General features: G+C 46.7%; 3 protein-coding genes and 1 pseudogene across 5 annotated transcripts in view; all 4 read left to right on the forward strand.

Moving 5' to 3' along the window:
- The window catches only part of RHNO1 (RAD9-HUS1-RAD1 interacting nuclear orphan 1), an 11,797-nt gene extending 6,578 nt beyond the window's left edge, over positions 1-5,219 (forward strand). The window contains exon 3 of one of the 2 annotated variants that reach the window (XM_075900290.2): positions 402-5,219. In XM_075900290.2, the coding sequence (XP_075756405.2) occupies positions 402-1,043 (642 nt within the window). In that variant the 3' untranslated portion in view covers positions 1,044-5,219. The remainder of the gene's footprint in view (positions 1-401) is intronic. The other variant, XM_014573606.4, reaches the window with a different exon arrangement.
- A 2,449-nt stretch (positions 5,220-7,668) lies between these two features.
- On the forward strand, positions 7,669-57,759 carry TULP3 (TUB like protein 3). 2 transcript variants are annotated; one of them, XM_089770652.1, is made up of 11 exons: positions 7,669-7,802; positions 27,016-27,067; positions 41,224-41,386; positions 44,549-44,725; positions 47,792-47,922; positions 49,063-49,272; positions 49,793-49,905; positions 50,247-50,361; positions 52,811-52,909; positions 55,679-55,850; positions 56,214-57,759. In XM_089770652.1, the coding sequence occupies exons 1-11, from the start codon at positions 7,762-7,764 to the stop codon at positions 56,345-56,347; spliced, it is 1,407 nt and encodes a 468-aa protein (XP_089626778.1). In that variant the 5' UTR covers positions 7,669-7,761; the 3' UTR covers positions 56,348-57,759. The 2 variants fall into 2 exon arrangements, with proteins under 2 accessions (XP_089626778.1, XP_075756420.2); XM_075900305.2 differs by having other exon boundaries at positions 49,075-49,272; positions 56,214-57,758.
- On the forward strand, positions 15,707-21,832 carry LOC142818722 (uncharacterized). Its single transcript, XM_075900300.2, has 2 exons — positions 15,707-21,088; positions 21,286-21,832. Exons 1-2 carry the CDS (start codon positions 20,546-20,548, stop codon positions 21,700-21,702), a joined length of 960 nt encoding a protein of 319 aa, XP_075756415.2. The 5' UTR covers positions 15,707-20,545; the 3' UTR covers positions 21,703-21,832.
- Positions 16,529-19,004, forward strand: LOC149525631 (myb/SANT-like DNA-binding domain-containing protein 7; annotated as a pseudogene).
- Positions 57,760-60,505: the final 2,746 nt, after the last annotated feature.

Genomic DNA, 60,505 nt, shown 5'->3' on the forward strand with positions numbered 1-60,505 from the left:
CAATTAACTGCTGTTTAACATCCTTTAAGCTGTGGCTCTGCAGAGATAAGAGAATGACATAGAATTTTCTTTTGTTTATCACTAAAGTAAGCAAACAAAGGCTTTGAATATATTCAGGGAAGGAGGTGCATTTAAATAAAGTTACTTTTCAGAATAGAACTTTAAGGGATATCTGAGCCTCCAGTATTTCTCACTCATCTGGATAGTGAGCATGATTACTGGACTTCTAGCCAAAGAAGCAATAAAATGGGAGTTCTCAAACCAAGAGAGGCAAGCAGCAGAGTTGGGGAGTAGGGTAAATAGGGTTGCCCTGTGAAAGAAGTAGGGAGTATGATGTCACCCTCTGATGTCACCCTCTCTGAAAGAAAATGGTTTTTCACCATCTCTGTTTGGCCCTTCAGGTGTCCCCACAGTTTGAAAGCACTGTGTCAACAGGCTTCAAGAGATGTCAGAAGAACCGGGATGACAGTCGTGGTTTTCTCCATGTGGGAGGAGTATGTCGGAAACACACCGTCTGTAAATTTCCACCTTTAACGTTTGAGGCTCCACGTGCACACCTCAACGCTGGAGCAACAGAGTGTTCACACTCTAGTGGTAATCCAGAGAACTGTGGAAAGACATACCATATCCAGAAACAGAAGGGCACTGCAGCAAAGCTCACTACCTTAATTGACAAGCCTATGAGCTATAGAAAAAGGGCGCCTCAGTTTCCTTACCAGCATGCCGAGCCAGATGTCTTCAGTCCACCAGATGTACAGACTCCAGACCTGTCTTCTGTGAGAAGCTATGGCTGCAGTGGTGCTTTGCCAGAGAGGAACAACCTCTCTCCAAATCCACACAGTGGCCTTGATCTCTCTACTGATACCACTGAGAACCTTGAACCAACAGCTGTACTAGTCAAGGATACCCCAGAGCATGAGTATGGAGTGAAGGTAACGTGGAGAAAAAGGTCTCGCTTGATGAGATACCTAAGGGAGAGGGGAATGTTGAGCCCAAGTGACATCCTAGTGAAAAATGTCAGTGCTGATTCTAGCCAGTGCTGATTCCTTTGACCAAGAACAGACAGCCTTTGATGTGAGGGGCACAATAACTGAAGTCTCTCTTTGCTGGCTTCAAAATCACAGGCATTGCTGCTAAGCCTAGATGGAAGATCAGGGAAGGGATAAAGGGAGAAACCAGGACTTCTACTAGAGGCTGAGACTGCATCATGCTGCAGAGCGATGCTTCCCCAGTCCCCGAGTGCTCTTTAGTCTAGCTAAATAGTCTTCACTACACAGCGATGGGCGGGGGTGCTGCTGAGAGGCTCCCATTCTCCAAGAGGCTCTGCGCCTACCCACGTGTCCTTTCCAGCTGGCCAGCAGTATAGTCCTTGCACCTCGTCCTGGATTTACAGACCCTGCCCACCCACGCCTGGGCATGAGCAAGGATGCATCTTAGCACCTTGCTTCAGCCACAGTGAGTGAGCGGCCCACGCTGGCATCTCTGTGTCCAGCCCCGCCTCCTCCCTGCGCAGCCATTCTACAGCCCCGCCTCCTCGGAGCCTCCCTCTGCTGCTCGCCTGGAGCCGGGTGGCTCAGCCTCCGGGTGCCAGGCAAGAGCGGGGGCGGGCCTGCTAGCGCCTGGCAATAAGCATACGCAGGTTCTGCCCTGCTCTCTTCCAGGCACTGTAGCCAATGAAGGCTCCTAGTGTTGCGCCTTCGACAATGGCACGATGCCTCTGTGCTGGGTGCAGTTCCTAAGGGTAGCGGCGGCCAGCGGGGCTAAGTGCGAGTGGCTGGGATCCCATAGCAATGGTGGGGTGAAGATGGAAAGCGTAGGGGACCGGGCCGGGCTTCGCGGTAGCAAGTGCACAGGCGGGGTGGGTTGGGGGGCACCGGGGTTTCATCCTGAAGCCTCCTCTGTTGGGGCTGGTGCAGTTTCGCAGGTCTAGTGCCTGGGCTCTTGCTCCCCGCTGGTACCAAGTGAGGCGCCCCGGGCTCAGTCGCCGCAGATGCCGCTGTCGGGCCCAGCGCACCTGGACACGCCCCCGCCACATACACACGCTACAAGCGCAGGCCCCTTAAATGTTTCCCTCCCCTCCTTCTCTCCCTACCCCGGCTTCTGTGGAAAACCTACCCAGTCAGGCTGGACAATGGCCTCCCCTGGTGGATAGGGCCCCTGGCTGTATCAGAGCACCAAATAAAATTACTGCACACGGGAATGGCTTGGTTTGGGTTAGTTCATCACAGTATTTTAATCTTGTGTTAATTGTAGCCGTAGGAGATAAAAGCAATAGACTGATGTCTTTGAAATGAATGATGTTCCTTTGATGTACAGTTTATCAATATGGGAGTGTGTGCAGCTTGCCACCCTCAGAGAGAACACTTACCTAGAAGGGGTTAATATAACAGATTTAGTGGTGGGAAATCCTCTTTGAAAACTTGTCTGCACTTCAGGGTCCCAGTGCCTCATTATCCTCTCTTCCTGACTTTTGTCAGTGCATCTTTATCAGGTAGCCAGTCTAGGCTGGAGTTCCCACAGCTGCTGCAGAGGTGGGGGATTTTAAGAAAAGGCTTGTGTCTGCATGCAAAGGTTGTGTTATTTTAATTTGGTCAATATAATTAAATTAGCTTCAAGGGAGTAGCTGAGTTAGTCTGTTACAGGAGAAAAACAACAAATGGTCTGGTAGGACTTCAGAGACTAACAAAACATGTAGATGGTATCATGAGCTTTTATGGGCAAAGCCTACTTCAGATGATCGGAGTTATTAGTTTAGGATATGTACACTCAAAATAAATGGGGGAGGGGAAGGAGAGGAAAGAAAAAGGAAGAGGGTGGGAGATAGAGAGCATCAGTAAGTATCTGAGGATTGTGTAGTTAAACTGAAGCAGATAAGAGTCAAAGTCAATAGATAGACTCCCATGTCAGGAAGGATACTACACAGAGAGCTGTTTGCACCTTTAATGGCTGTTGAATTGGTGATGTTCCAACCATCTTTCATCACAATTGAGTCCATTAGCATGTGAATTGAATTTGCGGATGAACTGTAATTCCAATGCTTCCCTGTGGATCTGGTTTGTGACAAGACAGCTACTTGGAGATCTTTCAAAATGTGATGTGGAAGATGGAAAAGTTCACCAATAGATTTCTGTATGTTTCCTTTATGTATATCTGATTTGTGTCCATTGATTCTTTCCCGCAGAGACTGTCCAGTTTGTCCAATATATATATAGCAGTAGGGCACTGCTGGCATTTGATGGCATAAATCAAATTACTGGATGTGCAGTCAAATGACCTTTTGATATGGTGGCTTTCTGGTAACCATGCCACACAATCACATCATAAGCCTCCAGGAACCCAGCCCTGCAACCAAAAAGGATGCCAACTCTGCCCACATATCTATTCAGGAGAATTAATCACTGGAGCCAACAGCCTAAGCCACTAAATCAAAATTAACACCAGCTCACTAATATCAAATGACCTTTCCTCAGTAGGCCAATCATAGCAGCCTTTCTGAGTTTTCTGACTTAAGGTTCTGTTGCACCAAATCCCTCATCATCTGGAAATTCTCCTTAAAATGAGATACATATTCCCCCATCAAAGTCCTGTTTCCTGCCGAGTGCCCACCCAAGAGTCTCGAATTAAATTTAGGTTCCCCTCACCTGCCTCCCATATAGGAGATCAAAGGGAATAAAATAAAGTAGACTCTGGAGTATGCTTCTGTACAAATCTAGAAGAAACAAGAGCAAAATGTCCTAGTTGTTGTCATACCTGGAGACATGTAATCTTGACATAGATTTTCAGGGGCAGTTAAAGTCAATTTCTGTACTCCTACTCGATGAGTAACACCAAATTTGACCTTTTGTGGTCGACTTTGGAATAGTATAAATGCAGCGCTGTGAAAGTCAACATTCTTGGACTCCAGGAGGTGTCCCACAGCGCCCCAATGTGACCACTCTGGCCAGCGCTTTCAACTCTCCTACTCTCCCAGGTGCTCAGGAAAAGCCATGGGAACATTTGAATGTTAATTCCTGTTTGGCTAGCATGGTGAGCACAGCATCACTCCTCAGCCACACACCTGATCATGAATGCCTAATGTTGCAAATGAGCTCCAGCATGGAGCATGAAGGAGATCCTGGATCTGATTGCTGTGTAGGGAGAGGAATCTGTGCAGGCAGAACTCTAAAGCAGCAGAAGGAACGCTGATATCGATGCCAAAACTGCACAGGGCATGGTGGAAAAAGGATACAGTAGGGACACCCAGCAGTGCCATGTGAAAATAAAGTTGCTCAGGCAGGCATCCCAGAAAACAAAGGAGGCAAACATTTGGTCTGGGTCAGAGCAGCAAACATGCAGCTTCTATGAGCAGCTGTATGGGATTTTAGGTGGAGACCTAACCAGTGTTCCAAAACTCTCCATGGATACCTCCAAAGAGACTTAGGCACCCTCTGGCAACAAGGAGGACACTGTGGAGGAGAAATGCTCAGCAGGCAAGTGGAAGGTTTGATACTAACAGCCAGGATTGTTTTTTAATTTGGAGTCAATCCCCTCATCCAAGGATTTATTACCGCTGAACTCTGATGGCGGGGAGGGCACTTTTGGTGAATTTACAATTATAATCATACCTCAAATGGGTTAAAATAATTGGGTTTTATCTGTGGTGGCCACTTCACTTACTTATCAGGGGCTCCTCAGAACAATTTGTTAACATAGCTGGAGACAGAGCGGGAATCCTCCCTGCACATCTCTACAAAACTGTTATAGACAGAGCTTGCCAATCTGGCTCTTCTAGGTTCCCTGCGTATCCTAAATAAAAATACATGATTTAAGAACAGGATCATGATGCAGAGAACACCTTGTTAAGAACAACATACATGACTGTCACATCACTGTCCTGTCATTTGAGAAACTGGTTTTTGAAACCTCTCTATTTCGCAGTGCCCCTCAATTTGCTCTCCTTATTGCCTTGGTGTCTGGCTGCTAATTAGTGGCTGGGCAATCTGCCTGGAGTCCCTTGCCCCGCCAGAAACTTTCCCCCCTTACTTTCACAGATGTTACAGAGCACACAGCCACCAGCCACTTGGGATGTTAGGAAGCATGTAATTTGGTTATCGTGTAGCCAATGACAATTTTGTTGGGTACATGATTAAAGTGGGTCTTCTTTTAAAAGAACTTGAGAGCCTGCATGCAAGCACGCTGGCTTTCTCCCAACTCATACTGGATCCAGCACCTACCCCCACTGTGGTGCTTGTGCTGTGGCTCTCAAGCTATTTAAATACAAAACGGGGGAGGAGGGTATTGTGTGTAGGCAATAGCATTAACTAATAAACATTAGTTTATTGGTTAATTGTTTAACTGGCTACGCTATTACAACCCTAGCAGCCACAACGATGGGAATGTTGCTTTCATTGAAGTCTAGCCTAGTCAAACTGTGAAAGTGTGCCTTTAAATGGCCAAAAGCACATTCTACCACCATTCTGCACTTTCTCAGCCTAAAATTGAACTGCCCCTTACTGTTGTCCAGGCTCCCTGTTAGGAGCAAGGAGCAAGGGGTAGGCTGTATCTCCAAGGATAACTATTAGCATTTCAACATTTCCAATGCTAATCTTGTGGTCTGGGAAGAAAGTTCCCGCTTGCAGCTCTGAAGAGACCAGAGTTCCTAAAGATATGTTCATCCCGTGCCCTTTCTGTGCACCCTGTGCCCTTTCTATCCATCCCATGTTCATGTTGGTGTGAAAGCCTTTGTGATCCACCGGTGCCTTCTACACCAAGAAGTACCTGTTGTAGTTCATGTACTCTTTGTTGAGGTGATCAAGTGTCAAGGTAGGGATGGGTGTTCCATCTACTGCTCCATCACAGAGAACCCCATCGTGGCAAAGCCGTCCACCGTGTCCTGTACGTTTCCCAGGGGCAGTAGCTTTACTAGCAGAAGAGTATTGATTGCCCTGGCTACTTGGATCACAGCAGTCATCATTGTAGATCTCCCCACTCCAAACTGATTCCCATCTGACCAATAGCAATCTGGTACTGCAAGGTTCCATGCAGCTATTGCCACCTCCTTCTCAACTGTCAGTGCAGGTCTCCTGGTATTGCTGCTCTTCAGGACGGGAAAGCAATGTGCAAAGTTCAATGAAAGTGGCCTATGCATGCAAATGTTATCGTCCCATAGCTGCATAACTATGTGGTCCCACCAGTTTGTGCTTGTCTCAGGGATTAGAATCAATGTTGCACTGTGTCAACAGGATAGACTGTTGCCAGCATATGCCAAGTGCTCCACTCAGTGGTTTCATGCCTATCTGTGTTCTTGGCCTTATCAAATTCTTCTTTACTCCAGCAGCTTCTGGCTAGGCTCTGGACAAGCCACAGCATAATACACTTGGGCTGTGTCTACACTGATGTGATCTTGCGCCAAAGCGGCCGCTCTTGCACAAAAACTTGCTGCCTGTCTACACTGGCCGCGAGTTCTTGCGCAAGTACACTGACGTTCTAATGTGTGAAATCAGTGCTTCTTACACTAGAATTATGATGCTCCCGCTCAGGAATAATCCCTCATGCGCAACTGTTCTAGTGCAAGAGGCCATTGTAGACAGGCAACATGAATTTCTTGTGCAAGAAAACCCTATGGTTAAATGACCATCAGAGCTTTCTTGTGCAAGAGAGTGTCTACACTGGCATGGATGCTCTTGCGCAAAAGCACATCTCTTGTGCAAACATACATGCCAGTGTAGATGCTCTCTTCTGGAAGAGTTTTTGCACAAGAACTCTTCTTCAAAAGAGTTCTTGTGCAAGATCATGCCAGTGTAGATGTAGCCAAAGGGCTACGTCTACACTGCAGGTTTTTTGTGCAAGAACAGCCAATCTTGCACAAAAACTTGCAGTTTGAAAGCATTGTCAACAGGCTTAAAAAGATGTCAGAAGAACCAGGATGACAGTCATGGTTTCCTCCATGTTGTAGGAGTATGTCAGAGCCACAGTCTGTAAATTTCCTCCTTGAATGTTTGAGGTTCCACATGCACACTTCTACTCAGTAGCATCAGGGTGCTCACACTCTTGTGGTAATCCAGAGAACTGTGGAAAGACATGCCATATCCAGCAAAAGAGGGGCACTGCTGCAAAGCTAAGCCTAGATGGGAGATCAGGGATGGGATAAAGGGAGAAACCAGGACTTCTACTGGAGGCTGAGACTGCACGGTGCTTCCCCCGTCCTCGAGTGCTCTTTAGTCTAGCTAAATCGTCTGCACCACACAGCGATGGGCGGGGGCGCTGCTGAGAGGCTCCCATTCTCCAAGAGGCTCTGCGCCCACCCACGTGTCCTTTCCAGCTGGCCAGCAGTATAGTCCTTGCACCTCGTCCTGGATTTACAGACCCTGCCCACCCCCGCCCGGGCATGAGCAAGGATGCGTCTTAGCACCCTGCTTCAGCCGCGGTGCGTGAGCGGCCCACGCTGGCGTCTCTGTGTCCAGCCCCGCCTCCTCCCCGCGCAGCCATTCTACAGCCCCGCCTCCTCGGAGCCCCCCTCTGCTGCCCGCCCGAAGCCGGGTGGCTCAGCCTCCGGGTGCCAGGCACGAGCCAAGAGCGGGGGCGGGCCCGCTAGCGCCTGGCAATAAGCATGCGCGGGTTCTGCCCCGCTCCCTTCCAGGCGCTGTAGCCAATGAGGGCTCCGGGTGTTGCGCCTTCGGCCAATGGCGCGGCGCCTCAGTGCTGGGTGCGGTTGCTACGGGTAGCGGCGGCCACCGGGGGTAAGTGCGAGCGGCCGGGATCCCATAGCAACGCGGGGTGAAGATGGAGAGCGCAGGGGACCGGGCCGGGCTCCGCGGTGGCAGGTGAGAGCCGGGAGGCAGGTGCACGGGCGGGGTGGGTTGGGGGGCACCGGGGTTTCGTCCTGCAGCCTCCTCCGCTGGGGCTGGTGCAGATTCGCAGGTCTGGTGCCTGGGCTCTTGCTCCCCGCTGGTACCGAGTGAGGCGCCCCGGGCTCAGTCGCCGCAGATGCCGCTGTCGGGCCCAGCGCACCTGGACACGCCCCCGCCACATACACACGCTACAAGCGCAGCCCCCTTAAATGTTTCCCTCCCCTCCTTCTCTCCCCACCCCGGCTTCTGTGGAAAACCTACCCAGTCAGGCTGGACAATGGCCTCCCCTGGTGGATAGGGCCCCTGGCTGTGTCAGAGCACCAAATAAAATTACTGCACACGGGAATGGCTTGGTTTGGGTTAGTTCATCACAGTATTTTAATCTTGTGTTAATTGTAGCCGTAGGAGATAAAAGCAATAGACTGATGTCTTTGAAATGAATGATGTTCCTTTGATGTACAGTTTATCGATATGGGAGCGTGTGCAGCTTGCCACCCTCAGAGAGAACACTTACCTAGAAGGGGTTAATATAACAGATTTAGTGGTGGGAAATCCTCTTTGAAAACTTGTCTGCACTTCAGGGTCCCAGTGCCTCATTATCCTCTCTTCCTGACTTTTGTCAGTGCATCTTTATCAGGTAGCCAGTCTAGGCTGGAGTTCCCACAGCTGCTGCAGAGTTGGGGGATTTTAAGAAAAGGCTTGTGTCTGCATGCAAAGGTTGTATCATTTTAATTTGCTCTATATAATTAAATTAGACAGCTACAGCCTGTCTAGTGTGGCTGCAGTATACTGTACTTCTGAAGGAATTCTATGCCAAAAATAAAAATTCTGTGAGATTGACTGATCAGCATAGGCTTATTGGTTAATCGTGTAGTCAACGACACATTGCCATCCCTACTCAAGAGACTATATCGTCCGTCTCTCCACACCAAGGAAGGATTAAGTATACCTTACATAGACCAAGGATAGTTAGTAGGCAGATTGTGTCCAAATTGATAGCACCATCACTTTTGAATAGATCGTGAATCTTTTTATTTACTTAATATAATTGTTACTGTAGCATGAAAAATGTTTCTCTGGAGTCTGGACTTTGAGCAAGAAAACGACCTTGACAAAAAATAATTGAATGTCTCAACCTATACTATTCCTGACAAGGGTGTGTTTAATCTTTTCTTAAAAACTTCCAAAGACAGGAATTCCACAATTTCTCTGCAAATGAATAAATGTGGAGGCTCCAGCATGTCAATAAGGACAGAGAAGAACAGGCTGCACAGAGGTTAGCGAGCACCTTGCAAGCCTTCCATCTCCAGGGACTCAGCAGTGAGGCTGAGGCTGACCCTGAGATAGTACAAGAGCTGGGTCTGCCCCAGAACATTCTGGGACCTTGCCCCTCTGCCAAGTGCACTATAGCCGCTCCCCAAGTTGCAAACAGTTGAGTTACAACCGTTCACACTTACGACCAAAGCTCCCATGGAGCGGTCGTAAAGGCGGTCCCCGAGTTACGAACGCAACCTGCACTTACGAACAGTGCTGTCACGTGTAACTCTGTGGGGTCCGAGTTACGAACAGCTCGAGTTATGGCCAAGTGTTTGGTCCGTAACTCGGAGAGAGGCTGTAATTGTAAGCAGGCAGCGTCAACCCTGCATGATCCAAGTGCAGAAGGGCTTGGTGTTCATCTATTCCTGTAGCTAAAAAGTTGTTCCTAATATCATATTTAAATATCCTTCACTGCAGACTTCTTGGTTTACCCTCAGTGTACATGGTAAACAATTCATTGCCATTGTATTTTTAACAAACTATTTTACATATCTGAAGACTCACTTATGTGTCTCTTAAAGTGTAGTTTTGCTTCAAAATTGTGACTCTCAAATGTCTTTATGGCTTTCCATGTTTGTCCATTAGTAACTGCATATGACATCTCAGATTTTAAGTATACATTTTTTTTCTAATTCCTGGCTGTGGAAACTCATCCTGGGATTTAAATCGAGCTGTGTGTGTCACTTGTTCCCCCTCTCCCTTGGATTTAACTTTATCACCAATAACCCTGTCCCAAGTGAGGTGCACTTTAAGTGTAGCAAAAGTGCAGTTGGTGTGCTTACCTAAGAATACCTCACCTCAGGGAAAATATTCTGCAAGTGGAATCTAGTTAACAGTCTTGTTAACAGTGTGTGAGCCAAGAAGGGTTTCAGCTTTCCCTCCATAAGGATGAAACACTGCATAACAATCACATTGGGTAAAGGTAGCAAATATGTCACTAAAATAAGTAGTTATGAGCTGGAATGCATTGTTACTAGATCCATTGAATTAAAAAAGCTCTTTTTGCAGTCTCTTTTTCAGAGTCACAACTGCACCTGAATCAGGATCCTGTAATTCTTTCTAAATGTAAAATATTGATAGTGCATTTAAAGTAGATGTGTAAGGACTTTCTCTGTGCCATGACTCATTTAAATAAAGAGATCTAAGCTTTCATTTTTGCTATAATTGCAACTGAGACCAGGGACATGGTTTACAACCCTTACAATTTGTAGTCAACTTGTAAACTGTTCCTGCAATCAGGCCAAAGCTTTGGGTTGCTCAAGGCCCTTGCATTTTTATTGGGATGTAATTAGTCCAGTCCACACTACACTCTTTAACCTTTTTGTAACTGTTAGGGTATAAGATTTTTGTAACAAGTCTGCTTAAGGTGATTAAAGTTGTAGTCCTTGAATATTGAGGAAATGATTAGCCCTTCCTAAAAGAGGAAAGTTCCATTCTTTAAAACCTCAGGTCAATGGGAGAAACTCTTCTGTCAACTTTGCTTACACTTTGTGACTCAGAGGAATAGTGGGATCAATAGGGACACCCTCAGCATTTGATTTAGTAGTTTCTTACTAGACTTGCTACATATAACCCCAGAAGATCAACCTCTGGAGCGTCAATATTCCAGGAAGCAGGGGTGAAAATAAGTGGGTGTGCCCTGGTGTGCAGCTCAGGCAAGAGCTGGCTGAGCTGCTGCAAAAGCTAGCAGGGAGCTATTTAAAGAGCTGGCAGAGCCTGGGTTGCAATAGGACAGTGCCTGTAAGAAATGTTCAGTTACTTTCACCTCCGGCCAGAAGTATAGACAAGGCCTGAGTTGGGCCATACATTAATGACTCAAAGTGCTAGATTTGTAGAAGCCCATACATGGGCTTCCACACTTCTTCTCTGCAGTGTTCTTGTAAGACGTTCAAATAAGGTAAATAAATGGACAGGGATCCAAGTCTCATGCTTCCAAGAACCTAACTAACTTAGATGTTTTACTTACTTATTGAGCCACCTACCCTGGGTTAAAATTTTAATTCTGCTGATCCCTTCTTGATAACTTTCATTATTTCATTTAAAAAATTAGATTTTGTATGTGGGATTAAAACTACTGTCCTGTCTACTTCGTGTATTCTCTTGTGTAAGGAATATTTGTGTTGCTTGTGAATGAGGACACCCAGAATTGTGTTTCATGTGAAAGGACATAAAATAAGGGCAGTTTGGAGAGTGAGGTGTATATGCAGATTTTAGTTTTTGAGGAAGTGGATGAGTAAGGGAATTAGCATTCTGAAGGGAAAGCTGCTTAAATTTAGGTTTTGGGCGTGAAAGTAATGATTGCTTTAGCATGATGTGGAAAACATTCCTGCTTGAGCTTGTAGCTTCTGCTCTAAATAAATCACAATAACTTTTAAAATGAATAGATTTCACAGCAGCCATAACTGGGACTATGAGTCATGTTTAGCCTGGACTAGGTATAGCACAGACAGTGTAACTGCTGACTTTGTTGCTAGGAGAGAATGGTATTTGTTTTATTTTTCATTGGTTCCATGCTGTAATGGGGTACAACGTCAACAAAAGTGACAAAAACAAGGTTTAATAATTCACAAAGGGGAGGTCATACTGGTCAGGAACCTAAGTTCCTGAAAACTGTTCACCTTCTCTTCCTGTCCTACTTTTTAAATAAATTTGTTTTGCCATGGCGGAGAAGCTGCTAAAAACAAACCAAAGAAACAAAATGTCCTCAAATTTCCATTAAAAATTCCTATCTCATTGAAAGGCCTTGATTAGTTAGAAGTGTAGCTGGTGCTCTCTTGCTGCTGAGTAGAGAGATTCCTGTTTAGATGAAGCCTGGTGAGGTCGAGATCAGGTGCCCAAATTAATAAATCACCAGAGCTATATATGATAATCTTCACAAATTAATTAGTTGCAGGTCATCCACAATCTTCCCTGTGAAGCAGCACCTGCTAAGGGGGCAGGGCTAAAGCCCTGAAACCACCCTCCCTTCAGGACAAAAGCTTCTGGCCTCACCATCCTGCTGTAGGGCAGAAGTCCACAGCTGCCCCCACCCCAAGTCTGGTAGGTTGAGAATAGGAGGGAGATATCGTGGGCTCTACAAGCCACACTTTAACTGTAAAATACTTGCATTCAGCTTATGAGCCGCAGTTTGGCTACATCTCATCTAGATAATAAGATGGATCTAACTTAGCGTAACTCTATCCTTCACAATCCCTCAGAAGAAGCAGTAGCGCTGAAGAGCTAAAAGATGCCCTATCCTGAATTATACTGTGACTTAATTTTCCTATACATTCCAGTCACCTCATGGCCAGCAGATAGACGGTCCCTCAGGTAAGCTCCTTGCATGCCACTCAAAATAGGGATGTAAAATCCTGCTTCATTAGAAACCGGTTCACTGATTAAATGGGAATAGGTTGGGAGCCTCCTCCCATCCCCAGGCCTCCCATGGCTAGTCTGGAATGGCCTCCACGCCACAGGAATGGGCTACCCCAGCCTGGCTGCTCCAGCCCTGTGGGCCTGCTGGCACCCAGCCCATGCAGGCTGAGAATCCGCAGCCTCATGTAGGGGTAGAGCGAGGCAAAAGCTGCAGCAGGAAGGAGCCAGCAGTCCTTCCCCCACTGCTTCCACCCAGCACAAGCCTGCCAAGTCCCAGCCCGTGAGCCTGTGCAGGCTGGGAACAGGCAACCTTCCCCACCCCACACAGGCTGCTCCCAGGTAACAGTTACCCAGTAAGGGTGATGCTTATCGTGTCACTGTTTATCAATTCACATCCCTAGCTCAGAGAAACCATCTGTGGGGGCCCTGTACTCTCTGCACACCATGGGCCCTGGGGGTAGCCTGCCGCACACTGCTTTACGCTGCAAGCATGGTCTAGGCAGCTCCCATTGGGTGGAAACCAGCCAATGGGAGCAGTGAGATTGTGCTGAGGACAGGGGCAGCACACAAAGCACCCATCAGGTCACATGGCATGCACACACATGTCCCCCGCAGCTTGCCACTTTGAGGCTTCTGCTGAGCTGAGGGACAGTGGCAGGCAGGATCCAGTGGTTTTATGGGCCAAATCTGGCCCAGGGGCCATATTTTGCTGCCCCAGCATAGAGCTTGCTACACAGTGGCTACTTAATTTATTTTCTGCATTGTAACTGGCCATTGGAATCTATGGATGTTAAAAATGCATTTAAGTAATGGTGTAACTGCTGAAAATGTTCACAGTTGCATGGTTACATGCGGGAGAAGGGATAGGCTGCTCTCTGGGAGCTGATGTGCATGGGGAACCGTCTTAAAAGCCAGCTCCCCATGCATACTGGCTCCTGTCTGCCCCTCCCCCCTCACTGCTGCCTCTGATACAGGAGCCATTGCATGTGGGGAGTCAGCTTTTAAGCTAGCTCCTCGTGCATACAGGGAGCCTACGTGTAACTGTGAAGGTTAACTGATGAGCCCTGGCCAGCCACAGGTTTTTAATTGCTTTGTAGGCATACCTGTAGTGTAATGTACAGGGTTCAACAAATTATACAATCTACTCACCCGTGGCGAGTAGATTGTAACCCGGAAGACCCGGGTTCAGGCGATCTGCGCATGCACAGATCGCCAGACAGCGCGGCTGGCGAGCGGGGCTCACCACGGTTCGGCGAGCCCTGGTAATGTATGTTATTGACTACAAAAAGATTTAGCTGGCATTGCCTGGGTCTGGCCAGTGGCAGGGTGGGAGCAAAGATGCAGGTCTCCTGAAGTGCACCCTAGGTAGGGTCAGGGCCAGAGTGTGGGGCTTGGCCTGGAGTCACAGAGGGGGCTGAGGCACGAGGGAGACCTGGCCTGGAATTTGGAGCGGGGGCTGGGGCAGGAGAGGGATCTGGCTCAGGGCCCGGAGTTTGAGGGAACCGGGCTGGAATTTGGAGGGGGAGCTGCGCTGGCATTGGGGCAGAGGACCAACCGGGAGGGGTTTGAGGCTGGAGGGGCACTTACTTGGAGCAGTGGCAGGCAAGATGGCAAGTCTCATCTCTAGCTGGCCACTCCCTTGGTGATGCAGCTGTCCTCATTGGTCACTGCAGGATAGCTATTCCCTGCACTTGCTGCCCCTGGTGGTGACTGTTTCGCATCGTGACCTTCCTCTCTCTACCTCCTCCCTTTCCAAGTTATGGAAAATAGTCAAATTCCAGGCACATCCCGTTTTCCTGGCACACCCAAACCCTGATCTTGCTTTAAGTTAGGACAAGAGGAAGCTGAATACCAAATTTGATGGTCCTAGCTTTTACTATTAGGAGTTTTTGAACAAATGGACTTGCAGATAGACTTACAAATCTCTAAAATATCAATATATAAATAAAATTTGATTTTTTTTAATAGCTAAGCTTTTTATAAATGTGAGAAAGTACCTTTTGACTCTATTTTTTTCCCCATTCTGTTGAAAGAAATATATCAGAAAAGTCCCACATGGGCAAATTGCACTGTACAAGTAGCATTGTAAAGGTTTGATCCAAAGTCTATTGAAGTAAATGGTAAGGCTCCCATTGACTTCAGTGGGTTTAGGAAGAGGCCCTAAGAGCCTGCTAAGCAACAATATAGTGCTAAGCAACAAAACAGGTAAGTAAACAAGAGAACTCATCTCACCATAACACCTATGATGAAACAGTGGAAACCTAGAGAAAGAAAAGCACAGATAAATGCTCTGTGTGCTGAGAGTACATATGATGGTGTTAACCATACAAGTTTTGCATATTTTGTTTACTATTGCCTAATTATATTATTGTATTCTGTTTCCTTAATCAGAAGTTTGATGGAGCTAGTACTTGCTGCTGGGCATTTTGGGCTTTGTGTACAGTTTTAACTGAATAGATTTTTAAGGAAGTGAATGTCTTTTTAAAAAAGTAGGTTTTTAGCCCTTATGGCTCCTTAAAAATCTAACTGAAAGTGACCTCATGGTATAATATTCTTATTGAACTTGCCTATAGCCTATCATAAGATGGGATTTTCGGGTCTCTCCTCCATGTCCGTGTCTCTGTCTCCTCCTACTGCCTTCCCCCACCCTCCTCCGCCATCTCTCCTCCGTCTCCTGCCTTTCTCTCCATCTCTCTCTTTCTCTTCTCCTTCCCCTCCTGCCTCTCACTTGGGGAACTTTGGAGCCCAAACAGCCGTATGCTGCATGGGGAGCGCTGAGCCCAAACGGCCGCTTGTTCCCATGGGGTGGCCCGGCTGAGCAGTGCAGAAGTCAGCTGAGCGTCATGGCGGAAGGCGAAGGACCTGACTAGCTCCAGGACCCGTCCCCTGGCCATGCACGCCTGCAGGAAGCAAAAGGGGCCGGAGTGGTGACGTTCACGGGTAGGGGGCGGGGCCTGGAGCCACTGTCACACCGCACGTCACTTCCCCGCCCCGCCCCCCCACTTCGCCTCCTGCCGTGGCACTCCGCTGACTTCTGCACCGCTCAGCTGGGCTGCTGCGGGGGAGCAAGCGGTGCAAGCGGTCGTTTAGGCCCCGCGCTCCCCATGCACGTGCTGCATGGGGAGCGCGGGGCCCAAACGTCCGCTTGCACCGCTTGCTCCCCCGCGGCGGCCCAGCTGAGTGGCGCAAAAGTCAGCCGAGTACCACGGCAGGAGGCAAAGGACGTGACTCAGTCAACAGCACCGCCCAGAGGCAACAGCCAGCATTTCAGCGTTAGTCACATACATTGGGCTACTATATATATGATCGTAATTTGTAATAGTTCTTATAACTCAAATAACCAAACACATTTTGCAAAACCTTTGTAAAAGTGTCTACTACCAACATTAGATTCTGGACCTGCTCCCACAAGCTGAAATTTGTTCTTGATGTATAACTGCTTGAAAACAAAGATCTGTAATTGAAATGCTGATGCAACCTCAGTTTACAGTGTTTAGAAATAGATGTGCAGTTCTATAATCTAGGGGTCTGTAGAAAACTGATTATATGAAATGTTTTGTGGCAATCCATCTAAATACAATGGTGTCGAGAGTGTCTTGTGTCTACCAATGAGAGAGTTGTTTTAGTTCTGGGAGAAGTTTGGACATTTTCCACTCTTGCTGCAGGTACTGCACATCTTCCCAAGAGTGAAAGAGTAAAATTACATCAGTCATATTGTAAGCTAATAGGCTTTACTGTTTGAAATATCTCCTTGCTGAGATTAGTCATGGATATTGTGAAGAAATATTTGTTTGTAAAACACTTTTAAGATTAAAAGTATTGTTTGTTTTTGTTAAAATCTTGTTCCAGTATCTCTACAGATGCAATTGTTTTATGCTTTTATTAAATGAATAGAGTAAGCCACAAATAAGATCATATTATTAAAAATATAACATCATAGAGAGTTGAAGTAATAGAAGTAAAGACCTATTCCTATTAGTTGACTCAGTTCTTTAATTATTGGAGTTGCTTTTGTTTGTGCTTCTATGATGACTAAAAGTAAATTTAGGCCTGGTCTAATTTAACCACATTAGGTTGATTTTTCTAAACAATGAGTTTACACTAACAAGCTCATTCCCTCAACTTTAAGGGCCATTAAAGTTGATTTTGGCACTTCTGTTTTTCACAAGTAGTAATGATAAATTCGATCTTGCATGGTCAACTTTACGATAGTGTAGACGCAGCATTGTGAAAGTCAACATTCTTGGCCTCTAGGAGACCTCCCACAGAGCCCTGCTGTGACCGCTCTGGCTAGGACTTGCAACTCTGCTGCTTTCCAGGTGACCAGAAAAAGCCCTGAGAAAAATTTGAATTTCATTTCCTGTGTGGGCAGCATGGCAAGCACACCTGAGCAGCACACCCGGCCATGAGTTCAAGTTCCATGAGCTCTATGGCCACCTCCAGTACCCAGGTTTGCAAACAAGTCCCAGCATGGAACCTGAAGGAGATTGTGGGCCTCACTGATGTGCGGGGAGAGGAATCCGTTCCTGTGGAGCTACTGCCATGAGTGAGGGGCGGGGAACACCTGCTGCTGGTGCCAGCCCTACTAGTCCTCTTCCCTCTGGGCCACATCACCTGAGGGAAGAGACGGGGCAGAACAAGGTTAGGGAAGAGGCGGGGAGAGGACGGAATAAGGACTAGGAGGAGGCAGAGCAGGGACATGAAGAGGCAGGGCCTGGGCAGAAAGGAGTTGTGCCGGCTCTTCTCCCAAGGTTCCCCCTGACAAGTTGCCTCTGCATAAAATCAAGAGAAAATCTGATGGCTTTGTCCTTCCTAGGAACTATCACAATAGTAGGTGCTTAGGGACATTTTTAAAAAATTGATTATCCCCACTTGCAGCATGCTTCCCGCCTCCTGGATTTGTCCTGCTAGGAGCTTGATGGGGCACTGTGGTTTGAATGAAGCATATAGCCTTGTTAGTTAAATCTGGCCAGAGGGAAAATATTTGTGGTGCTTTAAAAGGGCCAACATTTCCTGCTGAGAAACTGGAATTAAACTCTCCCCAAACTCAGTGCTTTCCAGTAGAGTTCTTTCTTTACTTGTTTTGACCAAATCAATTAAAGGGGCAGATGTTTTCTCATCAGCACAACGTATAATAATCACAGCCTTTCCATGGTAAGCTTTTAACCAATTTATATAACCTACCCTGAGCTGGAGGTCTGAGGCTTTCTTACATTATATGTGACTTCATTCTTTTTTCAATCAAAAGGTCCTTCCCAATAATTCGGCATTTTGTTTTTCCCCTCACAGGAATTACATTAATACCAGCTCACTAATATCAGATGACCTTTCCTCAGTAGACTGATCATAGCAACCTTTCTGAATTTTCTGACTTTTCTTAAGGTTCTGTTGCACCAAATCCCTCATCATCTGGAAATTCTCCTTAAAATGAGATACATATTCCCCCATCAAAGTCCTGTTTCCTGCCAAGTGCCCACCCAAGAGTCTCAAATTAAATTTAGGTTCCCCTCACCTGCCTCCCATATAGGAGATCAAAGGGAGTAAAACAAAGTAGACTCAGAAGTATGCTTCCGTACAAATCTAGAAGAAACAAGAGCAAAATGTCCTAGTTGTTGTCATACCTGGAGACACATAATCTTAACATAGACTTTCAGGGCAGTTAAAGTCCATTTATGTACTTCTGCCTGATGAGAGGAGTAACACCAAATTTGACCTTTTGTGGTCGACTTTGGAGTAGTATAAATGCAGCTCTGTGAAAGTCAACGTTCTTGGACTCCAGGAGGTGTCCCACAGCGCCCCAATGTGACCTCTCTGGCCAGCGCTTTCAACTCTCCTGCTCTCCCAGGTACTCAGGAAAAGCCATGGGAACATTTGAATGTTAATTCCTGTTTGGCTAGCATGGTGAGCACAGCATCACTCCTCAGCCACACACCTGACCATGAATGCCTAATGTTGCAAATGAGCTCCAGCATGGAGCATGAAGGAGATCCTGGATCTGATTGCTGTGTAGGGACAGGAATCTGTGCAGGCAGAACTCTAAAGCAGCAGAAGGAACGCTGATATTGATGCCAAAATTGCACGGGGCATGGTGGAAAAAGGATACAGTAGGGACAACCAGCAGTGCCACATGAAAATAAAGTTGCTTAGGCAGGCATCCCAGAAAACAAAGGAGGCAAAGATTTGGTCTGGGTCAGAGCAGCAAACATGCAGCTTCTATGAGCAGCTGTATGGGATTTTAGGTGGAGACCTAACCAGTGTTTCAGAACTCTCCATGGATACCTCCCAAGAGACTCTTAGGCACCTCTGGCAACAGGGAGGACACTGGAGGAGAAAGAAGAGGAAAATGCTCAGCAGGCAAGTGGAAGATTTGATACTAACAGCCAGGATTGTTTTTTAACTTTGGAGCCAATCCCCTCATCCCAGGATTTATTGCTGCTGGACTCTGATGGCGGGGAGGGCATTTTTGGTGAATTTACATTTATAATCATGCCACAAATGCATTAAGATAATTGGGTTTTATCTGCAGTGGTCACTTCACTTACTTATCAGGGGCTCCTCAGAACAGTTTGTTAACATATCTGGAGACAGAGCGGGAATGCTCCCTTCACGTCTCTACAAAGCTGTCATAGAGGTACTCTTTCATCTTTCTCAGAAGGTTTCTGGGGAGGCCTGCCTTATGATGTTGTTCACCGTATGATACATTTCTACACCAAGCTAGCAATAAGTGATCTGGCTTCATTACACCAAGCATTGTAGCATAAGGTCCAGGTTTCTGGCCACAGTCAGTCAGCATCCGCTCCCTATCATGCTCTATGATTTAGAGAAGACTGATATCGTGTATGGCAACCTGGATGAAGCAGGGGAATCTCTGTAACATACCATCAACCTCCATTTGCTCATCTCCCACAAAGCATGACGCCAGGTTTGCTAACCATGTGAGCCCCTGCAGTCCTGCCTGGTTTCCTGCTCCCTAGCAGGTCCCTATGGGAAGGGAAATTTGCACTGTCCTGGGAAACGGGTGTGGCAAACACATCCTGACCATGTGAGCCCCAGCAATCACACCCAACTCCCCCACCCGTCTTTGCAGGGCTCCTCACATCCGTGGTCCCCCTTTGCAAACGCATACGCATGCCTAGCTATGAGTGCTGCAGCCACTCTGTCACATGTTTTCAAAGCGGAAACAAAGGAGCAAGAAACTCAGCCTGTTGCTTATCACGCCTGCCTCCAAACCACGTCCAGATGCACGGTGTAGATCTGTGTCTTGTACCTGCCTATTAGGCACTTAAAAACATGACTTTGGTCTTGTTCATAACATATGCCTATTGTTTAGCACAGAGGTTCTTTCATGGTAAAAGATTAGCTTCTGTGTTCTACAATGTATCTTCTCTAAAGTCTGCCCTTCATATTTTTCGTTACAGCAATTGCAACCGTGAATCTGTTGCCCACTGCTCTTGGTCCTTTATCACATACAGAGCTGCTGAGGTGCTCAGTGGCGGTGCAGGAAAAGCATCTGGAGCAGAGTCCCCCGACACTCTATGCTGAACTACCTGCCTGCTTCGCGAAGTTCGATAGCCTTCTCTCCTAGGCACCCTATAATGTGCGGCGGGTGGGGGAGTGAAGGGCAGCCTTGCATTCAACTGCTAGGGATATCTCTTGGGGTATGTCTACACTACAAAGTTAATTCGAACTAACAGCCGTTAGTTCAAATTAACTTTGATAGGCGCTACACTAGCGCTCCGCTAGTTTGAACTTAATTCGAACTAGCGGAGCACTTAATTCGAACTAGGTAAACCTCATTCTACGAGGACTAACGCCTAGTTCGAATTAGCTAGTTCGAATTAAGGGCTGTGTAGCCACTTAATTCGAACTAGTGGGAGGCTAGCTCTTCCCAGCTTGCCCTGGTGGCCACTCTGGCCAACACCAGGGAAACTTGTCTGCCCTCCTCCCAGCCCCGGAGCCCTTAAAGGGGCACGGGCTGGCTACACAGTTTGTGCCAGTTGCAAGCCTGCCAGCACCCAGCCAGCAGACCCTGCACCTGGCACAACATGAGCCAGCCACCCGATGCCACCGAGCCCTCCCCCTCTTCCTGGGACCAGCCTGGCGGCTCCCAGGAGCCTGCCCGGGGCCACAAGCGGGCGCCCGCTTGGTCAGGTTCGGAGATCGTGGACCTCATCGAGGTTTGCGGGGAAGCCTCCAATGTCCACAATCTCCGCACTAGCCACAGGAATGCGGCCATGTACGGCCGCATGGCTGACAGCCTGGCCGCCAGAGGCCACCAGCGGACCCGGGAGCAGGTGTGCTGTAAAATCAAGGACCTGCGGCAGTCGTACTCCTGGGCCTGCCTGCCAGGGGCCGACCCGGAGGCCTGCCCCCACTTTCAGACCCTGGACCGCATCCTGGGGGCTCACGCTGTCCATGCCCCCCGGGTGGTCATCGACCCTGGGGCTGAGGGACCCGTCCTGGACACTGAGGAGGAGGTGCCAGAGGATGCCGAGAGCCAGGAGCCTGCCGGGAGCCGACCCAGGACCCCCGAGGAACCCCACAGACCACATCGCCTGTGTCGTCCGAGGCTGGGGAGGGCTCCACATGTGAGTACCATCATGCTCTCCTTATGTGTACGGGGCGGGGGAGGGGGAGAGAGGGAGCCCAGGGACCGTGCGCCTGGGCCTTGCCCACCATGGAGCAGCAGCTGTGTCATGCAGGGGCCTTGGCCTTGCAGAGGGGGGCTGGGTTTCACCCACCTTGTCCCCAGGGAGAACTGACCGCTGCTCTTGTTTCACCACAGCCGCAGCACCTGGGACTGCAGGGCGCACCACCCCTCCTGCAACAGCCACCCGCGCCCGGGCAAGTAGGCACACCAGGAACCAGGAGGACTACCAGCGGCGGCACCTCTGGTTCATGGAGCAGCTGCTCCGCAACCAGGAGCACTGGGTCCGGGAGGACCTTCGGCTGCGCCAGCGGAGTTTGGAGGCGCTGGAGGAGCACGGCCGTGCCCTCAGAGGCCACCTCCAGACCCTGGTCGACTGGTTCTTGCCTCCTCCAGCTCCTGCGGCTGCCCCAGCTCTCGCTCCTCCTCCCACCCCTGCTCCCCCTGCTGCCCCTGCTTCCTCTCCCGCTTCCTCCGCACCCCCCATTCCTCCTGCCCCACCCTCCACACTCATTTCCCCCCCCCCCCGAGGCCCCCGCACCCGCAGTGTTGTGAGACGGGAGAGCCCAGACGGACCTCCAACCCTGAGCTTTCCCTTCCCTTCCCTTCCTCCCCTTCCACCCTCTTCCAGTTCCCTCCTCCCAGGTTTCCCCCTTCCCTCTCCCACCCTCACTCCTCCCTCCCCCCACCCCAGTTATGTAAAATAAGAAGAGATTTTTTTGGCCAAAACAGGTGTCTTTATTTGGCATTAGGAAGGGAGGTTAGGAAGGGGAAAGGGGAAGGGGGGGAGGGTGGAAGAAGGCTCCAGTGGGGCATGCAGGGAGAGTTCAGTCCTTCTCCTCCACATGGAAGCTCTCCCGCAGGGCTTCCCGGATCCGGACGGCCCCCCGCTGGGCTTCCCGGACGGCGGCAGTGCGGGGCTGAGCGTATTGGCCAGAAATGCGGTCAGCCTCAGCCATCCAGGCTGGCAGGAAAGCCTCCCGCTTCCTCTCGCACAAATTGTGCAGCACACAACATGCTGCCACCAAGGGAGGGATGTTGTGCTCGGCGAGGTTGAGGCGGGTGAGGAGGCATCTAAATCGGGCTTTCAGTCGCCCGAAGGCCCCCTCAATGATGATGCGGGCCCTGGTCAGCCTCGCATTGAAGGCCTGGCGGGAGGGATTGAGGTGCCCCGTGTACGGCTTCATGAGCCAGGGCTATAGGGGGTAGGCCGCATCCCCCACCAGGCACACGGGCATGTCCACGTCCCCGACCCTGATGTGGCGGTCGGGGAAGAAGGTCCCGGCCTGCAGCCTCTGGCACACGGAGGAGTTCCGGTACACCCGTGCGTTGTGTGCCTTGCCGGACCAGCCCACATTAATGTCCGTGAACTGTCCCCGGTGGTCACACACGGCTTGCAGGATGACGGAGAAGTACCCCTTGTGGTTCACATACTGGGAGGCCTGGTGTTCCGGGGCACGGATGGGGATGTGCGTCCCGTCAATGACCCCCCCCCCGCAGTTGGGAAAGCTGAGGGCGCCGAACCCCCGGATGACCGCTTCTGGGACAGCGAGGCGGACCACCCTGCGGAGCAGCACCCAGTTGATGGCCTTGACCACCTGCGGAGAGACACAGCAAAGCGCGAATCAGTGGGGCGCCCGGGTGGCTGGGAGTGTTTGTGCCCTGGCACTGCCCCGCGCCCCACTCCCGGAAGCAACCCCCCTGGGCGGCGTGTAGTACGGCCAGGAGAGACCGGCCCCTCCGGTGCGGGGCACTTTCACCTCCTCCTTCCAGAGGGCGATGGCCACACACTTCTGGAGGGGGATGGCGGGCCTCATGCGAGTGTCCCTTCTGCGCAGAGCAGGGGCGAGCCACTCGCAGAGCTTCAGGAAGGTGTCCCTCTTCATCCTGAAGTTCTGGGTCCACTGTTGGTCTCCCCAGCGCTCCAGGACGATGCGGTCCCACCAGTCGCTGCTGGTGTCCAGACGCCAGATGTGGCGGTGCACGCCGGCACCTGGGCGCCGCCGCAGCTGCTCCATGGCTCCCAGGGTCGCCAGGCGGAGAGGCAGGGGGCTGACGTGCACCAGGTGGTGCCAGGCAGCCTCCAGCCATTGCTGGCAGGCTTGCAGCAGCAAGTCCAGAAACTGCACCAGAAACTGCAGGGCAAGCTCTGGCTCCATGTTGCCACCTACGGCGGCGTCCCCAAAGGGAAGCACCGACACAGACGGGCGCAGAGAAAAACGCTTTGCTGTCCCTTGGCAAGGTAGGCAAGCAAGTGGAAAAGCTGAGAACCGGCTGTCCAGGGGGGGTCCCTTTAAGCACGAGCCTCAGAGAGCCTCAGACAGCAGCCACACAAAGCAACTACTGACCTGATGCCCTGCCAGAACCGGTTTCATCCGCCCTTAAGTGCTCCCCAGTGTCCAATCAGTGTGGACGCGCTAGTTCGAATTAGCAAAATGCTAATTCGAACTAGTTTTTAAGTCGAGATGCGCTAATTCGAATTAGCTTAGTTCGAATGAACTAATTCGAACTAAGTTAGTTCGAATTAGCGCTGTAGTGTAGACATACCCTTGAAACAAAAGGCTGTCATTCCCACACAAAGAGGATTGTAATATGTCATTTGCCCTCGCACACTCCCTGCCACCTGACCTCATGCCCAGAACTCCTTTTCTGTCTCTGTTCCCTGTGTTTCCTAAATAAAAATACATGATTTAAGAAGAACAGGATCATGATGCAGAGAACACCTTGTTAAGAACAACATACATGACTGTTACATCACTGTCTTGTCATTCGAGAAACTGGTTTTCGAAACCTCTCTAATTTGCAGTGCCCCTCAATGTGCTCTCCTTATTGCCCTGGTGTCTGGCTGCTAATTAGTGGCTGGGCAATCTGCCTGGAGTCTCTTGCCCTGCCAGAAACTTTTCCCCCTTACTTTCACAGATGTTATGAAGTACACAGCCACCCGCACTTTGGGATGTTAGAAGGCATGTAATTTGGTTATGTAGCCAACAAAAATTTTGTTGGGTACATGATTAACTGATAAGTGGGTCTTCCTTTAAAAGAACTTGAGAGCCTGCATGCAAGCACGCTGGCTCTCTCCCACTGTGGTCTTTGTGCTCTGGCTCTCAAGGTATTTAAATGCAAAACAGGGGGAAGGGGAGAGGGTATTACATGTAGGCAATAGCATTAACTAATAAACATTAGTTTATTGGTTAATTGTTTAACTGGCTACACTATTACAACCCTAGCAGCCACAACGATGGGAATGTTGCTTTTACTGAGGTCTAGCCTAGTCAATAAACTGTGAAAGTGTGCCTTTAAATGGCCAAAAGCACATTCTACCACCATTCTGCACTTCCTCAGCCTATAGTTGAATTGCTCCTTACTGTTGTCCAGGCTCTTTGTGTATGGTTTCATAAGCCACAGGAGCAAGGGGTAGGCTGTATCTCCAAAGATACCTATTGGCATTTCAACATTTCCAATGCTAATTTTGTGGTCTGGGAAGAAAGTTCCAGCTTGCAACTCTGAAGAGACCAGAGTTCCTAAAGATATGTGCATCACGCACCCTTTCCAACCATCCCATGTTGATGTTGATGAGACAGCCCTTGTGATCCACTGGTGCCTTCAACACCAACAAGAAGTACCCATTAGGTTTATGTGCTCTTTGTCAAGGTCGTGTCAAGGTAGGGATGAGTGTTCCATCTACTGCTCCACCACAGAGAACCCCATCACAGCAAAGCCAACCATCGTGTCCTGCACGTTTCCCAGAGGCAGTAGCCTTACTAGCAGAAGAGTATTGATTGCCCTGGCTACTTGGATCGCAGCAGTCATCATTGTAGATTACCCCACTCCAAACTGATTCCCATCTGACCAATAGCAGTCTGGTACTGCAAGGTTCCATGCCAATTGCTGCACTCAGTGGTTTCATGCCTATCTGTGTTCTTGGCCTCCTCAAATTCTTCTTCACTCCAGCATCTTCTGGCTAAGCTCTGGACAAGCTGCAGCGTAATACACGAGGTGTTTGCAATGCTTGCCACAGCAGTTTGAAGGTAAGCAGGGTCTGTGCTAGGCATGTTAAAGACTAGTCAAATACCCGATAAACATTTCTTTATCTCATAGTCTTTTGACTAGTCGATATTCCCCTCCCCTTGCTGCCTCTCTGAGAGAGGGGCAGCAACGGGGGGGAGGGGAAGGCGTACTTCAAAGTGGCTGCCTCCGCATATTTCAGAGGGGCAGCTGCCGTGGAGCCCAGGGTCAGCTGGGTATTCCCAGATGACCCCGGGGTCTCCGTGGCATTTTGCCAGAACCCGGAATCAGCTGACCCCGGGCTCCTAGTGGCACGCAGTGGCATGCTGTACAGAGGTCCACATTCTTCTTTTGAGTTCTGCCCCTCCTGCTGGGGCTCTTGTACATTTCAAAGGAGGAATGCAGAAGTGCCTATTGACTAGTCGATGGAAATTCCATCAACTAGTCGACTAGTAAATTAACTGCCTTTTAACATCCTTAGTCTGTGCTTGCCCTGGTATGTTGTCTGCAAAGATATCCAGGGTAAAAAGGGCACAGAAAGATTGTTTGCCATTGCTTTCAAGTAGGGGGAGAATGAAGGAGATAAATGCATTATGGGGTACTGAAGACATAGGATGCTGATGGAGAATTTAATCCGAGGGTTTGGATGGGGGCCCAAAACCCCTACCAAATCAATTCCAGACACCCTTCTTAAGCAACCAGCTTTATTCAGGAATGCCTTCCAGGGCAAAAATCTCCAGGATACTCAGGAAAAAGTTTCTGCAACTGCCCAAACAAAAGGCAAGGTCTTTTGTACTGCCTTACATGGTAATTACCCCTTTTTCACTGACCACTTACAATTGCATGCATATACAGGTCATGCCCCTTTGCACCAAATTCCCTCCAATCATTATTTGTCCCCTCACAGTCCCTTTGCAGGCCTTACAACAGGTTCAAACCAGTTTCATCTATCCCCTCCTTTTGTATACCTGTGTTCAAACATGTACCTCTTTACAAAGACCAGACTTAACATCCAGGTCACACAGAGGTCATACTGACAACAAATTAAGTTTATCCTTCAATGCTGATGACAGAACCACCCGCTGCAATGTTTTTGTCCTATCAGGCACTGGGAGCCAACCCAGAATGCAAAAAGACAGCAAGAACTGTGGGATGGCTACCCATAGTACATTTCTGTCAATATCAAAGGTAGCCACCGTCAACCTCATGCACATGGTGAGGACATGCACCTTCGACTTTACAAGATCAGGTGCTTAAACATTTTACCTTAATAAATTTGATCTAATCTTATAGTGTAGACATACCCTCAGCTTTCAAAGTTCCATTAAGTTTGTCTACCTGCTCATTGGTCCCATCATTTTTTAAAGACAACAGCCATGACACTTCCACCAAGATGGGTCACTGTTTTCCAGGGAAAATCTACTCTGCTGAAAATGATTTAAAAAAAAAAAAAGCTATTGCCACAGTTTCAGCTCTATTATTAGAGAAGACTTTGGTTTCAGAACATGTGGCTTCAGAATCCATAAGTATTGTGTTTCTTTCCACTCCGATTAGATATTGCGGGACCTCTCACTAAACCTTTAGACACTCTGGAAAATGCCTCCTTGGTAATGGGCTGTTTCAGTATTGCTTCATGAATATGGTTAATACATAATTTTGTCTTGTATAAACTGCAGTATAAACATGAGTTTTTAAACCTATCAAAGAACTGTTGTAACTGGGTGTTCCAGTATGGTAAAAAGTGCATTGCAGGCTGGCAGTTAGTTTATAAACTTGTTTGTTCTGGAACCAAGTCTTTCCTCTGTAGAGCACCACATACACTTGCAGTGCATTAATACTTTTTTTCTTCTTTCCTTTTCTCAGTGTTTTTGAAGATGAAAGTGCAAAATTGCGTCAGCTGAAACTAGAGAACCAGGTATGTGAATAGACGGTGCAGAAGTTGGCAAGTGTTATTGTGAGGGTACGTCTACACAGCAACATTATTTCAAAATAACTAGCTTTATTTCGAAATAACTTAGTCTGAGTTAACACAAAGACACGTTGATGAGTATAATATAAATACTTGGAATGATGGTTAGAGACTGATAAGAACTAATTGCTACCTTTAAGGATTGCCGCCTTTAAGGATTTTCTGGTTATCACTAGTTCAAGGGCAAAATTTGCCGCTTTTTTTGTTTTGATTTCCTTAATATTTTGTGCTTCCTACAAGTGTTGCTTTATTCATTTCATTAGGATTCAGTCATTACAACACTGAGATGATCAAAAGAGAGGAGAATTAATCTCGATAAAGAATTATCCAGTGTAAACATCAAAGCAGAAATTAAAATATTCTCTAAACAGTAGAAAGAACTGCTTAATCCCTCTGGGTATGTCTACACTACCCTGCTAGTTCGAACTAGCGGGGTAATGTAGGCATACCGCACTTGCAAATGAAGCCCGGGATTTGAATTTCCCGGGCTTCATTTGCATAAGCGGGGAGCCGCCATTTTTAAAACCCCGCTGGTTCGAACCCCATGCAGCGCGGCTACACGGGGCACGAACTAGGTAGTTCGAACTAGGCTTCCTAGTTCGAACTGCCGTTACTCCTCGTGAAATGAGGAGTAACGGTAGTTCGAACTAGGAAGCCTAGTTCGAACTACCTAGTTCGTGCCCCGTGTAGCCGCGCTGCATGGGGTTCGAACCAGCGGGGTTTTAAAAATGGCGGCTCCCCGCTTATGCAAATGAAGCCCGGGAAATTCAAATCCCGGGCTTCATTTGCAAGTGCGGTATGCCTACATTACCCTCCTAGTTCGAACTAGGAGGGTAGTGTAGACATACCCTCTGACAGGACACTTCCAGCAACTTTTTATCTTCCTTTTTCTAAATACAAACCTATTTTGGCTTAGCATTTGATTTGGAAGAACATTCAGGAATTGTACCTCTTTTCAAACCACTGATTGATACACAACTTGCTGAATGCAGATCACCATAATTATTAAGGATATTAAATTTAGATTAATCAACTAATCAAATAGTCGATGTAATGTGCATCGACTATTTGATTAGTTGATAAGAGCACCTCTGCCTTTGAAATGCCAGGCTCTTGTACATTTCAAAAGCAGGGAGCACGGGGCCAGCAGGGAACTGTTTGACCCCACGCTCCTGGTGGCACTTTTGCTTTTGAAATGTAGCAAGACCTCTGCTCTTGCTACATTTCAAAGGTGGAAGCGCTGGTAGTTCCCTGCTGCACCCCTGTCCCTTCTCCCCATAGAGACGGTGCTGGGGAGAACCAGCTTTTAAGTCGGCTCCCAACAGCACTGGATCCTGCTCCCTCCTCCCTTGCTGCTTCTCTCTGATAGAGGCAGCAAGTGGGGGAAGCGACTAGTTGAGTCACTAGTCAACGATCCATTAAGCATTTGCTTATTGAATAGTCAGCTAGTCACTTACATCCCTAATACCTTAGGGCACTTAAATAAACATATTCATCCTTGCTAGTCTGCCCTGTGAAATTTAAGGTGAGTATAGGTTCATACAGAGATGGAATAAAGTTTGGTGGGGACCTAAGCTGCAGCAAGTGGGGGGGGGCTGCCTGCAGCCCCACGTAGGGTCCCACCCCATTTTCCCTTTCCCCCATGGCTGCACTCCTGTTCCACCCACTGTCCCTCCCTTTTCAGCCCCAACCCCTCCTGTTTGCTCCTCTCTGCCCTTCCAAGACTAAAGATGCTCTGTTCTCCCCACCACAACTCCAGAGGCATGGCAGGGAGAGAACTCTGCCAGCCCTGAAGCCACAGCAGGGAGTGAGAATGCTTCCAGTCTGGAGCTGCAGATGGATCTAGGTGCTAGGGCTTTGCTTGGTGCTTCTGCTGGGAAGTGGAGAGAAGGTACGGGGGGTTCCCCTGTAAAGTGCTGCTACTGAGGTTAGGGAACTGGGGCTTCTCCTGCCATGTCTGGTGCTTCTTCCAGGGCTCTGAGCGTCCACCGCCTGGCAGCAGGGCTTTTTCTGATCTCACCTGGCCAGGGCCCCTGGGCACAGGCCCCTTTGGCTTAGTGCCTAATCCATCAGTGGATTCATAGATTTTTAAGGCCAGAAATCCATAATGATGATCTAACTACCTACTGCTCCCCTACACTGCTGTCTCAGATACAGAGGCAGCAGTGTGGGTGGGGAGGGACGGCAGCTTCCCAGGAGCTGGTACACGTGGGGAGCCAGCTTTTAAGCTGGCTTCCCACACATTCTGGGAGCCTGTGTGTAACCATGAAGGTTAATTGATGAGCCCAGTGTTTTCCATCCCTATTCCTAACACAAGTCATAGCGCATCACTGATTAATTCTTACATCCCTAGAGTTATTAGACTCTATATAAGAGACTAGTCAGCTTGTCAACTATCTGATAAGCAGAAGCTTATCGGATAGTCAGTTGGTGATGTGACTATTTGCTCCCCCCCACACCTTGCTGCCTCTATCAGAGAAAGGCAGCAAGGAGGGGGAGCAGGAACTGGTGCTGGGGGGAGCTGGCTTAAAAGCTGGTTCTCCCCAGCACCATCTCTGCAGGGGGGAGGGGCGGTAGAGGCACAGTGGAAATGGTGCGAGCGGGGACTGAAGCCCCTTGCACTGCTTCTGCTACGATTCTGCTTTTGAAATGTACAAGAGCCCCAGTGAGTGGGCACTACATCCCGAGGTGACTGCCTCCCTCTTCCAAGACTGGGGCTATCCTCTAGTAGATCTCTTCGTAGTGAGAGACAATGCAAAGTGCAGATGGTTCTGTTCAAGATTCGGCTTCAAGTGGGGCTCTCTGCCACATCCGTTCCTGTACATGTGATCTGAAGGTCTTCTTTACAACGTCCGTCAATTTCCCCTCATCGGCAGGGTCCTACAAAAGGTCAAAAGAGACATAGTGATGGTCATCCTCGTCACACCGGCCTAGCTTCGCCTGTACTCATTTGGGGTGTTGATGAACCTGGTTCCTGCACTCCCAGAAGGCTGCCACTGAGGCTGGACCTGCTCTCCCAGGACCAACATCACTTGTTCCACTTGAGCCTCAGCTTGCTCCACCTGACGGTGTGGTTCATCGTGGTTGAACCTTCAGGAGCTGGCATGTTTGGGTGACGTGCAGCAGGTCTTCGTTGAGAGTCGTAAGCCCTCAATGCAATCCACCTCCCTGGCTAAATGGACCTGTTTCTCTGCATGGGTGCAGCAGTGGTGAGTGGTTCCAGCCAAGGCCTCCCTTCAGGAGATCCTGGACTACTTGATGTTCCTGAAGTGGAAGGGTCTGGCCTTGGCCACCATCGAGGTCCACTTGGCTGCCATCTCCACTTTTCACTGTGGGACTTTAATCTGGTCCTGGCAAGGCTCACAGATCCCCTGTTCGAGACATTATCTATCTGCCCCGTGTCGCTACTCTCCAAGGTGGCCTTCCTGATCGCTGTCACCTCAGCTAGATGGGTGTCGGAGCTCTGAGCACTGATGTCAGAGCCGCCATATACCTGGTTCTTCAAGGACAAGGTCCAGCTGCCGCCACACTCAGCTTTTCTCCCCAAGGAGGTTTCTGCCTTTCACGTGGACCAGGACATTTTTCTGCCAGTCTTCTACCCCAAGCCTCATGCAAACAATGAGGAGAGGTGCCTCCACATACTAGATGAATGTTGAGTGGTGGCTTGTTACCTGGAGAGGACACGTGCTTTTCACAGCTCTATGCAGTTGTTTGTGGCCTATGTGGAGTGTGGGAAGGGTTTCCCTATCTCCTCCCAACGATTGTCTAAATGGATTACTTCCTGCATCTACATGTGCTATGAGTTGGGGGGGGGGCCTGGCCACCAGAGCTGATTAGGGCCCACTCCTCTCGCTCAGGCTTCCTTGCAAGCTTACCTTGTGCACGTCCCTATCCAGGACATCTGTAGGGCGGTGACATGGTGGTTGGTCCATATCTGCATGTCTCATTCTGCCATCACACAGCAGGCTGGGGGATGTCACTTTTGGCAGGGCTGTACTGCAGTCTGCATTCTCATAACTCCTACCCACCTCCACAGACACTGCTCACAGTCACCTATATTGAATGGACATGAAGAAAAAAAGCAGTCACCTGTTCTGTAACTGGTGTTCTTGGAGATGTATTGCTCACATCCATTCAACCTCCCACCCTCCTCCTGTCTGCTGGAATTCCAGCAATAAGGAACTAAGGAGGGAAGGGATAGGAGGGGCACCCTATATAGCATGGCATGCATGCCCGACTCCAGGGGACACTAGGGACCCTGGCCCCTATGGGTGCTGCTTACAGAAAATCTTCCAGCACCGGTGCATGTGACAGGCACACACACACCTATGTTGAGTGGACATGAGCAACGCATCTTGAAGAACACCAGTTACAGAACAGGTCTTTTACATGACCTGTTTTGCCTAAAGCATCTTTGAGTTATGCATATTCATATTCACAAGCCAATTCTTAAGAGGCACCATGATGATTATTAATGCCAACATGTATTAATGCCTAGGCGTATCTGTTATTCTTGTTGACTACACTCATTTCTCTCCCATTTGCTTCCTCTATCAGGGAGTGGGAGCTGGCGCCTGTGAGGAGCTAAATTAAAAGTTAGCTCCCCCTCCCCATGAGCACTGGATCTGCCTTCCCCTGCCAATGCTGCTGCCTCTGATAAGGAGGCAGCAGTGTGGAGAGCGAGGAGGGCAGACTGGAGCAAATACACGTTGGGAGCAGCTTTCAAGCCAGCTCAGCCTCTGTCCATGAGGAACTGAGATCCCTTACAGGCAGGGGCTGTTGCCACCCTGTGCTGCTGCCTCTGTATCAGCCGGTCTGTGAGGGAGAACTGGTTTTTAAACTGGCTTCTCTCATGGACTGGCTCTGCTTGCCACTCCACTGGCAGAATGGGATGGCAGGGGGCTCCCCGGGAGTGGAGCCAGGAGCACGCTGTCTGCAGGCCTCACACCTGAGGACTATCATATAGTCATGTAACCAACAATATTTTGTGCGGTTATACAACTGGTCCATTACCCGATATCTAGCATCCCTAATAATCATACTCATGTGCTTTATTTGAAGGAGGGGGTTGTTTTCCCCTAAAGCATCTATTATTGACTCCAGTATTACAAAGAAAACCAAACTAGATAGCCCATTTGTCAGCTGTATGCTAGCCTGATGGTCCTAATTCTCTGGGCACTCTGCTGGAAATTTGGTAGACTCAATGTTATTACTTTGTTTCCTGTGTTCACGGTGTTCTGAATTTTCAGGCATCCTGTGTTGCCTGAAAGTAAAAAGTTTTGGAAAGATTTTAATGTGCAATGTTCCCAAAGTTTCAAATGCATCATGATAACCAGTAACCATACTGCTCCAATGTATTTTCCCTGAAGTACATTAATCTCCATTATAATACAGCGATGGAAAAAGAGCTGGATATTAGCCAAAAGTTAAAAAGGTCCAATTTTATTATTTGTATGTCACATCAGTGTAAGAGACTTTTTAAAAGAATGCTTAGAAATCTATTATAGAGTTTCTCTTTCATCTAGTCTAAACAAAGTGAACTGCACTCTAACAGTCTTACATAAATGCTTGGAAGATATAGATTTTTATCAATAAATGCTGGTAAATATTGATTTTTGCCATACAAACTCAAACTGACTGTAATGGGGCACACTTCCCCACGCTGAGGAAGCCCCAAATCTTCACTCTTCAGCCCCACATCACTCCTTCACTCTCAGGTGTACCACTATAAAGGTATGTTTAGATTACATGCCTCTGCCAACAGAGGCATGTAAAATAGGCTACCCAACATAATCAATGAAGCAGGGATTTAAATATCCCCTGCTTCATTAAAATAAAAATGGCCGTCGCGCTGTGCCAGCTCAGCTGATCATCAGCACAGCGCACGAGTCAAGACGCGAGTTGGTCGACAGGGAATGCCTTTGTCAATTGCTCCCTTATGCCTCGTGAAACGAGGTTTACAGGAGTGGTCGACAAAGGCTTCCCCAGTCGACCGATCCGCATCTTGACTCATGCGCTGTGCCGACGATCAGCTGAGCCGGCACAGTGCGGTGGCCATTTTTATTTTAATGAAGCGTGGGATATTTAAATCCCCGCTTCATTGACTATGTTGGGTAGCCTATTTTACGTGCCTCTGTCGGCAGAGGCATGTAGTCTAGACGTACCCTAAAAGAGAGCAGCTCAGCTCAGTTGGGGCTGACTTCCATGAAGAAAGGACAAGTGCCACGTGCTTCAGCCAAGGATCAGAGTGAGTCCGAGACCATAAGAACCAGAGATGCTGCAGCCCAGACAAATGCCAAGCCAACCCCAAAGGCCATGAGGTGCAGAGCTTGAACATGATGGCAACATTATCCAAGAATGAGAGGACCCTTCACTTAAGTACTCCTGAGAATGGGCACAACTGTAGACCAAGGGAAGGGACCCCCTAAAACTGAAAAGGTCCACCCTTTGAAATAAGACAAGACAAACTCTATTGGCAGGTGGAAGAGCCACAGACTTCAGAAGTACTCTGTCAGCTGCTGGTTCCTTGAAGATTACCCGAGGATCTTTAATACCTTGTTTATTTGGTGCCCTGTGCTGGGCACCTGTCCAGAGAAAAGACCCATTGTGTTGGGTAGCACAATGATTCTTCCACCCAGGTGTCCACCAGGATTTGAAGTATGATTGTGCATCTTGCCCCGGAATGCCAACACACGGGTCCAAAAGGAGTGCCAGAAGCACCTCTCATTCCCCTCCCCTCATTTCCCACCAGAAAAGCATGCATCCAGCCACCATTACAGACTACCATTGACCCTAAGATAGCTGCCGAGTTTATCAAGGCCTTAGCCCAGGTAGAGATACCCTACAATATCTTAATGGATCAGGGGACAAACGTAACTTCCTGATTGATGTCTGATTCTTGCCATCTTTTAGGCGTACAGGTCCTCAGGATGTCCCTATATAACCACCAGATGAACAGAGTGGTGGAATGTTTAAAAAAGACCTTAAAGAGCATGCTATGCACATTTGTGAAAGAAGATCCACGACAGTGGGATATGTTATTCCCAGTGTTGTTATTTTGTTATATGGGAGGTACCCCAAGCCTCCATGGGATTCTTCATCTTTGAACTCATATATGGGAGACATCCACAAGATATCCTCAATCTTCTGAAGGAGGGCTGAGAAGAGCAGCACACCCATGTAAAGGGGGTCATCCATCATGTGCTACAGCTATGGGAGAGGCTTCAGAGACTAGAGACCTTTGCTAGAGAGAGCAGGCGTGGTAGCATCAGGCTCAAAACTATAAAAAGGAACGAGGCTATGGGGCTTTGTACCTGGAGATTGGATCCTAATCCTTTTGTCCTCAACTGAATCCAAAATATTGGCTAAGTGGCAAGGCCCTTGTGAAGTCACATGGTATATCAGGTCAGTGGATTGCGGTTGCCCTTTCTGGATCAAGTTGAGTCATGTTCCTAACACTACCAGCCCGTCCTTGAAGGGTTCATCAGCCGTGGTCCTAATTCTGCTTCAGGAAGGTAGGGAGTGATCAGTAATGTGTCTCTGCTCATCCAGGTTTTCAGCAAATGTACAAGATACCACAATTGACTGACTTGATCCTCCATGTGATAGGGGTTTTGCCACTTAGCCAATAGTTTGGATTTGGTTGAGGGCAACGAGATGCATGTATGTCTTGCAGCACTGGCCCCCAAACTTAGTCTCCAATGCTATAGTAACGGGGTATGCTTTTACTGCATGTATGTTGTCTCTTTTACTTCCTTTCAGCTCTTCCCTCTGTCAGGGAAAGGAAACTTCAGTAACAGATTCTCCCCCATATTTATTTTGAAGATAATGTGGTGTTGACTTGTGCTGTCTTGCTCCCTGACATTCCCTTTCTTCACATTTCTTTTTCTCCAGCTCTTGGATGAATATGGAATATATTTTGAATTTTTTTATTCCTGTATCAATATAGGAGTTCTGTGATTTGAGTCTGGTTATATATTTTGTAAAACTACAGAACCAGCAGAACTGAATTTCTGGTAAAGGGCTTGACTACCAGTCAGTAGGGTAAATTTGACTTTCAATATGTATTTTCAAAGTTTCTCAAATTCATATGTGTATTGTTTCTTCTTCCAAACCAGTATTTTAAGAATTATAAAATATATTTTTAATGTACAGGCTATCCTTTGTGAATAACATTGCAATAACTAATTAACTTAGATCTTACCGCTGTAACAAACCAGCCTAGAGACCCTGTAACAGCTTAGAGAACATGGCTCTCACAAATAATATTAGAATAAGAGCCACTCATGTACCCCAACCCTCAGAAATGCCAACTATAATAACAAATCCATTCATGTGGGATAGCACTCGATGAACAGTGCTAGGATAATAAACCAAAAAGTGGAATCTAGCTTGAATGTGATCATGCAACTAAAGAAACAATGTGCACGATCCAGACCTTCTGAGGAAAGTTGCCTTAAGAGATAAAAAAGAACAACGGAGAAAAAACTGAGACTTGAAATTAAAGGTACATGCAGGGAAGAGCCATCAACAGAGACAAAGAGAGAGAGGGCAGCTTACTAGGTTTCGCAGAGAATGATGACAGAAGGAGTTCTGCATCCAGGTGTTCGTTTATTTTAAGGACAATGCAGAGAGAAGTGGATGGGGGCTATCATCAGGGAGAACAGCCTTCAAATTTCTCTTAAGGTGACTAATGGGCAGACAGGAATGATCTGTCTTTAGTACAAATTACTTTTATACAAGCAGCATATCCCAGTTGGCTTACTGACGAGCTACAGCATACTAAAATCAAATTCTCCGCTTTCTGTACCAAACATTGTTCTCTTCACAGTTACACACGTGCATCCAGCAATGCTTCCCCTAACTCTTTAAGTTAGAAGTTGTTTTCTTATTGCTTGTTGTGATATCATAATTGACAAGCTTATAAATGCTGACACTAAGATTGGGATTCACAGTTCATTTAACTCTGGCTGATTTTGTCATTCAGCTTTTTATCACAAGGAATGAGTTCACTTGGTGTATCAAAGGGGTAGCCGTATTAATGTGTAACGTTAAAAACAACGAGCAGTCCTGTGGCACCTTAAAGGCTAACAAATCTATTTTATATATTTTAAAATATAAAAAAATGTGTCTGTCTGCAAGTCTGTTTGTTCAGGAACTCCTCCTAAACAGTAAGAGCTACGGCCACCAAATTTAGTGTGCAGCTTCCTCTTCTCCTAACTTAAAGCAAGGTCAGGGTTTGGTTGTGCCAAGGAGAAGCCGAAGCCCTGAGAAAAGTAGTTTTCTATAACATGCAAAGGGAGAGGCTGCTCTTCCAAGGGACACGATATAAAGGGCAGTGCACCCACAGGGGAGAGCTATATACAGGGTGTCCACTGAGGGCAGACACATCACCAAGGGCATGACCAGCAGGGCTAGGGTTCCACTATCTTGCCTGTGAGCACACCAGTAAATAGACCCCCTGCCCCAAGCCCTTTGTTCCCCTCGTAGGCCTTGGCCTCAGCTCCCCTCTTCTCCCGACAGCTACAGAATATGGAGGGGCCGCTGGAGGCCTGGACTGGCCTCTGAGCCTGCCCTGTCTGCAGGCAGTGCAGGCTGGAGTGGGGAGGAGGAGGTGAAGGGTAAGGCAGGCCATCAGAACCTTGTCCCCCCCCCCTTACAAGCTGCAGGAAATTGGGGGGGGAGCTGCTGGAGGCTGAGGTGTCCCCATAAGCAAGCCCCTCCATACAGGCTGAAGGCAACGGGGGCCTACTGGAGGCTGGGGCCAACTCCCCAAATTTCACCCCTTCCTGGATAGGCTGCAGGACACGGGGAGGAGGCGTTAGAGGCAGGGACCAGCTCTGGGACCTGACCCTCTCCTACCCCGAACCTGCAGGCCATAGGAGAACCCTGAAAGCCTGAATCGGGCCCCAGAGCCTGCCACCCCCCATGGATAGCCTGTAGGCTGTGAGGAGCTGTTACAGGCCGGGGGCAGCCCTCAAATCCTGCACCCCCTGTGCAAAGAGCAGTGTTGTCTTCAAGTTGTCTTTGTCAAGTCCAAGTAGAGTCTCAAGTCCCTAAAGTCACTTTTGAGTCAAGTCCCAAGTCAAGTCTCAAGTCTTAATTAAAAAATGTCAAGTCACTTTTGTACAAGCTATCAATATCGGCATTTTCGGACAATTTTTTCACCATGTCGATTTAACAGACTTAGCAAGTCTCAAGTCAAGGCTCAAGTCACAAACAATGAACCTGAGTCGAGTCTCAAGTCAAGCCACCTAGGCGACTTAAGTCGGACTTGAGTTCAAGTCGTGGGACTCGAGTCAACAACTCTGGCAAAGAGGCTGCAGGGGGACTGCCCTCAGAGCCTCACCCAACCTTCCCTCCCCAGACAGGCTGCAGGTCAGGAGGCTGGGTCTGGAAGCCAAGACCATTCCTCTGAGCCTTGCCCCTTCCTCCCCCGCAATGCAGCCGCAGCCCTGCATGAGGAGCTGCTGTCTGGAGAGTGCTGCCATTAGAGTTGCCAGGTGTCCGGTTTTGAACCGGACAGTCCGGTATTTGAGCTTTCTGTCCAGGAAACAAATTGAGAAAATACCGGATTTATAAATGTCCGGTATTTTCTAATTAAGTTTTATTATTATCATGAGTATCAGTGCATAGTTGCATACTGCCTGGTTGGTAGACATGCTCACACTGCGTGAGCGTGTATCAGCCCGGCAGTACGCAACTACGCAGTAGAGAGGAGGGAAATGGGGGCAGAGCCGGGGTGGGATGGAATCCCCAGGGCTGGATTCACCCATGTGCCCCACCGGGACCGTGCATGGGACAGGCAGCACCCCAGGATCTGTGTGCGCCCAGGCCAGCCCCACTTCCTGCCGGCCAGTTCTCCTCCCCCCTTCCGTCCTCCCCGGGCAGTCCCGCTCCCCCCGACCTCCTTCCAGCCAGGGCCACTCCTCTCCCGACTGGTTCTCCCCCTCCCCCCCCCCCCGCCATCTGAGATCAAGTGTGTCTGGTATTTTTTTTAAAATCATCTGGTAACCTTAGCTGCCACGGCCCCATGTGATGAGCTGCTGCCACAGTAGTACCATTCTTGCCGCTCCAGGGTGGCCCCGGTAAGCTCCCCTCACTTGGGCCTCCCAGCCCTTTGTCCTGGGCCCCCTGCCCCTGAGTCTGCCCCTCCCACTCCCTGCCCTTCCCTCTGCACCCCCTCTACATGCCTGAGCCTCCCCCACACCCTAACCCCTGCCTTGAGTTCTCCTCTCCCATCCCCCGGTCCTATACAATCATGTAAATAAAACATGTACATTTTCCCTTTAATTTACAAAAAACTCCAAACATTACTACAGTTAAGGTCTCAAGTAATATCCCTTATATCATGATGTTTCATTGAGTTTTACCCACAAAAGCTCATGATATATTTGTTAGTCTCTAAGGTGCCACGGGACTGTTTATTGTTGGTATATCAAGTTCTCTGTCATTCACTTTAGCTCAACACACATGACTGAAACACCCTTGACTCACCCTGTAACTCCTACTCCTTCACTAGTGTCCTATCCATGACCCCAGTGTCTGGGAGCTGTCAGTTGAGTTCTCTCCGGAGGCTTTCTCCCATCAAAAAGTCCATTTCCTGTGTAAGTCCTAACTTGTTTTGCTGAATCATAATGATATCTCTGAGTGTAATAGTAATGTCATTTGGAAGAGGGAGTTCTGATCAAGAATTTGAGAAACAGTATGCACCAGTGTAATTGAAAACTGGGAGAGACATGTATTTTCAAACTTAACTTTGGCATTTTGTGGTGTGTGTGTGGTTTTTTTTTCTTGTTTTGAACTTTTTACTAAGCAAAAGTTGCAATAGCATGTTAACAGTCTACACCTATATAGTACTTTACTTATTTTCGCATCAAGTTAATATTTAAAGAACCTGGCTAAAGTTTCTGGAGATTTGCTGACTGGAGAGCCCTCCTCCTCTGAGTACATTTAAGAGGATGAACACATTTCTAAACACCCATTCTTTTTTTAGCACTTACTTGGAGGGGAAGCTTTCCCATTACTAGAACAGTCCATATTTTATTATACCACAGTACCATAGGAGGGAGCAGTTTACATTTTTCTGGTAATGTGCAATGCGAAGTCTAGCTCCTAACAATAAAATTAATGAATTTGTCATTCTGTTTAAAATGTAGATCCTTCACTCTAGGTATTAAGATAACAGGTCAGGGGATAGCTAGAGAGCTGGCACTTTGTCATCAGATGAATTTATTTAATAATTCCTTCCCTGAAGCATTTAATTCCTGGATACAAATACCACATGTGCACATCTGTTCTCCTTTTCTTGCAATCTCTCCAACAGAGCACCTCTCTAGTAGCAAAAAATATGAGATATCTTAACTGGTGTCAAATGCTATCCATACAGTAGTAGTTTATTTTAAAAAATTCTGTTTGAGTGACACAAATTGAAGTGTACACATATCCCCTTTCCCATGTAGCGTCCCACCCATCCAAATCAATTTTTGTCCACATCTTTCTCCCTTCCTTTCATCTGAGTTGTTTTCTTATCAGCATCTTTTTCATTCAAAACTGTATATTTCTTAGAAACATTTTATTCCAGCTTGCTCTTGGGTCAGGTTCTCAAATATGGTTAGAAAGAGCAATCTGTATTAAGATTTTGCGATAAATGTTTTAATTGTTAACCATGAAAAAGTAATGTTGCATAAATACACTAATTTCAAATTAAACTCCAAGAAGTATATCTGTGCTATTACACATTTGACAACCGAAGATGTTATTCAAAAAGGAAGAATGTTTAGTCATGGTATCAGAGCTACTGTAAAGAGGCTGGAGGGTTCCGATGGGTCATTATTTCTATCCTATCACTCAGTTTTAAATAGGCAAGTTATGGACAGTGATTAATAAAACCATGAAACATGTTCTGTATTAATGATTCTAGTTTGTGAAATGCTTCATAGTAAATTCTGAATGAACTTTCTAAATTTAACTCAGTGTGAATTAAAGAGCTGTGACAGTTTATATTGGATACAAAGACAAAAGGTTTCTGATGGCCAAGGATTAGGCTGAAGTCTAAGATGGTGTCTTGACCCCTTGCTGCCAGCAGTGGAATCTGAGTATCCAAGTGGGTGCCTCACTCCACTTCAGAATCATTCTGAAGTGTGAGGGTCTTATCAGAATCCACCAGAGCTTTTCAGACATCCCAGTCGTTCTAGTACAGTAAAACTCCATTGGTCCGGCATCTGATGGTCCGGCACTCCTGATGGTCCGGCACCATCAGGAACCCAGAAGTGCTCCGGGCAGCCAGACCATTGGAGCTGCTCTGCCCCCAGCTTCCCCGATTCAGCCGCTGCTGAAACTGACCAGCGGCTGAATCGGAGAAGCTGGGGGCAGAGCAGCTGGAGTGCTGCCGGTAGGTCCCGTAGCGCTGCCCCTCGGCGCTGCAGGACCAACCCGGCAGCACCCCAGCTGTCCCCGATTCAGCTGCTGAAACTGACCAGCGGCTGACTCCGGGAAGCCGGAGGCAGAGCTGCTCTGCCCCCGGCTTCCCAGAGTCAGCCTCTGGTCAGTTTCAGCGGCGGCTGACTTGGGGACGCCTGGGGCAGAGCAGCTGGGGTGCTGCCGGGTTGGTCCGGTAGCACCGCCCCTTGGCACTGTGGGACCAACCCGGCAGCACCCCAGCTGCTCTGCCCCAGGCGTCCCCAAGAGCAACTAGGGTGCTGCCGGGTTGATCTCGCAGCGCCAAAGGGCGGCGCTACTGGACCAACCCAGCAGCACCACAGCTGCTCTGCCGCAGGCGTCCTGATTCAGCTCCTGCTGAAACTGACCAGCAGCGGCTGAATTGGGGACGCCTGGGGCAGAGCCAGACTATTGGAAGGGGGGGCTATGAGGGGTCTGGGGTGGCATCCCCCCCACACCACCCTAGACCTCTCATAGCCCCCCCTTCTGATAGTCCGGCATATCTGATTATCCGGCACCCCCTGGGTCCTAAAAGTGCCGAATTATCGGAAGTTTACTGTATAAAATAGTTTGTTACAAATAGCAAGGGACTGTGCATTGCCTCTTACTCTCTGGTGGTGGGGCTGTACATCCGTACTTCATATCCTTTGTTTCTCTTACAGCGAGCTCTTCTGGAGAAGAAGCAGAGGAAGAAACGTCTTGAACCCTTGATGGTGCAACCAAATCCAGAAGCAAAGCTGCGAAAATCAAAGCCCAAAGGGTGTGAGGAGCAGACTCCCTTAGTGGAGACACTCACCCCTTTTCACAGTGATGTTGTCCTGCATGGTGCGTAGTCATCCTTATCAACAGACATTGTTAATAATGCTAATTTGTTTTTACTTTTGAGGTGATCAAATTTACATTCCCTAGGGGAATGAGTGGGTGAGAAACTAAAGGGGTTAATGATTTTGTTGGGTACAAAAGAAGAGCAGCAGTACATTATTCACTTGTTTTTTGTCCCTCATCTCGCTGCAAAGCAGCATTGCGTTATTAAAAACTATCAACCAGAACTGGACTCTAGTGACAGATTAGCGAATTAGACTGGGAAAAGCCATCCACCTCTGAAAGACTTCTCCTTGGTTTTGGTAGCTCTATATGGCTGAATGGAAGTATATGTGGAACTGTTTAGTTTCCTCACTTCCTGGGAACTTTAGTTGATTTCCCAGAAATGTAGGGAGCTATAAATCTGGAGCAGGAGAAAGATTGGATGTTTCTGAAGAGGAAAAACAAAAGGAGGACAGGGCATAAATGACCAGCAGCAATATGCACTGTCTTTCAAGACAGAACTCTTAAAAATTGCTGTGACAGACTGATTCGGAAGGGGAAGGCAGTACAGAGGTTGATCAGTGAATTTAGCTTTCTTACTTTCCTCTGACTCTGCTGGTGTTTGTACACAATGGCTGTGTCTAGATTGGCCAGTTTTTCTGGGAAATTAGCCGCTTTTCCAGAAAAACTTGCCAGCTGTCTACACTGGCCGCTTGAATTTCCACAAAAGCACTGACTTCCTACTGTAAGAAATCAGTGCTTTTTGTGGAAATACTATGCTGCTCCTGTTCAGGCAAAAGTCCCTTTTGCGCAAAACGGCCAGTGTAGACAGCAGAGATTTGTTTTCCGCAAAAAAGCCCCGATCGCGAAAATGGCGATCGGGGATTTTTTGCGGAAGAGCGCGTCTAGATTGGCCATGGACGCTTTTCCGCAAAAAGTGCTTTTGCGGAAAAGTGTCCTGCCAATCTAGACGCGCTTTTCCGAAAATGCTTTTAACGGAAAACTTTTCCGTTAAAAGCATTTCTGGAAAATCATGCCAGTGTAGACGTAGCTGTCTAGATTGGCAGGATGCTTTTCCGCAAAAGCACTTTTTGCGGAAAAGCGTCCGTGGCCAATCTAGACGCGCTCTGCCATTTTCGCAATTGGGGCTTTTTTGCGGAAAACAAATCTCTGCTGTCTACACTGGCCCTTTTGCACAAAAGTTTTTCTGAAAAAGACTTTTGCCCAAACGGGAGCAGCATAGTATTTCCACAAAAGCACTGACAATCTTACATGAGATCGTCAGTGCTTTTGCGGAAATTCAAGCGGCCAGTGTAGACAGCTGGCAAGTTTTTCCGCAAAAGCAGATGATTTTGCGGAAAAACATCTGCTTTTGCGGAAAAACTTGCCAGTCTAGACACAGCCAACGGGTTTCTGCCACAGCCCAATTCCTGTTGACAATCTAAGGGAGTAAACTGCCCTCTGCTGGTGGCAGAGATTTTTTTCATTCTCTTTCTTCTCAGTCCTGGAATTTCTCTCCTCTATCCTGCGAATTCACTTGCAATTAGGATGAATTACAAATCCAAATGCTGAGTGAGAGAAGTTTTTCAGATTCTTGTCCCTGTGACATGCAGGCAGGTTCCATTGGATTTAGGTTTTGCTGCATGGCAAGAAGATAAATTTTGGGATAGTTGGCCCTGCACACAGCAGAGAGCTGACAGCAACATAAAGCCAACTGTTGGTAGTAAGGAAAGCCATTAGCACTGTGAAAGCAACTCTAACCAGTGGCAAGAGTTCTGTGGTCTGATAGCATCAATGAAATAGAGGCAAGAACCATTGGGGACGGTAACACAGCAGGGGGCATTGATGAGCTCACAGCCCAGGGAGTCCCACACATGATGAGGAATAGGAGGTGACAGTGAAAGTCCCGTAATTTTGTGAAAGTATATGAAAAGGTACCATGAGAGTCAGAATTCTTGCTATTAGGAGGTAGCAGGGTGTTCCTTGGGGTGCTGTGATACACATATGGATACCAAGAGCTAAAAAAGATCATACTGAACTTTTTAGTGGTAGTTCCTAGAAATGTATTGTGTCTTTTAGCATCTCATCTCTTTAAATGTCTGTCATGTTCCAGCGATCAGTGGCTGCAGATTGGGAGAGCAGTGAGATGGGACTTCAGCTGTAGCATTTGGTGGGCTGATAGCACACTTAGACTTAACTGGGAGAAAGCAGATTGTGAGAGAAACTTTCTGGTCAGAGAAACTAGATATGAGGAAACTAGATACTATAGAAGTCAGAGGAAAGAGAGATGTAAATTGGATACCTTCCCCATCCTTGAAGCTACTTATATATTTTCAGACCAAAAATTTTTAAGATAGAGTGAAGGTTGTAAATGTGTCAGTGACCCAAAGGTAAAACACCTGAGTAAACAGTTGCAGTTTTAAAATGCAAAACCATCAAAAAGCTAAGAAATCCAAATCAAAGACTGCACTTAAATTCTAGATGGTTTGGAAATGCAGAGTTAAGGTCCCCCAAACAATCTTCACTCTTCTATATCCCTGGTACATAGGGCACTCTCTGTATAAAGTGTCTGTGACAAAAACGGCATTGTCACAGCTGCTTTGTATGGTTAACCTTATGTATGTTGATTCCACTAGAAACCCAGGTGGCTGCTGCATATATTTTGGCATCTTGCCTACAGCTGCAGATACTCCCCTAGTTTACTGTGACTTACATAACAGTATTTATAGCATATCATCAAGGTGATTAAAAAAGAACATGACTACTGTGGACAGGAAAGGCTTAAGATGATTGCCCATAAATAAAATAAATCTAGGTATTTCAGTATGCTTTACAAACATAAATTAATTGAAACTCACAACACCTTGTGAAAATAGAGTATAATTATCCTCATCTAGAGATGGTCTGGAGAGGTGAAAGTGACTTTCTCTAGGTAGCACAGAAAGTCTGTGTCAGAGCCATATTTAGACTTGAGGTCTCCTGACCCATAATCCTGTAAAGTGCTTCTTTGTGAAATCATATTTTCCCCTTCTGGAAAATGTCTGGGCACTCAGATGCATCAGTGCTCTAAAAGGGTGTTTGACAAAGAGAGGTGAAATTAGATGTCGTCTTATGATGTTTAGCACAGTCAGCCAGTTACAAAAGGAGTGAGATTTCTTCATTCAGTTTCAATTTTGCCTGCAGGCATTGATGGCCCAGCTGCCTTCCTGAAGCCAGAAGTACAAGACTTGGGGACCAAACTCCAAATCCTCTCTGTAGGATCATCCACAACAGAAGATGATGCAGATCAGGACAATGATGAAGAGACCCTGATAGACACAGCTGCCAAGCCAGATCTGCAAGAAATACTACAGAAACGAGGTGAGAGTTGGCTATATGGAAGATTTGGATAGGAATCTCTGAAAGGGTTTTTCTAGTTCATAATTTTATTTTTTATTTCATCAGAAAGCTAAAAATTCTGATGAAATATCTCATAATACAATTGTTTATGTGAGTTTCCATACACAAAGGCAGCCAGCAATTTCTAGAACACACATTGGCAGATGAGTAACAGTCATTGAGATGCTAATAGTAACTGGCATGTAACTAACACATTTTGAAAGATTACAGAATAATTTCTGGTCTTTCCAAAAGAAGTAATCACAAATTGCCACTCTTGGCTTTGCCAGAATCCAGGACATTTTTATTCCATGTACCTATTTGTTAATATTGCAACAACACAACATAGTTCTTAGTTATTAGAAATCTCCACAGCCAACAATGCAGTAATTACTTAACTGTTCAGGAAAGGTGCCCTTCCTGACTCAGAGGATATCCCAAACAGTTGTTATAGAAAGTATTCTTAAAGCTTTATTGTTAAGTACTGTGTCCCGTTGAGCAATTTTGCATCAGTGTGTCCACTACTGCCAGTACTGCAGGAAGTCTGTTAGTTGTGTCCTGTCTAAACTTTTTGAAGTGAAATAAAAATGAGTACTATATAATTCAATACATAGTTCACACTGCCTTGTCATAATTCTCATCTAAAAGATTCTCAAAGGACTTAACCTACAATTTAATTTGTAGGAATCGTTTCATCCACCATTCCGAAGCAACAGTTGTTTACCAATGAACAGAAACATTACACAAGAGTTACGAAAGGAAAAGAGAGAATATCTGATTGAAATTCAGGGAGGCAGAATATAAATACTCAGATTAGAATTGGCCAGAACACCAGGGTTAATGCCTTTCCTCTTTCAATAGATGCTTATTGCAAGTGGTCAGGAATTTAGCTTTATATCTCATCCAAAATGCCCTGTATGTACAGTACCATTTTGGGACACTATTTAATATTGATTTGTAGGGAAGAATGCAACAGACTCAATAAAATCATGTACTACTGTACTTCTCACTTCTAAACCTGCTTACCAGGGGAAATCACATATGATCACAAAACAAAGTGGTGCGACTCTCCAAGTATGAGTCCTACGAAGTTTATAGAAATTCCTTCTCAGTTCTTCAAGTATATGTGGGTACTGTGTACTGTTGACTGGAAATTATCTAGCAGTGTCTGCAGACCTGAGCATATGCAGAACAGCTCCTCATATGCTGTCATGTAGGGAGCTGTGGACCCGCTGCGACTCATTTATCTCTCAACTCATCTGTGGCTAGAAACTTCTCAAAACTTGGTGTCTGCTGTTCCACAGCTTCCCACTTTTCTCAGTTATTGTGAATTAATCTTTCTTTTGTTTAGTTATTTATTTTATTTATTTTATTTCATTATTTTTATGTAATTTCAGAACAGTTATGATTTCAAAAGGGAGGGGTGTCGCTCACTTCCGCACCACCTTTCAGGACTTCTGGTTTAGTGCACTGCACCAAATTAAGCTAAAGATACTATGGTTTAAGTTTAAGCCCTTCCCACAGGTTTTTCCCCATAGCAACAGGAATTTTAGTTGTCTCTGGTGTCTCAGAGAGACCTGCTTCCCATAAAAAGGCAACTCTTCTCAAGGTTTAAAGACAAGTATAGAAAAGACAGGGAACCTTGCTTAATGGAATGCATCTTAACTTTTGAGGGGTCTGCATCCCCACTTGCCCATTGGCTTCAGCAGCTTAGGCAGCTCCAGTGACATGAGAACAGCCCCAGAGACAGCGACTTCTAAGAAAAGAACTCTTTCGCTTTTCAGGGAAACAAAGACAAATGGTATGTCACCCCATAAATCTCAGTCATGGGAGACCCTGAGTCCCCTAAGGAATAATCTAGAACTCTTTTTATGAGGTACTGACACCTTGGTGCCAGTTTCACTTGGAGACTCAGAGTGAAATTGGTAGCAAAGCTTCAATACCACATAAGGAATTGTGTGCAGAGAAGTCTTCCATGCACAAATATTGGCTCCAATATCAGTATCATCCAATACTTCTCAGCACCTTGATGTACACAGGACTTCTGCCTGTACTCTGGTACCATCATATCTTACAGCTCCAATGTCAAAGAAGCTTCTCTGTCAACGTCTCCAGTACTGCATGCACCAATTCTTCCTGGGCACTAGTCCACAGGCCAGCTCAAGGACCATAGGCTATCATAGCTCTCCACTAACCTTGAGATTCTTTTCCATTGAATATCTTCTCATTTTGGACAAACACGGGTCTCCCCTACTAAGGAACTCTACTAGAGTTCTCTCTTGGGTACTGCACTGACAGCTGAAACCTGACTTCCAACACTTGGTACTGGCATCAGTGCCCCTGGACCCACCATTTTAGCTTAGGGGTGGTATTTCTGACTCTGAGGTCTCTTACAGGGTAATGAGCAGGAACCTTCACATCTCTCAAGTCCATTTACTGAGGAGGACTTTGTAGAACAGTTTTAGAGGGCACCATCTAGAAAGAAAACCCAACACCACAAGTACTGCCTCATTCATAGGAATTGACAAATCATCCGTCATGTGTATTTATTAGACAGCTTCTTACTCATTTCACTAAAATGTCACTATGCTCAGAAAAGCAATATCCCACGAGAAGAAAACTCACATTAGGAATATAAGGATTCATTCAGTAATGTTTGAGAGACACTCGGTCTTACAAACTACAACAAGGAGCATCATGTATATATAAATGTAAATATGCAAGGAGTATCATGTACGTAGAAATATGTAAAAATAAATTTATATAACATAGGGGTCTGGAATTAGGCTACTGAGTTACCATTTTGGTATCTAAATAAGTGAGCTGATTTTCAGAGATATGGAAATAAGGATTTAGGTGCATAGCTTTAGACTTTTAAGTCAGCTAAAAGGGCATCATTACTACCCTAATATTACTTTCCCATGTAACTAGTCATGGCAGGTATGTTGTGGGTTAAAGTGAGGATCAAAGCAGAGAAGGTAACTGAGTATCATGTGAATTGGTGATGCTGTGCATTCATGACACCTGCTTGGTCCTGCATTTTGACAGGGATCTCAGGCAGTTTGAATTTTGATGAGGACACAGAAGAGGAGGAAGAAGCTGGAAAGAGGTCAGGATCTCATTCTCCGTATTCTGAATCTGAGAGGCCTAGTTCTGCAGCCAGCCAGAAATCTGCGACAGTAAGTGTCAGACCATGCCTTCTAATGCCCATATGTAAGGTGCTGACTTGTATCAGCCCACAAGGGACTCATTCCCATAATCAAAGTCTCTTTCCAGGCACAGTTTTATTTTCCAGACATATACAAAACAAACAAACAAACAAAAAGATACAGAAATAGTCCTCAATCCACCCAAGACTACACCTCTTTTTCTCTTTTGTCTGTCACTGCCTGATTCTTTCTTGCTCTTTTGGTTGAGCACTGTCTCTCAGGACTTTCTCCTTGGAGGCTCCTTTCTACTCCAGCAGGTTCTTTCATCCTCCTCTCTTAGGGGACTCTGGCAGCATCTTCCAGGGAACTCCTTGATGCTCCTGTTCCCCTGCTTCTCCTTCCTTACTGACAACCTGGCTGTAGGAAATGTGATTCCCCTCCTCAGCTGCACCTAATTAATGAACAAGGTTGGTTGGCCCCAAGCTCTGGCTGTTAGAGGAGAAAACAACCTAGTAAAGCACCTCAGTGTTAAAACATGCTAGTTCCAATCCCCAAACTGTAGCCAACCTGCTCAAACCTGAATCCAGAGGGAAGCCATGGTGTTGACTTCTGTACCTTATATCCAGTCCTCCACTAACTTCCACTGCCATCTGTGCCCCTTTGTTGAGCTGCACCTTCTGCACCTTTATTGTTGTCACTGTTCCTCTAGTCACTGCTCACTCATGCTATGGGGAGATCTAATTCCACTATAGATACAGACTGAGCGAGCATAAACACGCTGATGGTTTTAGCCCATTGTCCCATAGTTTTCCCCAGCCTGTCCTAATCCAAGATCCAGACTGACCCAAAAGTGCTATTCCTCATACAATCTTTTTTTTTTTTTATACAGTACATTTTAAGCTTAGCTTAGAGGTAAATGTTGTGCTAAAAGGTATGTTCCGCCCTTTGAATATTACAGCTTTTCATCCTAGGTCCTCTCCCCAGCAAGCCATTCTGTCCTCTAGTTGTTGTGGACTCTAGACCAATTTCTCCTTCCTCTTTCTCTGATCCAGCTTCACTTCCCCAATATATCATTGCCCTCTGGTGATATGGGGATCTCCTACCCTGTATGCCATTCATCTCTTAAGCTACAAGGGCCTCTGCCCTGATTTCATTTTGCTAATGGGATAGGTCTTCCCACAGGAAAGAGGTGCTTCCTGCACTGCTTCCCCAGAGACAGATGCTCAGCTGGGAGAAGTGGAGAACTTGGAGGAGTTTGCATTACGCCCTGCTCCCCGTGGCATTACAGTGAAGTGTCGAATCACTAGAGATAAGAAAGGAATGGACCGAGGTCTCTTCCCCACTTACTACATGCATCTTGAAAGGGATGACAACAGAAAGGTATTGGGACCAGCACATGGTCTCCAGCCCCGGGCTACTAAACTTCTAGTGCAAAACCTTTAGCTGTGTTGTGGAGCAGTGCTTAAATGGGAAAGGAACAAGGAGCTGAGAAAGCTTTTGAAAAGAAGATGGGGTGAAGGTCTGTATCTGGGCATGGTACTAAGGCAGCTGTTGGGAGGTGTGGAAACAATAGCATAAAGAAGGTGAGCTAAAGCAGCAGTAAAAGAAGAGCAGAGGGATGAGTTTCTGGTTAAAAACTAGAATGGAAAGGTGCTTATAGTCTGAGCCATTCAGTGAGCTCAAGGCAGCCAAGATTTGGGGCTGTTTGGTCATTGGCAGGAGAGAAAAGTTAGTGGAATGGAAGTGACATAGGGATAGCAAGAGGGAGTCTGACAGAGTGGGTAGGAGCTGATAGGTAGAGCAATCTGATAGGGACAGTGGGACGGAGGGCAAAAGTTATGCTGTACCTCTGGGCTCTTACAGAGCTTTTTGTCATGACTAAAGTTTTTTGTGTTTGCAGACCTTCCTTCTTGCAGGGAGAAAACGGAAAAAGAGCAAAACATCCAATTATCTCATTTCAATTGACCCAACAGATTTATCCCGGGAAGGGGAAAGTTTCATTGGAAAACTCAGGTGAGAGCCACAGATAAAAGCTGTTGAGATGTGTAAAGTTTTTATGTTTGTGTACTGCAAGAGAAGTTGGAGGAATGTGACCTCATTTTTTAATTCATTCTGGCTATCACTTTGGTACCAGTATCTGTTTCAGACAGATAACTGTTGCCATTTATTTGAGGAGTCCTGGTTTAATTTTTTTTCTAGTTCAGGTTTTGGGCTCAGCATAAGAGAGACTTTCATTAGAGCTGTTTACTGTGCTGCTGAAACCCCAGATGGGCCGATACAGTGTAATTGTGTCACTTAGTCCCTTGTCGGGGGAAAGGCGAACATTTCACTGACTCTCTGTTTCCTAATTCTAGGTCCAACCTTATGGGAACGAAGTTTACTGTCTATGATCATGGAGTTAGCCCAGTAAAGGCTCAGGGGCTAGTAGAAAAGGTCCATACACGACAGGAGCTTGCAGCCATTTGTTATGTAAGTTCCTTTTCCTTTAGTCCCCTTCCCCAAGCTCCTGAATCATTTCAGTCCAGGCTTTGGGGATGGCACACATCCTGAAGTTACAGTCACTTTGGTGGAGGTTTTGTCAGGACTTTCAAGCCACATTGGGTCAGTATTAGAACTGGAAGCCTGCAAGAGAACTTCAGGTAGCTTCAGAATGTGTTAGTGATTCAGCAGTGGGTTTTCTAAATTCATCAGCACTGTATCAGTACAACAGGATAATTATAAGGGGCTTTGGACTGCCAGAGGACTTGCAGTAAAGTCATAAAAACAAGATCTTGATTATTTATGGTTCTTCAAGATTTCAATGGCAGATTAACAAGAGATCAGGTGTGTTATCTCCAGTTTTGTCCAGTTTCTACTCTTGTAATCCTAGTCCTCTGGAGTTTCCATTGGATACAGGATTCATCTTTTCCAATCCTAAAATATTATGTAGTGTTTCTGTGAGCTGTTAAAATAAGCAGAATGTGTCACCTAAAAGGTAGCTTTGTGTTAATAGTGATGATGTGATGTTTTTGTATATACAATGAGCAATTCAAGCTTGTAAAATGTTTACTATATACAGGTAAAATCATTATCCTATTCTACTGGTCTCTTCTCAGAAAGACTTGAGATGGAATAAGACAGGTTCCAGCTCCAAGGACCTACAGCAGAGATCCCCAGTTTGTGGGGTGTGCCCCACCTGGGGGATGTGGAAGAATATTCAGGAGGCACAGTTGGAGCCTGAGCCAGTCCCCACTGTTGGTGGGAAAAGAGCACCATACAGCTCCATGCCTGGTGTCAGCCTTGGATGATGGCCCTGTATGCAGGGATCCAGCTGCTGGTCCATCTCCAGCCAAGGCTCCACTTTTGCTTCTGCTCCTACCCCGAGCTATGGCCCCAGCTTCTGCCTTTTTATCCCATCCATGTCCCTGGTGCCAGCTCCAAGGGAAAGGAGAGGGTGAGGACAGAGGTAAGGGGAGGGTGCAAGGTAAAATGTTTGGGAATCATTGATCTGTAGTCTATAGCAGTAAAATGTAATAGGATGTGAGGGGAAGCTGTATAACTGCTATTAATGTTATACCTCATTTTTATCATATGTGCTAGGAACTTTCAGGAGACATCTTGTTGGAATAAAATTGAAATAGCCTTTAAGATAGATTTTTGGCTAAAAGTATTAAGCAGTTGCTGACTAGAAGACCAAAGAAGTCTGTTTTTTCTTCAAGTAATGGTACCTATTGTACTCCATTGTGGATTACACATGTGCACCATGTACCAGGAGTCACAGAATTTGAAAGTAGCATCTATTGGTCTGCACGTGTGTCCCAATTCACCTCATATACCCAAACATGGTGATTAAGGGCAGGACTGACCTACCACCTCTTCCCTTTCTACTCATTGCCACATGGTCCAGGTTGGAAGCTTAGTGTCTTCAGCTCTGATGTTGTTCCTGAAAAACAATAGTGTTAGCTATAAATAGTTTGTGGTTTTAGTAGTCTTAATAGGTTTAGTAGTTTTGGTAGTTTTAAAGTTTTAAGGCTCCAGGGGTCTCCTCCATTCTTCCCCACTCGGGTACTAGGCTGTACCCAGAACCCCAAGCTTCAAACTCTGTATCTTCTGCCTGCAATCTTGATGACCACCAGTTCTGTATCTAGTGCTTCCGACAGGCTCACGTCACAGATTGGTGCAGTATTTTCAGTCCTTCCCCAGCCACACCTGAGACATACCGGCTTTTCACCTCCATATGTACCTCATGGATGGCCATGAGGCATCTATCCCCATACGTCATCCTGAATCAGCAAGAAGTGTGCCTCCTGCTGCAAAGGCTGACTCTGGTCCCGGAGGATCCAGCACCACAGACCCAATGGCAGGGCCTAGTAAGGAGATCAAGAAGCACTTCCATAACAACTAGCCTAAGTTTTCCTCCATGTCCTTTTGAAAGATACTGGACGTTCCTATGAGCAAACCCACTGGTTCAGTCCAGTTTGGGAGAAAATTCTAAATGTAGCCTTAAAAATAAAACAAAAGCTAACAAGAATTAAATACATTGTCCATTTAGACAATAAGATCCTTGCAGAGTTGACAAAGTACAGACACATTCAGAGTTATGCTGTCTATAATAGTGTTTATACCTTTGTTGCTAGCAGAGATCTAGCATATTTCTCCTAAAAAATTTAAAATATCTTCATTGTCTGAGAACCACACTAACCAAATTGTGTAAGCCTAAACGTGCTTTAGGCTTATATTTGAAATTTGGTTAAAGTGGTTTTGGAGGAGAAAAAGAAGTATATCACTCATAGGGAAGGAAACAGTGCTGCTGCTATTTAAATACAGAAGTAACTAGCATGTTTCTGATTTCAGTGTAGACAGGTCGATCTCAGTATCCTCTCTTCTGGCTGAAGCAGTGTTTTAGTTCCTGAAAAGAATTTATTTCCTTGTCTTTTAGGAAACCAACGTGCTAGGATTCAAGGGTCCCAGGAAGATGTCCGTGATCATTCCAGGGATGAATATGAACCACAAGCGGATTCCAATCAAACCACGAAACGTACGTTTGGAACTGGGTCAGATTCCAGTGGAGCAAGGAAAAAAGTTTTAACCTCTTAGTGATCCAAATGTTAATTATTGGCAATCATAGAAATTAGAAGAAAAAGACTTAACTATCCCGTCCTCCAGAAGTTAGGGGGGGATTCTTCACTACACTGTACTTTCCAGGCCATTTTTAAATTACTTCTATATCAGGATTCTACAATTGCCCTGGGGGAGATTAACTTCATATCCAGCCTAAATTGCCATTTTTAAAATTTGGGGATATTTCTTTTTGCTTGTAGCCCTTGTGCGGCCCTCTAAAATGTGTCTCCCTCCTTGATCATTGTATAGCCAGGCTGACAATATTTAACTCTTGTTTTATTTGTATTACTATAGTGCATAGGAGCCCTAGTTATGGCTGGTCTCCATTGTATTATGCACTGTACAAACACAGACTAAAAAGATGGTCCCTGCCCAAAGACTTTACATTCTGTGTATAAATCAAGAGATAACAGGTGGCTGCACACACAGAAAGAAACACGAGAAAACAATGAGGTATGATGGGTAGTGGTCTCAACACATCAATTAAATCTGAGAGGCTCACAATGCTCAGAGAGCATAAGGGATACAATCAAGGCTGACCACCGACCTGGGATGCAGGGTTGATGGGTGCATCTTCTTGTAGCTTTGGTCAAATACCAACCACAGTTTAGCTCATATCGATTCATTATCATCTATGTGGTGTGCAGCATGACACCCCTGAATAAGTAGAGCCCACTGATCTCTAAATCATGGCCCCAATGACATTTCTACATGTAATTTGTTGATGCCCATTCCCAAAGTTCTATGGGCATCATTATAGAAACAAAATCAGAGACACAATTAAATAGTAGGCCTATTTTAAAAGCAAACAAACCCAAGAAGCAATAGACAGATCACCACATCCTGCTCAAATCTTTACCATAAATCAATTAATCGGTCACTCAAACCTCCCTGAACAACTGCTTTCCAAGCATCTCCCTCCATGGAATAACTTCAGTTTGAATAGCTTTTTTATTTTTCCAGATTGAAGTTCATTTTGCTACTTGTTATATTTCCTTGCCACTTTGTCCTTGCTACTATTTGCATCTCCTCCAAATTTACTGTTCTTCTCAGATGTAGTCAGCTGGTTTACCCCCTTAACATTTCCATGTGGGTGTGTACCTACGCCTAAATGTGGTAGAATAGCAGGGGATGGAGTCCACTTTAATTCATATTTACCTGTAGGCCACTGTAGCCTTTAAATTTTCCACTGCAGCATCCTACCTTCTTACATGAGAGAAGGCCCCTGCGGCTTAGAAATAGACTTCTGCAAGTACATTGAGAACTGGAGGAGAAGGTATTCTCACTCTCTTTCCTGGTTAGAATTGACATGCAGTGGGCCCAACAGGAGAGAGAACCTCAGGACTGGGAAAGTATGGAAATATCTCCATGGGTATGTCTACACTACCCCGCTAGTTCGAACTAGCGGGGTAATGTATGCATACCGCACTTGCTAATGAAGCCCGGGATTTGAATTTCCCGGGCTTCATTAGCATAAGCGGGGAGCCGCCATTTTTAAATCCCCGCTGCTTCGAACCCCATGCAGCGCGGCTACACGGGGCTCGAACTAGGTAGTTCGGACTAGGTTCCTATTCCGAACTACCGTTACTCCTCGTGAAACGAGGTGTACCGGTAGTTCGGAATAGGCACCCTAGTCCGAACTACCTAGTTCGAGCCCCGTGTAGCCGCTCTGCATGGGGTTCGAAGCAGCGGGGATTTAAAAATGGCGGCTCCCCGCTTATGCTAATGAAGCCCGGGAAATTCAAATCCCGGGCTTCATTAGCAAGTGCGGTATGCATACATTACCCTCCTAGTTCGAACTAGGAGGGTAGTGTAGACATACCCCATGATACCTGCAGGATCTTATTTCAGCAGGGCTGAGTGTATTGTTCACTAGATCGGTGATACACATGGTTACAGAGTAGGGATGTTACCGAGCAGTTGACCGAAGTATCGACTACTCACTCCCCCCTCCCCTTGCGCCTCTATGAGAGGCAGCAAGTCGGGGGATAGGAGCCGGTACTGGGGGGAGCTGGCTTAAAAGCCATTTCCCCCCAGCACCGTCTCTGCGGTGCCACCTGTCCCTTCCCCCCGGGGGGTGCCCTCTATCCGAGGCAGCGGGGGTGGATAGGAGAGGCTGCTGAGAAGCAGCTTTTGCCCACCATGGGCAGAGGCTACTCCAGCAACAGCCTCCAGCAGGGAGCTGGGCCCCCCTGCCTCCCTGTAGAGAGGGGCTGCTACCACCAAGCAGCCCTTGTTCACGGTGGCCCGGGCTGGCCATGTGCAGGGGTTGCTCCAGCAGCATCCCCTGGCCACTGCAAACAGGGGCTGCTGGACTCAGTGCCAGCTGGGACTGAGAAGTCCTAGCTTGCGATTGTCCAGGATGATGTGCCTCTGCATTCTAAATGTAGTAAGAGCCCAACGACTTTTACTACATTTAAAATGCAGAGCTGCAGTGTGGGTAGCTCCTGGACCTGGCACAAGCCAAGACTACTCAGTTCCAGCTCGAGCTGGCTCCCAGAGCTACCCTTGCTGTGGCTCTGTAGAGTGGTCCTTATCAACTAAGCATATAGTTGATACAAATTGAATCGAATACACAATTAGCTAGATAACCACAATTTAACATCCTTATTACAGAGTAAACCTAACTTGAGAGAGGCAATGACTAAAAGTGGATCCTCCCAAGTATATTTTTTCTCTTGAGCAGGAGCATGAGAGCTTGTTGTCAAACTGGCAAAATAAAAGCCTGGAGAACCTGATTGAGCTTCACAACAAGGCTCCAGTCTGGAATGATGACACTCAATCGTACGTCTTGAATTTCCATGGCAGAGTCACTCAGGCCTCCGTGAAGAACTTCCAGATCGTCCATGAGAATGACCGTAAGAGCTCAGGCTTGTGCCAGAGTGGGGTGGGGAATGGGTCTGTCATCCAATGAGGAAAAGAGCATTGTTGCATTAGGGGTAGGGGAATTTGTGAACACTGCTCCTACACAAGGAATACAGGATGAGCAAGATGCTGAAGACAGAAAGGAGAGTAGTAGGGAATTGCTGTCCCAGCCAAAGCATAGATCTGGGATTTCTCTGTAAAGGAAGTCAGCAGGACTATTGTTCTGGAAAAGCAGATTCTGAGCCACTCTGGTAAGGAGGGAAGATGGGATAGACTCTCCAGCCAGGTGTATTTGGAACTGCTCCACTCTCTGTATGAAATAGCTAGTTTCTGACCCCCTCTCTTTGCCTCCCTAGCTGACTACATTGTGATGCAGTTTGGTCGTGTAGCAGAAGATGTGTTCACTCTGGACTATAATTACCCCCTGTGTGCCCTCCAGGCCTTTGCCATTGGACTCTCCAGCTTTGATAGCAAATTGGCATGTGAATGACAGAAAGAGTGGACTTCAGCATGGAACTCGCTCCTATCCCCGCACCTTGTAGATGAGTTTTTGAGTGGAATCATGAGAAGTATCCTGGGGACAGAAAGAAACTGGAGGCCAGATATCTGCAAGCTCAACAAGAAGCAAGTAGTAGATTTGAGGGCTTTACAATAACCAATAGAGACCATGGCCCTGTTGGAAGGGAGATCTTTGCATGTGCAGTGGTGGAAGACAAGGATAATGTACGAAGTCTTTGTTACCAGCATTGAGAATCTTGATGGGTGATGGTATGAGCTCGTCCTGCTCCTCAGAAGCTAAACATCATTGTGACTGGAAACACTTGCATTGGGATCAGATTAATAGTGCTTTAGTGCCCAGGCACCTTGGCTCTCACAGTGCCCCTGTGTGCCTGTGCTAATGCAGCGAATATTAAGATTAGTTCAGAGAAGGAAGGAAAAGTACAGTCTGTGCCCTCTCTTACGCTGTAGAGCTACTCTCCTGTGTAAGGCAATGGAGAGAGAACGAAGAGATAGTATAAGCCCGATGCCCCTGTGCAACTGTAAGCAGTGTTCAGTGAACAAAGAATAGGAATGTGCCCCATGCCTCTATACTTTTACTCAGCAGGATAATTCTCTGTCAAGGCTGATGGATCCCACTTCCTGTTAATTGTTCTGCTTCTCATTGTCCTGTGACAACCTTTTCACCAAATAAAGATCTCCCATCATTAGGAATGTGAGAAAAGCTCCTATGGTCACTTTTAAGCGGGCAATATTAATATTATGATCATCATGGTTTCTTTTATTCTTAACAGCTCTAAAACTGAAATTGAATAGATCATTGGACCTGAGAGAAACTAGCCAAGAAGGGTATGCCATTGACTATTCCCGAAATGCAGCATTCTGATTACCTTAAATACTAGATTCTGTAGGTCAGTCAATCAGAAACATTTAAAAAAAATTATTTTATGAAAGTTTGCTGATTTTTAGGAATGAACTGATATCTGAATTTCTTCTTTGTTTTATTTAGCTTTTTTCTCAGCAAATAAGAGATACCCTTTTATGGCAGTCTGAATAGCTGATTCCAATTGCATGTGGTTTAATAACCACAGATATCTCAAATCATGACCATTGCAGACAATTTTGTATAAAAATTTAATCTGAATATGAGATTAACCAAAAAATAAGATAATAGACATTTTGCAAGGCAGAAAGAAAGAACAAGAGTGGTCGAAGTACTGCTCATAGGCCTTTATAATGTGTCCTGAAGTAGCCCTCATCTTTAATTCTGGGTTGCAGTTAATGGAGACCATAAGTCTCTGCATGCAGTCCTCCTTGATCCACCAGCTTCAATTTTCATCAAAGTGGAGCACCTCATAGGGTATGTCTACACTACCACCCTAGTTCGAACTAGGGTGGTTAATGTAGGCATTCGAAGTTGCAAATGAAGCCCGGGATTTAAATATCCCGGGCTTCATTTGCATCTTGCCAGGCGCCGCCATTTTTAAATCCCCGTTAGTGCGAACTCCGTGCCCGCGGCTACACGCGGCACGGAGTAGGTAGTTCGAATTAGGCTTTCTAATTCGAACTACCGGTACACCTCGTTCCATGAGGAGTAATGGTAGTTTGAATTAGAAAGCCTAATTCGAACTACCTACTCCGTGCCACGTGTAGCCGCGGGCACGGAGTCCGCACTAACGGGGATTTAAAAATGGCGGCGCCCGGCAAGATGCAAATGAAGCCCGGGATATTTAAATTCCAGGCTTCATTTGCAACTTCGAATGCCTACATTAACCACCCTAGTTCGAACTAGGGTGGTAGTGTAGACATACCCATATTGAGACCTCTAGGTTACATGAGGTGTGCATTGGCTGTATATTAAAGAAGAGGGCAGCTACCATCCTGTCTGTTTCATGTTCTTTATGTACAGCTGTCAGAATCGTTCCTTTCACATTCATTATGTATAGTTAATTGCCCACGTGTCCCTCTGTTAAGTAAACTACAGGAGTTCCCTTCTTTGCATGTTGGGGGTCTATTTTAAAAGGTCATTATCAGCCCACAAGTCCTATCTGGATGCTTCCAGCAATCAGACTTTCATCATTGTGCCATTGTTTTTGCATTATATGTCACTTAAGTCTTTATATCGGTGGATATGATCTTGCTGTTTAATTTCCAAAACACCAAACTTTGTGTAGACATGTCCTAATGATAGAAAAAAATGCTTCAGTCATAGTAACATGTAATCTCTGTATTTAACTGTAAACGATGAGTTGTTGCTCAGAGCTCCAGTTCTAGAAAATTCTTATCTCACAAGTACCCAAGCTACACTGGCTGAGGTGCCGTTGCATTCAAAGCAATCTCATCAGCAGAGCATTCAGCAAAAAGAGTTTGTACCAGGTACCTCTTTTGTGCCTTCATGCGCTTGTCAATGTAGGGACAGAATTCAATGGCTCTTGTGCTCTCTTGTGTCCAAGACACTGCTTTGCAGTGTATCTACCTAGAAAAGCCAAGAAGCCAATTCATAGCGCTTCTGTCACAATTACTTTGTAACTAGGAAAATTAGTAGAAAATTAGTTTATGTTCTCTTGGGGTTACTTGAAAGCACAAATTAATTCATAGTCCAGAAAAGGTTTCCTTGTGCTTAGCAAGCCATCTTGCATCTTCCTGGCTCATCTCCCCAACCAGGCAATGGCTCTTTCAAACTATTCAGGGTAGTAAATCAATGGGTGAGCCTAACTGATCATGGCTAAGTCAGTGCCTGTGATTCTTTGGGTTTCCTCATGAAATTGCACAGACAGATAGCCAAATTTCTTGTCTCTTTTAAAATGCTTTCTGTACTGTGGGCATGTGATCTTTCACTGTCTTCTAGTATTGAAGCTCTTTCTTTTGTCACAATTTTTGAGTTTTTTTTTTTAAAAGGAATTGTACACCGTGACCTTGTCCACATTAACATTAGAATGTGTTAGCCACACTGTGTTTAAATAGAGGCTATTGCTAGCAGGTCCTAGCATGGTTTCTGTGATAACCTCCATTTCTAAAACATTTCTAAAACTTGGGAAACTTTTCTAAAAAGGTTGATATACTAGTGCTAGGAAACAGTCCTATCATTTGTCTGTGGGGTCAAACTAAAAGCCTGATTCAGACAAAAATCCCAGTGCACACTGCTCAGGGAAATAGTATGCTCTATCACATTTAAATATGTCTCTGGATAGCTTGATGTCAATCCTAATATGGACAGAAGCATGGGTCTGTTTTTGTTGCTCTTTGAACAGGCAATAGCAATGCAGGCATTGTGCATTTATCTCATCTCAGAAACTTTCAGACATATCTAATATATAAAGGAGAATGTTTGTATGTTTGTGCGCTAATAACTTGGGCACTATGGATGTGTCTAGACTACATGGCTCCATCGATTTAAATAATCCCCGCTTCATTGACTATGTTGAGTAACCTACTTTACATGGCTCCATCGATGGAGCCATGTAGCCTAGACACAACCATTGTGGGATTTAAATAATCCCTGCTTCATTAAAATAAAAATGGCCTCTACGCTATGCCGACAGTCAGCTGATCCGGCACAGCACGGCAGTCTAGACGCGGCGCGGTCAACAAGGGAAGCCTTTGTCCAGCGTGCTGCATCTAGACTGCCGCGCTGTGCTGGATCAGCTGATTGTCGGCACAGCGTGGCGGCTATTTTTATTTTAATGAAGTGGGGATTATTTAACTCCCCACTTCATTGACTATGTCGAGTCAACTACTTTACATGGCTCCATTGAGGGAGCCATGTAGTCTAGACACACCCTATAAGAGCTGCAACCAAACTTTGCATGGGGTAACCTTTCCTCCAGGAAAAGGTTTTAATGTACTTTTGGCAGTGAGGGGAGAAGCAGCTTCCTGGGGGAAGCGGCGGGGACAGTCACTAAGGCTGGCGCCGGAGGCATGAGGGGAAGGGCGGTGCTCCGAGTGGCAGCTGCCCCACTCACCTCTACCAGGCTGTTCAACTGCGCAGGCGTGTCCAGGGCGGGGAAGGCCCCTCCTTCCTCCTGCCCATGATGTCACTTGGCCCGGGCCCCTCCCCTCCAGTGGCGGCTGAGGGTTGCCGAGTGGCAGGCTGGAGCTTGCGGCCACCGCTAGGGGGTGATTGCGGGCACAATGGGGCGAGCCCAGCAGG

This window comes from Pelodiscus sinensis, chromosome 1 (genome assembly GCF_052426305.1).
Source record: "Pelodiscus sinensis isolate ZL-2025 chromosome 1, ASM5242630v1, whole genome shotgun sequence".
Taxonomy (NCBI): Eukaryota; Metazoa; Chordata; order Testudines; family Trionychidae; genus Pelodiscus; species Pelodiscus sinensis.

Coding starts and splice junctions, on each gene's coding strand:
- TULP3 (XM_089770652.1), top strand. CDS start 7,762: ATGGAGAGCGCAGGGGACCGGGCCGGGCTCCGCGGTGGCAG. Junction 50,362..52,810: donor AGCTTGCAGCCATTTGTTAT/GTAAGTTCCTTT, acceptor CTTGTCTTTTAG/GAAACCAACGTGCTAGGATT. Junction 52,910..55,678: donor TTCCAATCAAACCACGAAAC/GTACGTTTGGAA, acceptor TCTCTTGAGCAG/GAGCATGAGAGCTTGTTGTC.
- LOC142818722 (XM_075900300.2), top strand. CDS start 20,546: ATGAGCCAGCCACCCGATGCCACCGAGCCCTCCCCCTCTTCCTGGGAC. Junction 21,089..21,285: donor GGCTGGGGAGGGCTCCACAT/GTGAGTACCATC, acceptor GTTTCACCACAG/CCGCAGCACCTGGGACTGCA.